This window comes from Helianthus annuus, chromosome 2, assembly GCF_002127325.2.
Source record: "Helianthus annuus cultivar XRQ/B chromosome 2, HanXRQr2.0-SUNRISE, whole genome shotgun sequence".
Lineage (NCBI taxonomy): Eukaryota > Viridiplantae > Streptophyta > Magnoliopsida > Asterales > Asteraceae > Helianthus > Helianthus annuus.
Window position 1 is genome coordinate 134,462,792 of NC_035434.2, and position 72,089 is coordinate 134,534,880.

A 72,089-nucleotide genomic window follows, 5' to 3' on the forward strand; every position below is an offset into this window, starting at 1 on the left:
TGAAAAAACGCTTGACAGCTTTCAAGTGTGACTCCTTCGGAGTTGATTGGTACCTAGCACACAAACAAACAGAGAACATAATATCTGGTCGTGAAGCAGTAAGATACATCAATGAACCTATCATTGCTCGATATAGAGTCGGATCCACTTCAGGATCTTTCTCATCATCGGGTGAAAGCTTGAGATTTGTCGGTAAAGGCGTGTCATAGGGTAAGCTATCTTCCAATCCAAATCTTTTGAGAATCTCGTGGACATACTTTGTCTGGTGCACGTACGTCCCGGTTTTTTCTTGACTCACTTCAAGACCTAGAAAGAATGATAACTCGCCCATCGCGCTCATTTCAAACTTTGACTTCATCACCTTCTCAAACTCACGACACAACTCTTCATTTGAAGAACCAAAGATTATGTCATCAACGTAAATTTGCACGATCAGAAAATCTCCCCCTTTCTTCAAAATGAACAGTGTGGAGTCGATTGCACCACGCGAGAACCCATGCTCCAAAAGATGCTTTGTCAGCGTCTCGTACCAAGCTCGAGGGGCCTGATGGAGCCCGTAGAGAGCCTTGTCCAACAAATAGACCTTGTTGTCTGACCCTGGAGCTTCGAAACCCGGCGGTTGGGACACATACACAGTTTCATGCAATTTCCCGTAAAGGAAGGCGCTTTTCACATCCAACTGATAGACTTTGATACGCATGTGTGCAGCAAAGGCTAGAAACAAACGAATAGCTTCCAGTCTTGCCACCGGTGCATAAACTTCTGTATAATCAATCCCTTCTTCCTGATTGAAGCCTTGAACAACCAACCGTGCTTTGTTTCTGACAACGACACCCTTATCGTCTTTCTTGCACTTGAAGACCCATTTTGTGTTGATTGCATGCTGGCCCTTAGGAAGATCGACCAAATTCCACACCTTTAACTTGTCGAACTGAGCTAACTCCTCTTGCATAGCCTCACACCAAGAATTATCCTTCAGAGCCATTTGATAGTTCTTCGGCTCTATCTGAGAGATAAAACATTCGTGCAGGCTAAGATTGTAGATTTCTTCTTTCTTGATAGCAGAGAACAGACATTGCATTTCTGAAATACTCCTTCGCGTTTGCACTCCAGCAGTTGGATTCCCAATAATATTATCAACAGGATGATGAATATTTGTTCTTGGAACTGGGATTGCCGGAGCTTGAAGATTGTTTCCCAAATTCGATTGAATCTCCCCCTCAGCATTTGCACTACTACTAGAAGCTCCACCATTACCAGAAGACGCTTCAACATTTGGATATGTTGAAAAGTCAACGTATAGATCTCCACTTGTAGTTTGAGCAGCTGCATTGGGGATCTGCTCAGCAACAACATCATTTACGGTCGAAGAAACAGCGACTGGAACACTCGAAGACACATTTGTAGGAATACTTGCTCTCCAGCTCGCATCCACTTCATCTTTGTTCACAAGATGTGTGTATACAACCTCCGAATCTTCTTCTGAAACATCAGGAAGATCAAACGAATCAAATAATTTATCATAATCATAGCCGCTTTTGGGACCGAATTCGGACGGTGGAGGATCGAAACTCAAAGGAGTTATATCAAACACGATCTCCACTGTTCGTTTCTTGATGTTATAAACGCGTTTGTTTGGAGTTCCATTGGCATAACCCAAAAAGAACCCAATTTCACCAACTTCTCCCATTTTCGGAGTATCTTTGGTGCGTTTGATAACACACTTAATCCCAAAAGGCTGAAAACCAGATAAGTTCGGTTTCCTGTTTTCAAGCAATTCATAACAAGTTTTATCTTCTCTTTTGACGGTAAGCACATGATTAACACATAACATGCAGTGTTAACCGCCTCGGCCCAGAAGAAAATTGGTAATTTTGATTCAGAAAGCATAGTGCGGGCCGCCTCAATCAGGGTACGATTCTTCCGTTCTGCAACTCCGTTCTGTTGAGGAACATATGGAGCGCTGAACTGATGAATTATTCCCATTTCCTGACATAACTCATCCATAAACTGATTCTTAAACTCAGTGCCGTTGTCACTTCGGATTTTCTTAATAGGAAGTGAATAATTTTTCTCAAGTTGTTTGAATAAATCTCTTAAAATACCAGCGGTTTGATCCTTTGTTTTTAAGAAAAATACCCATGAGTAACGTGAGAAATCGTCAGTGACAACTAAGCAATAAGACATACCACCAATGCTAGCAACATGGATCGGGCCGAAAAGATCCATGTGAAGCAACTCAAGTGGTTTTTGGATTGAGTTAACGGTTTTCGGTTTATGAGGCTTTCGTTTGATTTTTCCTTTTTCACAAGATTCACATTTGTTGTGCATATTGAAACTACGTAAAGGAACCCCCAACACCAAGTTGTTTTTCACTAAGTGGTTCATTTTTCGCAGATGCACGTGGCCCATTCTCCTATGCCAGAGATACGATTGATCTTCAGTCGCCTTTGAAAGTAGACAAGTCACTGGAGCAGATGAGTTAACCAACGGGCGCATGTCCATGACATATGTGTTATTCACCCTTGGAGCCCTCATAACGATCCAATCTTCAGGAACAACAAATTCCGGACGCAAGACGAAGCAAGCTTTATCAGTGAACAGCATCGTGTACTTGTTATCACAGATTTGAGAAACCGACATCAAGTTATGCTTCAGTTCTTCAACGTAGTTCACTTTATGCAGCGTGATTTTTCCATTCGACAAGGAGCCTTCACCGGTGATATAACCACCCTTTTCACCGGCAAAATTCACATAACCACCATGAAATTGTTTAAAATTGTTCAATAATTCTTTATTTCCTATCATGTGTCTGGAACAGCCACTATCGATATACCAAATATAGATAGCCCTCTTCAGCTGCTCCTACACTCCCCAACAAAAATTTAGTTAGAGTGTGGGACCCAAGCCATGATGGTCTTGGGTCGTCCTGATTCGTCAACATAAGAAAACTCTTTGAAATAACCATCATCACCTCTGTGTCCACCATTTCCATTTCGGAAATTGTTGGAATGAGTCCCCGCAAATCGTGGATTGTACGGAGTTGACGATCTGTTGGTATAACCAGAGTTTCCATACCCTCGGCTTCCATAGTTTTGGTAATTGTAATTTTGATTCCTGGGTTGCTCAAAATTCCTACCAAATCTAGGAGCATCTTCGTGTCTTGAGAATGATCCTGGATGATTATCCGAATGCGGTCTTTGATTTGGAAATCGGGGGGGTGACCCATTTCGATCATTCACGAATCTGTTCTGCGCATGAGGTCTAGCATAGTTGTTGTTCGAACCTCCAGAACGTTTTTCATTCTCAACGCCTTGAAAAGTGACATGATTTTGTCGTCTGTGAGGGGTTTTCTCACGAGTATCATGTCTTTGAGGCACATTTTCTGATCTGTCCCCACGGTTATTAACAGCGGGTTTCTCCTCTTGATCCTGATTTTGTTGTGATTTAACATTTGGTTTAACAACTGGTTTTACTTCTTGTTTAATCACTTTGTTTTTCTCAACCTTTTGATTTTTACCATTTTTCTTTTCAACATTAACTGATTCATTTTGTGGTTTGTCAACAAAAGGTTTCTTTTGATCAGGATCAACAAGTGATTTACCCCTGTCATCTGGACAGTCTGCTGCTAAGTGTCCTTTCCCACGACACTTGTAGCATTTGCGAATTTTCGCAGCATTCTTCGGACGTTCCTCATGATCGGTCGAAGATGAAGAGGCATTGGTGGGATTTTTCAAAATTTGGTTCACAAACTGTGAGTTGGAACCTGTTTCAATTTTTACTTCTTCTTTGATAAAATCCTCCCCTTTAACAAACTCTGTTTTAGGGACATTTTTCAAAGCCTTTTTGTTTTTCCCACGTGACTTAGGTTTTGATTTTTCATTTTGAACTTGATTGAAAATTTCCAAAATCTTGTTGCTTATCAAATTTTCAATGTTTTCAAGGTTCACTTCATTTTTCTTAGACATGCCACTCTTCTTTGACTGATCTGAGTCTGTAACTTCATCTGGCTCAGATTCTGACTCACTTTGTGGTTCAACTGTCAGAGGAGTCGTTGGCACAAAGTTCGCCAATTCAGGATCAATGCTTGGCATCGATGCATAGTTATGGTTTACCGGAGGAGGCACCTTGGTATAACCAATGCCAAACATTTCTTCCTCAGATTCTTTGAGACGTTGGCTGCTAATACAGAAGTTCATTACTTCAGATGAATCCTTAAACTTTTCAATCTTTCGTTGCAATTCCAAAATCAAATTATCTTTTTCCAAAATGATTTTGTTCTTTTCCAAAACAGAATTTTGACTTGTTTCCAGTTCAGATTTTAATTCCTGATTTTTAAGATTTCCCTTAGCCACAAGTCTCTCAAATTCAGAGATATCATTCTTTAGCGCTTTTATCTTAATTCGGTGTTCTTTATCCGAATTAGACAAAACCGCAATGAGTTCTCTGGATTTTTCTAAATCTGCAATTAAGTTTGTGTTATGAAGTGCATATCTATCAATCTTAGTCACAAACTCAACACATCTAGCACATCGCTTATCTACAGAAGATGATTTTACCTCAATGCCAGCCATGAATGCACAAGCCTCGTTTTCCACCGAATTTTCTTCCAACCTTTTGGCTTCTGCATCCGCAAATTGCTGCATTTCGGCTGTGGAGATGTTGAATTCAAAGCGTTCTCCTTTTTCTCCATCTTTTGTCTTGCTAGGCTTTTCAACAGTCTCTTCGATCGAAGGACTTTCATTTTCAGTAACATTCCCCGAATCCAACTCTTCCCCAAGAACTTCAGCTACAACTGCAAGTTCCTCAATGCTTGTCTCTTCAACAACCTCTTCGTACACTTCTTCGTTCACAATTTCAGCTATAAAAGCTTGTGACACGATAGCTCCTGAGATGTCTTCCAAAGCACAACCCCAGTCATAAGGCTCAGTCACACTCTGTAAAGGTTGAGCCACCATAGCGTTGTTTGTCGAAGATGTGGTATTTTCAGACCCACTTGAACGAGCACTTGAGTTGGAGGTAGCATTTGATGCATTGTATTGAGGTCTTGAGTTGTTTCCTCGGGAGTTGTTGTCTCTGTCAGATCTTTCCATCTTCGGCTTTCGACAATCACGTGCAAAATGCCCGTAGATCCCGCAGTTGTAACACTTTACCTTTGACATGTCAACCCCCATTCGAGTCTTTGTCTGACCCCCTATGAACTTCCTACCCGTCTTCAGCAGAAACTTCTTCGCTCTACGGACTAGCAATGCCATATTGAGCTGTAGATCAAGTTCTTCCATCTCGTCTTGATCTATCTGATCGAAGTCTTCATCGAGACTTGACGGTTCAACGAGTTTCCCAAGACAGAAGTTCTCGTATGCAGTCATGAAGGACGCCAACAGACCCATATTTTCTTCAATCAACTTCAAACCGCTTGCATCAAACTTAGGGATGTTCACACTTGTTCCTTGAGATTTCTGAGCACCACTAGAAGAGTACATCCCTTGATTTGAATTGGTTGTCCCACTTGAACTGACTGTGTTGCTTATGAAGGCGTGTTCACTTGCAGGACCTTCATTCTCCGAATACAAAGCAACACCGACACCACCATTACTACCCTTATCCGTTGGTTTCGAAGCCTTGTATAACTGAGGATCTTGGATCTTCTCGAAATCAGACGCTTGATCTTCCATATTCCAAGCATAACCCCTCAGTTTCTGAATAGCTTCTTCCAATGAAAGCTCTTCGTAGAGAACACCCTCTCTTATCAAAGCGGTGTACATATTCCATTCTCTGGAGAGACAATTCAGAAACTTCTCAACCTTCTCGAATTCAGTGTAGATATTCTCTTGACTTCTATCAAGTTCGCTCAGCAGATGATAAAATCGATTCACAGTGTCATCAAATGACTCATTCTTTAACGCTTTAAACACAACAAATTGAGTCTTCAACTTCTCGAGTCGTCGTTTCTTGTAGATTGCATTGCCTTCATATCGCTCTATCATGCTATCCCACAACTCTTTCGAAGTACTTCTCTTACGAAACGTATGAAGTATCGATTGTGGCATTGCCATTGTTATCATCGACATAGCTTTCTCTTCACAGTCAAAGAATCTCTTCTGTTCGTCAGTAAGCCCCAAATACGTATCAATCGTCAACGTACGTATTGGTGTAGCACCACATCCTTTAACGATGCACAACCAGATTTTGATGTCTTTTGCTCGAACATATCTTTCAAAACGCTCCTTCCACTCAGGAAAATCAAGTTCGTTGACCAACAAAGGAGGTTTGTCGTTACTTCCTACCTTGAGGCTTTGCACCATCGTAGTCAGATTGTTGTTTGCCATTTCAGAAATCAACAGAGAACTTCCAAGCAGTGAAGTGAGCTATAGACAGAGTGTGTACCCCGGATCACAGAAACCTGAAATTAAACACAGACAACAGAGCTCGGACACAACATTGTTAGAAATTTAAAACTCAGACACCCTTACTGATTGAAAAATTTGGACACACTGCACTTATACCTCAGACCAGAGTGAGAGTATTAAACTCGGACTCTAACTACAGGATAAAAGTAAACTCAGACGACAAACTCGGACTAACACTTTAAAAAGAAAAACAAACTCACACCAAGTTAACTAAACTCGGACACAAAGATTTCTAAACAAACTCGGACTCAAATCTTTGACAAACTCAGACTCAAGATAAAGAAAAATAATAAAAGAAACTCGGGCTAGAACCTTATCAAACTAACTCGGACTCAACATCATCAAACTAACTCGGATTCAAGGTTCAAATTACTCGGACTCAATAACTATTTAAACTCGGACATAAATTAAGTAAAGAAACTCGGACTAATGATGTTACTTAAACTCGGACTAACTCAATAAACAATAAATAAAATCGGACTCAATATTATGTTAACAAGAAACTCGGCTCACTAAACTCGGATAACACTTTAAAAACAAACTCGGACCAATTTTCTAAATAAAACTCGGACTCAAGAAAGTCTTAAAAACTCGGACTCAACTAAAATACTTACTAAATAACTCAGACAAGAAAGTCTTACAAACTCGGACTCAACTAAAATACTTACTAAATAACTCAGACTACTAATAAAAAAAATAAAAATCGGACTAACTAAATAAAACAATAATCTCGGACTCAATGAACAACAATAACCTCGGACTAACTATAAATGAAACAATAACCTCGGACTCAATGAAACAAACTCGGACTAAGAAAATTTTGAAATAACTCGGACACAAATACAAACTAAACTCAGACAAGATAAAAACTCAGACACAATTTACCTAAACTAGAAAAATTCGGACCAACTAACAAGAAACTCAGACCTTAATAATCTCTAAAAGGAAAACTCAGACTAGGAAAGAAGCTCAGACTGGTTTGAAACTCAGACAAGTTTCAAAACTCAGAAGGAACCAATTCTTCGGAGTATCTCCCCAATGTGACTACACACTGGTTCAATAATACCCCGGAGACACAAACACAAAGTGTAAACCTCAGACCAAGCTTCCAAAGATCAAAACTCAGAATCTTTATCTCCTTCAAAGCTCTGTATGAACAAGAACAAAAACCCCTGTAAAACCCAGATGAAGAAAACACTAAAACTCACTAAACTACTCAAAATCCATCATCCAAACACTAGAAATGAATGAAGAATCATGAATAACACACAAAAACTCACTAAAATCTCACTAAACCCTATCAAAATATGAACTAATCTCACCAAAACCTTCAAACTAAGAACACCTACAGTAGTATGAGCACACTGCTCTGATACCACTTGTAAGGCCTCCTAATCCAAGATCTCACTCAACTAAAGCAACCAACAGGTGTGCGGAATCCACCTGATGATCAACCACTGTAGATAAACACAAGAAAGCAAGGATTTGAGAGAGAAATCAAGAATACACAGAGTATTCTTGATGAAGATGAATGACTTCACTCACACAAAGCGCCGCCAGACAAAAAGCACAATGATTAGGGCACAGAAATTCACACAGAAAATCGTTACCTTGTCTATTCCATATTAAAGTATATATACAAGGTGAAACTCAGACTTTCCACACTAAATGGAAAGCACGGACTAAACATAAAGCACAAAGCAAGCACAGAGTTTTTGCTACAAAACTCAGACAAAACTAGACTATACAAACTCTGTCTAATCATAAACTCTTTCTACCCATAAACTCTTTCTAGCCATAAACTCTTTCTAGCCATAAACTCTTTCCAAAATAAACTCTTTCTAAAATAAACTCTTTCTAAAATAAACTCTTTCCAAACTTTGGACATTGTTCAATAAAGACCCTAAATGTTGGAAGCCTTGCACTTATCGCCCAAAAGTGCATTAACACGTAGGTAATGGCCTCGTATTGATTTCCAATTTTTCCTTTAGAAACCAATCAACCATTTCCTCAAACTTCTTTTCTATAAAGAACTAGTAATTTCCGACATAACCTTCATTATCTAACATATCTAAAAGAGCCTTGCAGTCTTGGAAACTTTTAAATGACTGATGTGCGCAAAATGCAACATATAAATTACATCAATTGTGGCATAAAACTAACCCTTTTTTAGTACTAATGTTGGAAAAAGTGTGCTTTTGTCTTCCTTTTGTATTTTCAGGATTAAATGAGCTTAAATAAACAAAAGAAGCAAAAGGCAACTAAATCTAACATAAATATAAGAAAAGGAACAAACGTGGCATGCCCGACCCCCCGACCGCATCTTCCCAAGCAAAACAAGGAAACAGAGGGCTGAACACGCCCCGTGCTCAATGAGCACGGGGGTGTACCAAGGTGTCAGCAAAAAAAGACAAAGTGGTACAAGCTTCTGTTGCCCACCACGGGGCCGTGCTCAGCGGACACGAGGCCCTGGTCAACTATAAGATTCGCAAAATCAAGGCAAATCTTGATAGTACAGATATGCTTCTGCACACGAGGCCGTGCTCAGCGGACACGGGAGCGTGGTCAACTAATGCAGACAAACTGCATTTAATGAAGAAAGAGAGTAGGATGGACACGGGGTCGTGCCCAATGGACACGGGGCCGTGCCCGAGCTTCTGTTCAGCCTATAAATATGAGCGCTTGGAGCTCTTGCAACTCATCCCTTGGCACACCACCTCTCTCATACTTCACCCACCACCCACCACCATCACAACACCATCATCCACCACCATCATCCATTGTCCATCATAGAGTGTGTGAGTCGTCTCGGGATCCAAGATCGTAAGAGTTCTTGACAATCAAAGGCCATGTTTGCCTAAGTCTCTTACATCACTTGGTGAAGACAAGTGTTTAGTGTAATACTTTTTATTTTTAATCTTTTGCACTTTTTAATTGGTTTTGTATTAATGACTTTAATTACTAGTTTCTTATGTTGAAGGTGATTCTTCCTTATCGTTTGTCTGTGGTGTCTTGGCATTATTTTACTGTCTATATAAAATAAAAGATTTTCACCATTCATATCTCCACGGTCTATATGGAGGTATGTTGGCTACCTGGTCGGGGGTTAGGGAACAGTTTGATAAGAGTCTTGCCATTGTTCAGCGTATAGATCCTGCAAAGGACCTGGGTCAAATTTATTAGGATCTCCCTCAATACCCAATGGTATTGGATGGCGAGGGTCCAAACTCTTTGACCCCCTCACAACTTAAACTACTATTAAAACTTTAACCCGGCTACTTAGGACGGTATCCTTGCTGACTCAGATTACTTAGTCGAGGATAACGTCGCCTTCAAAAGAGGGGCCTACCACATTATGCATTAATAACTTAATTAATTATCTTTCAATAATCCGACCCTTTAGGATTGTATCCTTATTGACTCAAACTACTGGGTTGTGGGTAACGTCGCCTTCAAAAGAGGGGCCTACTACAATAACTAAGATAATCTCTTAAACAAGTGCAAAAGTGCCAAAATAATCAAAGGTTACACTACACACGATTCGGATCCAAGTGATTCATCTTATCTATATCTGTTTTTTACTTTTATTTTTATTTTGAGCATTTTAGTTATTTTTATTTTTCTTATTTAAAAAACCTTTTTTCTAACATTTTGATTTGATTAGACGTTGAGGATAAACCGGTACTAAAAGCTCTTGTGTCCTTGGAAGACCTCGGTATCTTACCAACACGATACTACGTCCATGATGGGTGCACTTGCTCATATGTGTGTTTAGTGTTAGTGAATATCGTGTTTATAAATTTAAAACTTGGCTAAAAAGTGTAAAAATGTCTTAAAATATACACCTAAAATATATATACACTGACACGCATCAAGTTTTTGGCACCGCTGCCGGGGACACAAGGATTTTAAGAAAGTTAGAAATCAGCGGCTTAATCAGTTTTTTTTATTATTTTTTATTTTTTAGGATTTTCTTAATTTTTCAGCTTCTGCAGAACTCAGCACGGGTCGTGCCTGCTGAACACGCCCCGTACCCAATCATTGGAACTGGCAATCTTGTTTTAAGTCAGACAGTAAGCTGAACACGGGGCCGTGCCCACCCAACACGCCCCCGTGCCCAAGATTCAGTTACTAAAAACAGAATAGTAAGATCCCGATGGTTGGTAATTTCTGACACAAAAATGAGTGATAATGATATTTTTTACTTTCGGCACTCTTATGGTGCGTGGTGTCAAATATGTGGAGGTTCTCATGAAGAATTAGAATGTTTCTTTCTAAATTATACGCCCCACTATATAGACCCATCGTTTTCCAGTAGCCTTAAGAGGGGCGAAAGTAAAAATAATCCTTATCTCTCTCTCGAATGCGCCCAACCGGACATTTTAGGAGAAATGCTTCTTGATGAACTATTTCAACTAGAAGATCTAGTTCTTAATTGGTTAAAAGAACTTAAGATGGATTTCCTTAATTCATCTCAAGACGATGACCAAGTAGAATTGTTTGGGTCACATTCAAATGAAAACAACCTCGTTGTTCCTGACATTACTTTCAACTCTAGAGAAGACTTGGACGATATTCGTCCCTTTGCTGATTGTGTCGTGAAGGACTCTCCATCGACTTCGTTCGGTGCATACATAGACCTGAGCGATTCGGCATACACCTTCTTTAACGAGAGCCTGGGAAAGGGTTGGACTTGTCCACCTATATTTAGCATAGGAATCACCCTCACCGACAACCTCTTGCGTTCTCGTCTTAATCTAGAGCAATTAAGGTATCTTAGGCACTTTTGGGTTGTTACATCCAGTAAGGAACTACCCAATCCGGATAAGTTCCTTAAGAATAGACAAACTTCATAATCAGCCTTTCGACACGGGGCCGTGCCCAGCCTACACGCCCCCGTGTCCACCAAAAGATTCCCTTCTGAATTTACGTCAGAATACGAACAAATGTTGGTGCACTTGTGTCTGTACTTTGTCTGTATTGGTCATGATGTAAACGATGTTCTTGTCAGTCCTGTAAGTTGACCAAGTCAACCATCCTCCTGGCATGACTTGGACAACAGTTGGTAAACTTGATGAAAGTTGTCTGGCTCGAAGGATGAGTGATCGAAGGATAATGCAGATCCTTCGATCACCTCGAAAGATATGCTTCGATTGATAGACCACGAAAGATAAACCTTCGAGGTCCTTGCTGATCCTTCGATAGCATTGTATTCGAAAGATGATCCTTCGGATCATCTATCGGATCCTTTGGTCAGTCCTGCTGTGTATGGGTATATATATACCCATGCAGTGTAGTGTGAAAGATAGAGGATGCACACCGAGAGATAGAGAGAAAGTTGAGAGCATTCTGTCCAAACTCACACACACACTTTGAGAGTTTGCAAGTTAGATTTGTAAACATTGTGCTTGTAACCGAAACCTTCATACGTATTAATACAGTGGTGTTAATCGGTGAACTTTGTGTGTTTGTGTTTCTACTCGGTTCATCCCGGTTTGCTTGCTAGCTTGGATTCCGCACTCGCTAGTGAGTTTGTATAACAAGGTTTAGGTTTGTTCTCGATCCTCCGAGAGGGACCTACAAGTGGTATCAGAGCCTCGCTCTTTACCTTGTTTAAAACCGGGTGCTTGTTCGAGTTCTTGGTGTGTTTGGACACTTGGTTTAGCACCCGTTTTTGGTGGTTTTCTTGCATCTTTGAACTGAAAACGCGTTCTAAACCTTTCGGGAGTGTTCAAGGTCGGTTTGGGTAACTTAAAAATTTGTTTTTGAGAAACTTTGAGTTTTCCGGCAAATTTCCGGTCATTATTCCGGCAACTGATTCTGGATAAGGTTGTGTCCATTTTGGGTAAACATTTCAAAGTTGGTGAAAAGTTGGACCTGCACATACCTTCTGCCGAAAGTTGTGCACCAACCCATCACCTTTCTCACCTACCCGTCAACTTTGTGTCAGTTGTGTCAGAAGCTTCCGAAAGATACCCTTCGACATCGAAAGATCATCTTTCGATCAGAGACAGCTCGAAAGATTAGCATCTTTCGAGTAGTCTTTCGAAGTCTAAGGATTATCCTTCGTTTCTGGAATCTTTTCGAAAGATAGTTGTACGAAAGATAAGGATTTATCTCGAAAGATAAGGATCTTTCATTGTGAATCTTTCGAGATCAGTTTTTGAAAGATAAGTATCTTTCGAACTGTGAATCTTTCGGGATAACTATTCGAAAGATAAGGATCTTTCATTGTGAGTCTTTCGAAGACATTGCTCGAAACTCAACAGTAATCTTTCGATCACTGTTGATCATTCGAACAAGTCTTGATCTTTCGAATAGGTCAGTATCTTTCAATCTTGTTACCTGTATAAACTTAACAGTTTGTGCTTGTGAAGGTTTCCAATTAGTTTCTCATCAAAATGAGTTGTACAAGTCCTTGGGACTGGAGTTTGGACTCACAATCTAGTCAAAAGCTAACAACTGCTGCAGAGTGGGCGAAAAGTATGTTTCCTCAACCATCCATAAGCGCAAGTCAATGGGCTTTGTTGTCGAATCAAAATCAAAACATACAAAATCCTTTGGTAGCGAGAGGAGAAGAATATGCAGCTATTCGAAAGACACGCCAGAATCTGTTGAAGAAGAAATTCGAATCATTTCATTTCTTAGAGAATGAAACCCTAAATGATATAACCACTCGTTATTATCATTTGATGTGTGAAATGTATTCTTTTGGTGTTCTTACATCTCAACAGGAAATGGTAGCACGGTTTGCTGATGCTCTACCTCCAAAGTGGAGCCCATTCATTGAATTTTTAAAGTATACGGGCGTTCTAGATGCTGTCAATGTTAATATCTATGAATTCATTCAGAAGTTGGAGCACAAGAACGAAGAGGAAATTCGAAAAGCTAAAAGGATTACACCTATTCAAAACACAGAAATGTATTTGCCGGGTTTTGGTCCTTCAGCTAGTTCTAGTTCCATTCAGCAACCGAAGATTCAACCTCAACCTCAACCTCAAGTTTCCACAACACAACCTCAATTCGATCCAAGTGTCGATTGTGGTCCGGCCATACAGTTGGGAAACGGTGATCAAACAAGAACTGCATTTTACGTTGAAATTGTCAAAAATGACAATGATGGTGATAGTGAATCTTCGGGAAATGATGACAGTTCAGGATATAGTGGCAGTTCGGATGAAGAATCGAATTTGAATGAAAGAACTGATTCTGAAGCTGATAATTTGTCGGATGATGCCAAGGAGACAAAAGGTAAAAAATCTAACTTGATCAAGAAAGCTGATGTTACATCGAAATAAATGGAGAAGATTCTCTATGAAGATGGATCTTTCTCTTCTCAGATTGCCTTTGTGGCTAATGACACAGCTTCTACAAGTCAGGTAAAATCTGAAACTCCTAGCATATGTAGTGATTGTGCTAAGATGAAACATGAATGTGCTGAATTGAAACGTGAATCCGAAACGATTCATAGTCACAATCAAAGTTTGGTTATTGAATTGTCTAAGTGCAAAGAGGCAAACATGGCGTTAACTCGAAACGAAAAGGATTTTAAATCTGTGATTGAAACTCTAAAGAAAAGTGTTTCCGAATTAAACAAAGTTGTTTATCATAAACAAGTTAGTATTAACGATTATATTAACATTGTTGAGGAAACCAAAAAGGAGTTAGCCATTGCCAAATGCGAACATGATGCTATCAAGCAAAAGTTGGAGAGTTATTCTAACTCCCAATTTGTGCTCGATCACATCATAGACGTTCAAAAACTGAAAGGCAATGTGAAAGGCGTAGGGTATAAAGCGTGTCCACCCCCTTTGAGACACAACTATACCAAAATGCCCGATGAAGAGGATATGCCACGTTTTGAACCATCTGTACCTCTTGATTATGAGGATGTTACAACTGGTTTAGGTTTCAAAACGGACAATTCATCGGAGGGCTCATCTGATAACAAAGAAAAGTCATCATGTGCTTCAAATCAAAGTCCTCCAACCATCGAGGACTATGATTCTTCAGATAATGAATCAGATGTAAGTGACCAGGATGAATCACTTGATGAGACAAAAGGAGTAGAAATTCCAATTGAGAATCATATTCTGTGTGATCCTCCCACTTCTACTGTGCAACCTGTTGCCAAGCAAGTGATCGATCCGGTCAAGAATGTCAAAGATGACAAGGAATGTGTGTCTGCTGTTAAGAGCAATAACTTGTTGTATACTTTAGTCGGTGATAGTAAAATTTATTCAAACAAAGATTTTCCAATCAAAAACGTCAATCAATCTTTGATTGACAAAGTGTTTAAAGATACTACAAACCAGTTTTTGGGAAAGACTATTCCAGGAGTCATTGTAACTCAATGTGACCCAATTCCAAAAGCTAAAATCAGAAAACAATTTGGAAAACAGAAATCACCGACAAAGCAACAACCCATTGCTGTTAAGGGTAAACAACCACAACGAGCTCCAAAGCCAAAGGGTAAAGTTGACTCAAAAGGAGCTCGTTACAAGAAGAAAGCAATAGATGTTAAATTTGTAGCATCAAAGGGTACGGATAAAATTGAGACTTTTGAAAACAAATCAAACACCGATTTTGTTCAACAAGTCAAGATTTTGAAACGTAATAGTGATAACAATTACACCCAACACACAAACGGGTGTGATGAAAGAGCAAGTACCTCAGGTCCTACAGGTTCGACATCTGCTAGTCGATCAAATTCTCCTAAGTTTGTTGAAAGGAGAATGTGTTTTAAATGTGGGAAGTTTGGGCACATCATTAAAGACTGCACAAACTCGCCCAAACCAAATTTTGTGGAAAGAACCCCTTCCGAACAAGGTCACTCACAACGTCGTTCTGTTTCTCAAACACATGATAAACGAACTATTAAGGAACAAGAAACGAAACAACAACGTCATAACATCAAAGCTGTTGAAAAGGCTTTAAAATCTGAAGTTAAAACAGTTAAAAGGAAACCTAGTTTGTCACAACTATTAAAACCAGAAATTGTACATAATACACAATCTGGTAAACAAAAACAAACTTGGAAACCTAAAACGGGTGAAGGTTCAGGGGGAGGCGTGAAATTTCCAAATCATCAAGAGATTGAAATTATATTTCTTGATTCTCAGGGGAAACCCAAGTCTATGAAGGCTTGGGTCCCCCTCTCCAACTAATCTCTGAGTGAGTGTGCAGGAAGTTCCAGGAGGAACTATCAATAGTCATAGGATTATTGATAGTGGAATGTCCTTGCACAAGATAGGCGACAGAAGAAATTGTTGCCTTTGATGGAGAGAAAAAGAAAGGGGAAACAGAGTTGTCTGTTGAAAGAAAGTGATAAACTCGACAAAATGAAGAATGTGTCAAAAATTTGGTTTTTGATCGGGTTCTCAGAAAAGATTCCAATGAGATGTATGCGGATGCCTTTGCATGGATTGAACAACCGCACACTACTTCTCAAAGAGAAAAACAGAGACCTTCGCTGGTGCAAGTTGGAAGACCAGCCGGAACCAAAGGTTTTTGTTCGAGTTGCTGTGAAGATATTTTTCAATAGCTACAAAATCGACTTTGAAGTCCACACCGGGTGGATATCCAGTTTGGGAGAGTGCTCAGATTCCTTGCAATACACGAAGCAGTTGCAGGATACAGTTTTTAAATTTCTAATCTCTTCTATACTTGTTGATTTTTAAGCTACTTTATGATTTATTATCATCTCGTACAGCACTCTTTGACCTGACACATTGAACTTTAATATCACCTCACACGTGATCGTTTCAATATGAAACTCATCAATGTTGTCATGGTCCGCACTGCTTACCGTCATGCCAACTCATTTTCTCAAAATTCGATAAATCATTTCTGATTAAAATTAATTTTGGTAAACGGCATTAAGGTCAAGCCAGAGTAAAACCAACATCGGAAAATCATTTTTGTAAATACCTTTGTGTTTTAAATTTGTCTTAGTTTGTTGATTTTAGGGGGTGTAAATCCAAAAAAATTTGAAAAATCCAAAAACATCGAAAAATTTCAAAAAACTCAAAAACAATAGAAAATCAAAAATGAGTTTCCTGGCGAGAAAAAGAGAAAATGATAGTACATCAGTGGTCTATCCAAGCCTCTTTAAACCTTAAATGAAAAACGATAAGCAGCTCTATATAAGATGTATCGGTAGACTCACAATCATTTTAAAGTGTGCAGGGTGATATAAATCTTAAACCGACTGAAGAACAGGTGGGAACCATTCATTGGCATATGGTCTTAGTACCGAAATTTCGTTTGATAGATTGCCGAGGTTCTGAGATATTCGGTCTTTATGCTGCTTATCATCTGGGTATCATGGTTGTATCTTTTACCGAAAAATAACGGGGACGCAAGTCTAGATCTTCCATGATACTATACATACGTTGTACATAATTCATACTGCATTCGACCTCAATAAGTGATAAACAATCACATGTCCATATCAAAAATAAGTGATAAAATATCACATTTATCCGGGAGTCAAGTTCGTCTCTCTGCTGTACGGAAGTACTGACCTGTTCACGGACTTGCTCCTGTGCCCTCATGCATATGAAAATCAAGTTCCTCATAAATAAGTGATTATATCACATAGGGCTTGTTTTCAAATCAAAATAAGTGAGAATCTCACATCATATGCGGTCAAACAGATGATAATCGGTATACTCACCGGTAAGATGAACCCTCGTGCATACCTTGATACGGGAATGTGTCGTGATGTGGATGAACACCGGTCGGTAAGTATAAATCATACCTTAACGTATCCCCTAAACATAATTACATCTGATAAGTTGAGCTTAAGTGGACAACAATACCGATAATTGTTATAGGATGCTTATCTTAATGTTAATTAATTGAACAACAAGAGTGTTTTGGTGTGACCGTACACTGATATGATTCTCTTACCCTCGAAACTCGCAAAAAGAATGTCTGTATATAGTTATTTACTGCTTTCAGTATTTACATTTAGAAAAGTCAAAAATACCAAAAAGATTTTAGGTATGTTTTAATATAAACTTTATAAAAGCCAAAAAGATTTTATTTCTACTTTATTTTCGATCGTACGATGTTGGAACTCAAGTCTTCGTTGCCTGAAACCTGAACGAAAACCGAATTGACTAAATCTTCATAAACGGTCGAAATTTGCAGATTTTGAAAGTTTCAAACTAAAACTGACAAATTTATTAAACTTTCAAACTGTCGGACGGTGTTTGATTGTGACATGGTCATGAGTGTGTCACTTGTTTATGATTAACTATATTCCAAGCAGTTGTTCTCATTACGCGTTTAGATTTCTTGCATGTGCAGATTCTAAAGGCTAGGAGAACATGGTCGATGACAAGCTATGGAATGAAGACACGACATGAAGGCACTCAAATGATGAAGATGATCGAGTTGTCGCTGACCATCATCAACACCACAAGGATCTCACTTCATAAAGATAAAGTATTTCACGAGCATAACTCAAGGGGGAGCTCATGTTAAGGGGGAGTTTGTCAACACACTTCCTACATGATACGGGTAGTTTGTTGATACACTTTCTGCTTTCAAGACGTGAAGACTTTGAAGATCCTCCGACATTGAAGACTTGAAAAGACATCGAAGTCTTGAAGAATCGAAGATCAAGATGATCAAGATCAAGGCTAATTTACAACCATCAAAGATCAAGACAAAGCTACAGCCAAGGGGGAGTTTGTTGGTGCACTTGTGTCTGTACTTTGTCTGTATTGGTCATGATGTAAACGATGTTCTTGTCAGTCCTGTAAGTTGACCAAGTCAACCATCCTCCTGGTATGACTTGGACAACAGTTGGTAAACTTGATGAAAGTTGTCTGGCTCGAAGGATGAGTGATCGAAGGATAATGCAGATCCTTCGATCACCTCGAAAGATATGCTTCGATTGATAGACCACGAAAGATAAACCTTGGAGGTCCTTGCTGATCCTTCGATAGCATTGTATTCGAAAGATGATCCTTCGGATCATCTATCGGATCCTTCGGTCAGTCCTGCTGTGTATGGGTATATATATACCCATGCAGTGTAGTGTGAAAGATAGAGGATGCACACCGAGAGATAGAGAGAAAGTTGAGAGCATTCTGTCCAAACTCACACACACACTTTGAGAGTTTGCAAGTTAGATTTGTAAACATTGTGCTTGTAACCGAAACCTTCATACGTATTAATACAGTGGTGTTAATCGGTGAACTTTGTGTGTTTGTGTTTCTACTCGGTTCATCCCGGTTTGCTTGCTAGCTTGGATTCCGCACTCGCTAGTGAGTTTGTATAACAAGGTTTAGGTTTGTTCTCGATCCTCCGAGAGGGACCTACAACAAAATGTGTCAGGATCTTGCCTGCACACGGGGCCGGGTCCAGCCGACATGGGGCCGTGTCCAGCATGCTGTCGTTTTCTATAAATGAAGCCAAGAATCCTGCACATTTGGACCATCCAGGGACAGAGATTTAAAGGGATCTTCTCTCCTACCATCCTAGGTATGTTCATTTTCCGTTTCTTGTGTGAATAGCCGCTTGGTTTTTACGACTCTAGAACTTGCCATGACAATGCATTCCCGGTTCTTACCAACTTAAACCCGAGTAAGTAAATGATGGAGGCATTAGGACTAACCCTTTTTCTTTCTACACCATTATTTTTCGTTTTTTTACCACCTACCCAAAATCCCCCTAGTTAACTCCTTTGAGCCTAAACTTTTTCATTTCTTAACCCAAAAACAAACACCCTTTTTATCCACCAAAACCCTTTTTCATTTTAACACTTTCTTTTAGTAATAAAGCTCGGTTTTTCTTATGACTTGAAAAAAAAAGGGGATGAAACCAAATAAACAAACAAGTTCATCAAAAATAACTTTGTTTGAAAGAAATGGTTCATCAAAAATAAAATAAATTGTCAAAAAAAAAAGTCTTTCAAAAACCGATGTTTTTTTACGCTTTTCGCCCTTTTACTAACCACTAACCCAACCACCCACCTCTAGCCCAAGCCTAACCTTTCACCCAAAAAGTCCTTTTGATATTTACAAAGGTATATAGTTAAAAAAGAGGAGGAATGATTGCTTGGCAAGCTCATGGTAGGAGTAAGTTCCATGCCACTCTCGAGTGATTCACTAAAAATACACCTTCGGCCGAGTGTTGATTGATCCCCCGTGAGGCATGTGAACTTGTATATAAATGGAATTTTAAAAAGGCATGATATGCCCTAATAAGTAATTTATCTTATGAAACGTTTTTAATAAATCAAGACGAATAGGATTGTAAATAAATAAAAATAAAACTTAATAAAGAATCTTGGAAATCCCGACACTCTATGACAAGCCCAAAAACATTCTCTTCTACCCATTCCATTTGGGAGTGAAAAAAGCCACATTATAAAGAGTTTTGCTTGAGGACAAACAAATATTCAATTCAAGTGTGGGGGTATTTGATGTGCACAAAATGCAACATATAAATTAAATCAATTGTGACATAAAACTAACCCTTTTTTAGTACTAATATTGGAAAAAGTGTGCTTTTGTCTTCCTTTTGTATTTTCAGGATTAAATGAGCTCAAATAAACAAAAGAAGCAAAAAGGCAGCTAAATCTAACATAAATATAAGAAAAGGAACAAACATGGCATGTCCGACCCCCCGACAGCATCTTCCCAAGCAAAACAAGGAAACAGAGGGTTGAACACGCCCCGTGCTCAATGAGCACGGGGGCCGTGCCCAAGTGTCAGCAGAAAAGACAAAGTGGTAGAAGCTTCCATTGCCCACCACGGGGCCGTGCTCAGCGGACACGGGGCCGTGGTAAACTATAAGATTCGCAAAATCCAGGCAAATCTTGATAGTACAGATTTTCTTCTGCACACGGGGTCGTGCTCAGCGGACACGGGGGTGTGGTCAACTAATGCAAAAAAATTGCATTTAATGAAGAAAGAGAGTAGGATGGACACGGGGCCGTGCCCAGTGGACATGGGGCCGTGCCCGAGCTTCTGTTTAGCCTATAAATAGGAGTGCTTGGAGCTCTTGCAACTCATCCCTTGGCACACCACCTCTCTCACACTTCACCCACCACCATCACAACACCATCATCCACCACCATCATCCATTGTCCAGCATAGAGTGTGTGAATCGTCTCGGGATCCAAGATTGATCGTAAGAGTTCTTGACAATCAAAGGCCATGTTTGCCTAAGTCTCTTACATCACTTGGTGAAGACAAGTGTTTAGTGTAATACTTTTTATTTTTAATCTTTTGCACTTTTTAATTGGTTTTGTATTAATGACTTTAATTACTAGTTTCTTATGTTGAAGGTGATTCTTCCTTATCGTTTGTCCGTGGTGACTTGGCATTATTTTACTGTCTATATAAAATATTTTCACCATTCATATCTCCACGGTCTATATGGAGGTATGTTGGCTACCTGGTCGGGGGTTAAGGGAACGGTTTGGTAAGAGTCTTGCCATTGTTCAGTGTATAGATCGTGCAAAGGACCTGCGTCAAATTTATTAGGACCTCCTTCAATACCCAATGGTATTGGATGGCGGGGGTCCAAACTCTTTGACCCCCTCATAAGTTAAACTACTATTAAAACTTTAACCCGGCTACTTAGGACTGTATCTTTGCTGACTAAGACTACTTAGCCGAGGGTAACGTCGCCTTCAAAAGAGGGGCCTACCACATTATGCATTAATAACTTAACTAATTATCTTTCAATAATCCGACCTTTTAGGATTGTGTCCTTGCTGACTCAAACTACTAGGTTGAGGGTAACGACGCCTTCAAAAGAGGGGTCTACTACAATAACTAAGATAATCCCTTAAACAAGTGCAAAAGTGCGAAAATAATCAAAGGTTACACTACACACGGGTCGGATCCAAGTGATTCATCTTGTCTATCTGTTTTTACTTTTATTTTTATTTTCAGCATTTTAGTTATTTTTATTTTTATTATTTAAAAAACCTTTTTTCTAACATTTTGATTTGATTAGACATTGAGGATAAACCGGTACTAAAAGCTCTTGTGCCCTTGGACGACCTCGGTATCTTACCAACACTATAGTACGTCCACGATGGGTGCACTTGCCCATATGTGTGTTTAGTGTTAGTGAATATCGTGTTTATAAATTTAAAACTTGGCTAAAAATTATAAAAAGGGCTTAAAATATACACCTAAAATATATGTACACTGACACGCATCAATGACATTACTTGCAATATCAAAATATTTCAATCAGACTCGTTTGAAGATATGTTCAGGCTTTCGAAATATTGGTTTAAATATTCCGTTTTGAAATTTTCATACTCTGGATCGGACTTTAACACCATTTCTTTCTCCCTATTTCCGATTTCATCTTTCTTACTAAAACCCGATATAACATTTTTCTTATTTATGACGGGAATACTAAATGTAGGGAATATTTTGCATGTATCTCCCCAAAAAACTTGACTGTATACCCTTGAGTTATTAGTTGGTCTAGACTTTATATGTTCCTATTAAGATCAGGAGTGAAGATTGAAGAAGACGCTTTTAATTCTAATCCTTTCGGATCCTATTACTAATTCGACAATTCCTATTCCTTTAATGAAATAAAAATTGTTCTCGCCGGTTTGTGTTTCCACATCAAACATGCTCTTTATTCTCTTGAACATATCTATGTTTCCTGAATAATGTTTCTTAAAAACCTTACTGGCATACCATATTTCGGACCAGAAACCGCCATCTGTTCCGGTCACTATGTACTCCATTCGTTGATCATTCTGTTCCCCTTCACTTGGTTCTTTCTGTGGTTGTGTCCCTGTGTTAATCGCCAGACGGATGAGTTGTGCAGCCTCATCATTTTCTTTCTCCTTGCAAGATGCAATCTGATGTCCTGGTTTGTTGCAATAATAGCACTTTCTCTACATCCATCTTCTTTCCTTCTTCTTGTCCGAGCAATGTTTACATGGTAGGGTTGTTGACGTCGTCACGGGGTCCTCTTCTCTTTCGGGAGTGGCTCTTATACCACTTTGTTGGATGTTGAACACATGTGCAGCGGAATTAGTTTGAGTGTGTGGATTCATTGTCTTTGTGCAGTGAACAATGAATTGCAAAACGAGAATCACTACTAGAAAAGTAGGTTTTTCCGACCGCAATTTTGGTCGCAAACCTGTCGCAATTGCTCTGTTGTGACCGTTTTCCAACCGGAACTGCGATCGGAAAAACACCCGTCGTAATTGCTCTACTCCGACTAACTTGCAACTGCTGCTATCTTTTGCGACCTAGGTTTTGCGACTTTAATAATGATCACAAATATTGCGACTGCTCTTGGTTTTGTGGGACTTTGGTTGCGACGGTCTTGATGCAACCGTATTCCGACCGCATGCCTTTTACAAACTGCGATCGTTTTCCGACCGCATGCCTTTTACAAATTGCAATTGTTTTGCAACTGCTTGCCTTTTGAAAATTGCGACCGTTTTTGCGGTCGCAATTTTTATTAATTATAGCCATTTTCTAGTGTAACCTGCATATAATATCAATTCTACAATTTACATATTATCAAATTTTCACAATTATATAAAAAAATTCCACTTAAAACATCAAATACCAAAGTTATCATAACAAAATACATATTCCACTTAAAACATCAAATACCACTTAAAATTTACATATTATCAAATTTTCACAATTATAGAAAACTGGCTTTCATCAACTTCTTCAACAGAAGCACAACAATAGCAAGCGCCAGTCCAACCGCTGCTATTGTGAACAGGCGGTCATCAGCCGGTTTCTGAAGCATCGGTTGGTGTGTTCACAGTTGCATGAGGTATAACAGGAGCCACCTGCGCTGACACCCTTGACTCTTCAGCTTCTTGGTTCTCGTTTAAAGAAACTTCATGTTGTTGTTCTTCGTGCTCAGTTATTTCTGTGATAGCATTAGTGTTAGCAGGACTAACCGGTGTTTCACAGGATTGTTCTGTGGCGGCAGCTAGTGGTTCTGAAGATTCCAGGGAGTTAGGTTGAGGGACCGGAGATGCCTTACTAATCATGTACTCGTGAATCTGCACATTTAGATATGTGATCATTGCAACCTAAAAGAAAGCAACCAGTTGACTTATATAAGCCAATCTTCACTTTAATGCATATTTTTACTAGCTAAAAATTACAAGTTTCTGCGTGTGCTTTCTTGAAAAAAATTAATGAAGTTATAATTAGTAGTATTTCAATAATATAAGACGTTTATATCAAATTCGAAAATGTAATCATATCTATTTGACCTAGAAAGTCAAGCAATTAGAATGAAAAGTTCGGGTTATTGTTGTGACCTCATCAATGAGCTTTTGATAATCAGGAGAACCAAACTTCAGTGCAGTTTCACGAGATTTAACTGCAAGATCACGCCGTTCTTCTTTCTTGTAGTCTAATGAGCCCAAAGCACCTAACTGCAAATGCAATTAGTGCTGTTAGAGCAGTCCTAACTGCAAGTCATGATATTAGGTTGACTAGTGTAAAAGTCACAATGACATAACCAAAAAAAATGAAAATCAGACACTCACCACTCCATGATGGTTGCCAATGTTCAGGATGATGATTGGATATTTTTAAGCATAGGGGTGCAAACGAGCCCAGCCAAGCCCGAGCTTGATCAGGCTCGAGCTCGTTTAACATATGAAAGCTCGAGCTCGGCTCGATTCGAGCTTTATTTCAAAAGCTCGAGCTCGGCTCGACGGTAATTTTTCAAGCTCGAGCTCGGCTCGGGCTCGACTCGTTTAGTATTTATAAATTATAATTATTGTTATACATATTATTTAGTTATTTTTTTTGGGTAAAGATTATTTAGTTATTTTTTATATTTATATAAATGGTAAATATTATTATTTAAATATATGTTTAATATATTAATAAAAATATATAAAAAGAAAGCTCGTTAAGGCTCGCGAGCCGGCTTGAGCTCAATAAGCGAAGCTCGGGCTCGTTTACTAAACGAGCTTGTTTTTAGGCTCGGGCTCGAGCTCGATTAAGCTCGGCTCGTTCGAGCTTTTTTTCGAACCGAGCTCGAGTAGCTCGCGAGTAGCTCGGCTCGTTTGCACCCCTACTTAAGCAAATTCGGCCGTGATAAATTCCACCTTCAAATTTAGTATCATTTGGCCCCCTAATTGCAAATTGCCATTCAAAGATATTCTCCTGCATGTGAAATTCAGGATCAATTATGATGTTTTTGTTAAAAATGAAAGTCCACTGCTGGTCATGTTATAAATATCAAAAAAGGGACACAAAAGATCATTTAATTTAAAAAGCAACAAAGCTTGGTTGAAAGACAAGTGTGTGTGTATTCACTCTCAACTCATTCGCTTTATGCAATTGTGAGTGAGATACTTCTAAAAATCCTCAGTCTCATCAAAACTGCAACAATTTTCATTTTTTATCGCCTGCCTGCCTGGAAAAAAATTACAACACTTCTGGTCTACCTCAAAAATTTTACCAATATAACATGATTATATATGTAATGCATTCCAAATGTAAAATTCCACATGGATATTATAGCAACACAAAGGTTATGATGATGATGATGATGATAATGATGATGATGAGTAAAGTCTTTAACCCTATTAAATTAAAACGAAGAAAAGCTCAGAGATATCTTAGATCACGAATATTACAGCACCAAGACCCAAAACCGGAAGAGTGAGCGATTTTATACAACCATCATGATGAGTGCTAATCCACACGCCAAAACCGATCACACCCACAGCTACAAACTACACATTAAAAACTATGGTACATCATTTTGTAGCTATCAAACGCGACATCAATAAATTTCTTCCTAGACAAAAGAATCTTTCGCCGTAACAAAATGATGTAGGCGCTTTTGGCGCCTAGGCCCAAATCGGTGCCTATGCGCCTAGAGTGCGCTTCGCGCTTTTGATAACTATGCTGATAACTATTTTATAAGCATAAACTTTATAACTTGCTTCAACTGCTAATTCTTGAAAATTATGCCACAATTGGCTACTGTCTAGTGAACACCAAGGTGTGTTAAAGGGCAGTTAGAATATCATAAACAATCAAGCTTCAATAATCAAGAACTTGAACCAAAAGAACCCCAACAAACTAAAAAATTCAGCACTGCCATTTCAACAAACATCTAGAGTGCATGCAATCATGCATAACAAAACGTCCTATTCCCATTAACAAAATCACTGAAAAACATACCATAGTAAGAAGATTACCCATCTGATCACAAAGTTGTTTACTACTATGCTCATTTTCTCTCAAACCCTCTCCATATCTCATAACCTAAATCGTAGATCTCAAACCCTAATCTCACCAAAAACTTGCAATAAAAAACAAAATTAACCTAATCAATACAAAATTCATCATATCAAGATGCAGCATCATTCATAACAACAAGATTCCAAACTAAATTGGTTCTAAAATCGCAGAATTATCAAGATGCAGCATTGTTCATAACAACTGAATACGAACATATAAAATATAAAACATAGTCATGAACTCTATAAAACCTCATATTGTAATTCGATCGGTGAATCTAATAGTTGACTAATCCTAATTTCTTTCCTAAACACAACTGAATACGAACATGCATGAAGAAACACATGATCAGGAGCTCTAATTTCTGTAAAACCTAAAATTAAAATCAGATCAGTAATCCTAATTTCACTTTCCAAAACACAATTAAACACGAAGAAAAACAGAGTCAATCAGTTAATCAAACACAAACAAAACAAAACAAAATCACAACCTCTAGCTTTCGTAACCCTAGCAATTCGACACAGTATCATGAATCTGAACCGTTAACAATGAAACTAGAACTTAAAGGAAATGAAGGTCGGTGTCACCAGAATCAAATCGGTGAAAGGATTTCTTCGAGCGGCAGAACTCCTCAAAATCAGATTGGTGAGAGGATTTCTTCAATCACGTATTCGGAATCAGTCATCGGATTTAACACATGGTTTCAAACTGGAATCAGTCGTCGGATTGCTAACATCGAGTCGGATTATTAAAGGAAATGAAGAGTGACACATACCAGATGATGGATGACGAGGATGATCGCCGGAGTCACAGATGTACCGTGAGTCGCAGATGAGGATGATGAAAGATTAACAGATCTGCTTTTGACTCCATCGTCTGATTGAAGCTTCTAAACTTATGGCTACTCTCAGTTTTAACCCAGAACTTATGGTTATTTGCATTTTTTACTCTAAACACTGATTAATATTTTTTTTGCTTTTTCTATTTTTCTTGTATCTGCGACCGCTTTAAACGGTCGCAACTTTTGTTTTTTATATATTTCTCGTATTTGTGACCGTTTTATACGGTCGCAACTTTTGTTTTTTTTTTGTTTTTTTTTTTGTTTTTTTATTTGCGATTGCTTTAAACGGTCGTAACTTATGCTATTTTTTATTTTTCTCATATTCGCAACTGTTTTCCGACCACAAAAATACAGTCACAAAATTTGCGACCGTTTTGCGATCGAATCTGGATTGGTCTTTAACTTTGCGATTGTTTTGGTTTTAGTCACAAAACGGTCACTAATTTTGCGACCGTCTTATGTTAGTCGCAAAATTTGGTCGCAATTGCCTAGTTTTCTAGTAGTGAATAGAGAGAGGACAATTTCGAGTGGGAAAACGTCTTGGTGCCGGACATAACTGCCGGCAAATAATATATATAGTGGTGGTTGGTGACGGTTGGTTTTGGTGGGAACGATAACTGTTTGAAAAACCGGTGCCAACCGAATAACCAACACTACAAAACATCGTCACATATACATACATTGTCACATATACATAAGTTTAAGACATCCGAATATTAATAACATACTTCACATAATTAAGTTTATATTTCGTAATATGTGTCACGCATGTCAAAGGACGCTGTTGCACAGATGTTTTGGTTTTTTCTGCAATCTTCAGAGTCGGTGTTCATTTTAAAGTAACTTTTTGGTCAAATGTTAATTCTAGAAATATTACGTATTCCTACAAATTTATCCAACATGAGGAAAAAGTGGATCAAGCTCTTCGCACTACTTGTTACCTTAAGGCGAGTTATCTCCATCCTTAAATTAATAATACTCCCTTCAATCTTTTGAATTGTGCACTGCATGTGTTGGTGAATGCCTCCTAAGATAAATATTAAACGTGTAGATTTATTAATAAAAGGGGAGAGATTTGGGAAGGTTTCTCTATTGTTATCTTTTTTTGAAAAAAGGCGGTGTCATAACATTGAAAACAAACATAGAACCTTAGCAAGGAGCTAAGGCAGTAGTAGTCCAGTACAACAACAGTAAAGAAAAACAATGAAAGATAACAGGAAGAAATTATTTAAAGCATCTAAATTCACTCCATTTCTTCCAATCTAAGTCTGTTTTTCCAGCCCTTGCTTTGACCCAAAAAAATGAAATAGCCTTAATATCGCCGACAGCCCTTGAAACCTGAGTTATCTTCCCGTTGAAAATTAAGTTGTTTCTAATTCGCCATAAAATCCAACATGTTGCTGCAGCAATGAGGTAAACCGCCTTTTTTATTTCTTGTGACGAACATTGTGACTCGATATGCTCCATTAGGCCCACCAAGCTCAATAAGTATCTCGGAAGTGATATTTTGACCCATAACGAGACCGCCGTCCAAACGAGCTGAGCATATTGACATGAGATCAATAGATGGTCAACCGATTCAGAAGCTGAGTTGCATAATGCACAGAGAACCGAAGGTAAATGTATGTTTCTCAAAGCCAAAGAGACTCTGGTTGGTATTCGATCTAGCACCGCTCTCCATAGGAAGCAATTTATTTTCTTCGGTATCCAGTTGAGCCATTTAAGAACCTGAGTTTCCGGGATCAGATTTATACCATCCAGTTCTGACCGAAGATCGCACACTTTGAAAATTTCCGGTTTTTCCTCCTGCTTCCATAACCACATATCTGATTTATTCTCTATTTTCACTTGTTCTAATATTTTAACACAATCTTCCCAAAGAGAAATCGAATCTGATTGAATACCCGAAGACTCGCCACCCCAAGTCCACTCGATGAGGCCATTTGTAACGATGTACCGTTGCTGAACTAAACAAGATCTATCATTTTGTAATGCAAAAAGACTTGGAAATCGTTCTCTTAGTGAGTAGTTACCTACCCAATTGTCCAACCAAAAGAATGTTTTATTGCCACAGCCCAATTTTACCTCCAGCCTGTTTTGTACCTCAGATAGCGTGAGATTTGAATTTGAACCCTTTCCTAGCTGCACGATATTTTTCCATACACCACTTATCGATTTTTTCATTGGAATAGGCGTATGATTGTGTCTCCTACCATGTATTGCCATAATGACTTTCACCCAAAGATGTGATGTTTCGTTTCTAAATTTCACTATCCATTTTACCATCATAGCTTTGTTCATTGAGGCAAGGCTGCCGATACCTAACCCACCCTGTTGCTTAGGTGCCACGACTTTAAACCAAGGTACCCAACACATCTTATGTTTATCCAAGCAGCCTCCCCATAGAAATTTACGCCTAACTTTTTCTAAATATTTAATTACATGTAAGGGTGCACTAAATAAAGAGAAATAGTAGGTTGTGAGATTACCTAAGACTGCTTTCACGAGAGTCGTTCGGCCGCCAAATGAGAGAGTCCTCGCCTTCCACAATGAAAGTTTGCTTTCAAATCTGTCAATGACTGGTTTCCAATTTTTTACCAAACCCATATTAGAGCCGACCGGGAGACCTAAATATGTGAATGGTAGTGAGCCTCTTTCGCATCCAAGTATTGATGCCATATTCGTAACCTCCTCGTTTCCCACCCCTACGCCAAAGACTTTACTTTTTGAAAAATTAACTTTTAGGCCCGAGGATAAATGAAAGCATCTTAGAAGTCTAGCAAGGTTGTGGAAATTATCTTCCGACCATTCACCCACAAATAGTGCATCGTCAGCATATAGAAGATGTGAGACACTAGGACCTGCACCCGGTGTAGTGATACCTTTGAAAATCCCCAATTCAACCGCAGATTTCGTGGCTACATGTAGTGCTTCCATCGCCAAGATGAATAAAAGCGGAGATAGTGGGTCACCTTGTCTGACCCCCCTTTGAGTTTCAAATTCCAGAGTTGGAGCCCCATTGACTAACACCGATGTTCTTGCAGATTTTAATATTCCCAACACCCATTTTCTCCAAAGAGCAGGAAACCCCATTTGAGCTAGAGTTGAATCCAAGAATTCCCAACTTAACGAGTCGAAAGCTTTCTCAAAGTCCACCTTAAACAACATCATTTTCTTTTTGCTGCTTTTTGCCCAAGAGATGAGTTCATTGATAATTAAAGGTCCTTCAAGAATACTCCGACCTTCAATGTATGCCGTTTGCACATCACTTATCAAGAAATCCATGACCTTTTTGAGCCTGCTCGAAAGAATCTTGGACACAACTTTTGAGATACAACCTATCAGACTGATCGGCCTAAAATTATTGATTTTTTGGGGGTTGTTTGTTTTTGGAACGAGTGAAATGAAGCTCGAATTACACCCCCGATTCAGCTTGCCATGTACATAGAAGTAATCAAGTGCCGACTCGAAATCCTTTTCAAACAACTCCCAAAATTTTTTTATGAACTTGAAAGTAAAGCCGTCAGGGCCCGGTGATTTGTCTCCCCCACAACTCCATACAGCTTCTTTGATTTCTTCTTTGGAAAACCTTTTAACTAACATGGCAGTCTGAGGCGTAGATAGTACTTTGAAACCGTTGTTGCTGAATTTGGGTCTAGTGACCGCTTGTTCAGTAAAGATGGATTCAAAGTACCTTTTTATATTTGCTTTAAGCTCCTCGGGTTGTGATATCCATACCCCATCAAAATTCAGCCCATTGATTCTGTTGTGTTTCCGATGTCCATTGATGACACCGTGAAAGAATGCTGAGTTTTCATCTCCATCTACCGCCCATTTGACTTTCGCTCTCTGTTTGAGATCTTCCAACCTGTTATCGTCCAACTCATTTATCATTTTCAGCCAAGAATCCCTTTCACATACCTCCTGTTCAGTTAACGCGACCGATTCAGCTTTCAAGTCCATGTTATCCACCTTTTTTTGAAGTTCTTTTAGTAGTTTGCTTTCCCTGTTTTTTATCTTCTCACACCAAGGCTTTATTGCAACTTTGATCGCTTTTAGTTTTGCTGCCAATGATTTATCTGGAGGATAGAAGCATGTGACATCATCGTACGCCTTCTTAACAATCTCAGCAAGCCCATCCTCTTTTAACCAAGAGTTGAAGAAGCGGAATGGTGGTTTACCGAAAAACACATCGGAGCATAGCAAGAGTAAAGGTCTATGATCCGATTTATATCTAGGTAACCCAAGCAGTTTTGCAGAAGGCCACATGGATAGGAAAGAGTGGCATACCAGAACCCGATCAATTTTACTGAACTTAGCACCATCATCAGTAACAAAAGTAAAATCGCACCCCAACATAGAATATTCTGCCAAACCCGCTTCGTTAATGAAGGAATTGAAGTCGTCAGCCTGTTGTTTAAGGAATCTGGAATTTTTTCTCTCAGTGGGTTCCCTCACGCAATTAAAATCACCAAGAAAGATCCACGAGCCAGAGAGGGATCTCATCAGGCCAAGTAGGTCTTCCCAAAGTTGTTTATTTTTTATTTTGATCATGAGGAGCGTAGATGTTCACCACTGAGATCTCACCTCCCCCATTACACAGTTCCCCCATTATAGCTAAAAAGTGTCTGTTCTTAATTGACATCCTTTTAGTAAAGAGCCCAGGATCCCAGATACTGAGAAGACCCCCCGATCTACCGGTAGCTTCAATGGAATCAAAATCAAAGTGAGAATTGTCCCAAAAATTACTAACCTGTATGTTCGAGGAATTAGACATATGAGTTTCTTGAATGGCAATGAAACCAAGGTTGTTACTCCGTTTGAGATTCTTTATGTGGTCCGCCTTTCTAGAGTCCCCAGCCCCCCTAATATTGGCAGTAAGAAAATTCATTGGGGAACATTTGTCTCCTTTGCCTCTCTGATTTGATTCATGATACTTTCACCATACTCTGCAACTCGAAAACCAACCGATTCACCAACTTTTATAGTCGAGGCCGCCTCATCCGATGTTGATTTATGATTAGAGTCACCTGAGATACCATCTCCCACGTCATCACTACCAATCGATGATGACCCAGCAACACACATAGCTTTGTTTTTGACCCTAGATGAATCAGAGGTTCTGCCCATCCAGAGGGTATCTTTCATTTTCATCGATGGAAAGTTGTTTCTCTTTTTCTTTTGCCCTAGTTTCTGCTGAGTAGGAGGAGCCTGAATGTCACACCTAACGTCACTGCCACTGGGTTGTGAGGAGCACGGCATGTTATTCAGATCAATTTTTTTGTGTTGTTGGGCCACCTCATTAATGATGTCCATTAGGTTAAAAGGATCAGACGCATAAGCATCCATGTTGTCATTTTCGTTGCTGGGCCTATTGGAAGGAGTATCCACAACAACATCCTCCTCATAAAACAAGTTACTAAGGCCCAAAGCTGAGTTGGGCTCCAAGATGGATTTAGGAACGTGATCTGGTGGGGGAGGGGGGATGACGCAAGGATCAGCGGAATTAAAAATATTATTATTATTAATATTAGGGTGAGATGACTCATCATTATAGTTGTCATTGATAGGTGGCCCCGAATTGGATTGTTGTGTGGTCCCCATGTTACAGTACCCACCCTTGGAACCCAAAGCACCAGCCGAATTGATAGCCACCTTTTTTAATGGCTCCTTTGGTTTTCCAAGATTGTTCATATCACTGTGCAACTCTTCAGTCTCCGATGATGACGTTTCATTATCCACGTGCACAACCACCGGAGATTTTTTACCCCATTCCGGTGACCGGTCGTCTTCAGCCCACTCATGCCGTTGTCCTTCCGATTCCGAAATCCAAATTAACAAAGGTTCCCCATCCCATTGTAGTGTAAGTTTGCAGTTAATACGGCTGACCTTATCCGTTAAGATACCTATCATGTTAACTGATAGATCAGTATCCTCGTCGGAAGCATTAGAGGGGATGATCACCTTTCCGACCATGTTTCCGATTTGATTGAAGATATCTGGACCCCAGAATTGAAGTGGTACTCCTCTAATTAGGACCCAAGCAATCCGTTGGAAAGACAGATGTTGTCCTTCCCATTGGCACACCGAGGATAACCATGTAGACCATTGATCCTTCTTAAGCTTGACAAAAACCTCCGCCTCTGAAGCTGATTCGAATACAAGTAGCAACCTTAGACCACCCAAATATTTTGTAGTGAAACCGGATAGACCATCAATTTCCATCAACGTTTGTATGTCTTTCAAGTCATAAGGATTTTTTTACTACACCAATTATGGACCTTTTCCTCCATCTTTTTGAGTTTTCACTCTCTTGTAGACGAATCTCGAGTGACTCTTCAGGGACCTTCAGATCCTGAATCCCCGTTTGAATAGTTGGGCACGCGTTCTCCGGAGTGGTATTTTTATTGTCTTGTACGGTTGCGTTACGAGGAAACCAAGCGTTGTTTTGGTTTTGGTTATGATGGGCGGTTTTTCCAGCAATGACAGTCTTCATAGGGGGTACATTGGCTTCTGTCGTTTCCGTCGTCTTTTGGTGATAATTGTTGAACTTATTATAGTTCATGATCCTGCCTCTAGTTTCATTGTTCCCCCGGCGTTTTTCTTTCTCAAATTTAGCAAGGTTAACTGAAACTCTAACCTTATCAATTTTAACCGACCCCAGATTTTCGCCTAAAGCGTGCACGTCTCTTACTCCCGCAAAACTGATGAAGCCAAACGTGTTTCCGATCCGATCTTTCTTTTTTGGGATGTAGGCATCAGTCATGTTACCAAAATTCTGAAAAACATCCCATAGGAGATAACTAGAGCAGTCATATGGAAGGTTACCAATAAAGTAAGTAGTTTCTTTTGTACGTGGTTTTTGTTGCCGCATGTTTTCCTGAACCAATCTTCTACCTTTGTACTTCGCTACCCGCCATGGTTCTTCATACGTACCGTCATCCCATCTTGAGTAATCTTCATATCTGCCGTTGAATTCTTCGTGAGGCCTGTAATCAGCATATCTCCTGCCATCGTTTTGGAACGATCCTCTCTCTCTCTCCATATCTACTACGCAGTCAAGATATGGATTCGGACAATGGTGAATACGTCAGGAAGATGAATCGAAAAGCCGAGAGTAAATCGGTCCCGAAGGCGAATGGAGGAAAGAAAGAAAAGATTTAGAGAGAAAGGAAGGTAAGATTAGCAATCGTGTGCCAATCACGTCGTTCCTTGCACGCTAAACCCTCGCTTCTCAGCCTCGTCGAGCCTCCGGCGACTGATTATTTGAACTCTAAAATTGAAGTGGGTAGGTGCATTTATAGGCCGCTCAAAAACCCTTTTCAACCATCACCAGATGCAACCAAACACTAAACCATGGTGACAGTTATGTGTGTGCTTGTAACTAGTGCCATGAAGCGAAACATAGCACCTATTAGAGTGTCTTGGGAATCATCATGACGCTTAGGTCATCCTATTAAACTAGTAGCTGTTACACGAACCATCACATCTGCTCATGCCTCAACTTTAAGGCCAAGCCACATCATACATCTTCATGTTTCTCAATCATTTGCAAACCAAGCCACATCGCTTGTTTGGAACCATGTTGTGAACTTAACCAATTCGTGGTTTTTGTTTGGACCGAACCAAAACTCGAAATGGTACAGGGAGTGGTGAAAATGTGTCAGCAAAATGCCACAATACACTCCTTGGTCAGTCACTATGCGCGTGAACGGATGCTCTGAACCTCATCTCTTCCTTATTGCTAACGAAGTAATGACGTTTCGTCATTCCCACTTACGAACCCATCAAAGGTTTTACCTTCCTCCAATGTAAGATACAACAAGATTTCCAAATCTGTTTCCTTTTAATTTAATAGACCAAAATCATTCAACTTCACTTTATGAATATATTCTTAACCTTTGATTAGCACACTTTCAAGAGGGCTCTCTCAGTCTCTATATCAAATCAACCAATGTTGCCTTTATTACTAATCAACCATGTAAGGAAACCTTCGTCTGCATTAATTTAACTACATCCCAGCTATACATAACAACTTTATAAACAATGTTGCCTTTATTACTAATCAACCATGTAAAAAAAATGACCCATCACCTATTATAAACAATAAACCTGTGACTAAATAACAACTTTTCTGTTGACCCATTCCAAACTATCCACAGCTGACCCGTGACCCGTGACCCATGAACAATCCGATTAGACCTACACCCTTAATACATTATGCAAATATAATGCTTAGGAAAAAATATTATACCTTGTTATGAACTTCAGCGACCAGGTCATCATACGTGCCGTTATAGGGAATAAAGACATAAGACAATGAATAATTAAGCTTCTTCACGCCAGCTTTAAATACTTGTATGGAAAATCCAGTCACGTAACAAATTGCCTGAAAGCAACTCTTTCTGGCACACCAATCTTTAGTGGTTTCTCTTCATTTCTCAGTACGCGACCCATAGGAATTCTTTGGGTACCACCGGGCCAATAGATCAAATTGAGGCGCCCTCTCCCGCCCCAAGTAAGCTCCGCCCTTGCTGGTGACCAAAATTCAATCTCTCTATAGCTTCTGCCAATTACATTGATAATACAAAATGTTGGAAGTTGAGCTAGTTCTCCATCTTTGAAGCTTATGTCCCCGCTTACGCCATTGAGTTTAGTTTGTATGATGCTATGTGACAAGTTCATTGCTGAACTTGACCCGTTTGAAACTTGAATAGCCTTGACAACAACTGAAGTTGCATCATAAGTATGTAGCGCATTAATTCTAGGATTCAGATATTCTTCATTAGGATATTTGTTTCTAAATCTTTTCCGAAACTGAACTTTGAAGTTTGTAAAATGCTTACCGGTGTCTGCAACGTGGGTTTTGTAAAATACTTGGGTTTGACAGGGAATGTAAAGGAGGAAATACTAGCGGTCGTTCGATGGTTGAATCGGCCACTTGGAGTGCATCAGAGAGTAGTGTTAAGAGACCAGGACTAATGCTAAATGTACTTTGATCTTCATAAATTGGTGTCACCTTTCGCCAACTGAAGTGGCCAACTATGGCGGCAATGTATTGCATATGGATTTTGACATCGTGGCTAATTTGTACAAAAACAAATATGTTAGTTCCTTGTGGGCAAAGCAGGGGTGCATGAAGGACAATTGTTACAAATGGTATCAACGCCAATCATGTTCTGTTGTTTATACGATGGTGGGGCAAACCTCATTGGGAATCTTGAGCCCCAAAGGAGGGTGTTTGTGACACATAGGCAAATCCCACGTCGTTATGTTATGTTCTGTCAACAGGAAAGATGGTGAACGAAAAAAATCCCAACCTTAGTTAAAAATCACCGCACATGTTTTGGGCGTGTTAGTTGTGGATAAGAGGAGAACCTCACACTTCATGCTCGGGTGGTTGTAATCCAAGGATGGGCAACCTCATGGGAGTCTGACTCGGGCAATCAAAAACATATTCATGAGCTTCTTGGAGACAAAATAGACAAATTCGGTTGGTATGAGGAGTGGGATGTTGCATACTCGATTTAATATCCGAGTACTCATCCTAAATGTTTCGGTTTCTAGTTTGCCACCAAGCTTAGGATCATGGTTCTTAATGAATACCTTACGTGGTTTCCAAATATAACATGTGAAGATCAAGCCATTAAGGCTTCAAATATAACATGTGAAGATCAAGCCATTAGGCTATAGGGTGTGGTTGGAGCCCCATGGGCTTTATCAAGTCCACGTAGGATTTACGTAGATCCACGTCAGCCATGAAGCCCCCTTTAATTTATAGGGTGTGGATGGAGCCCCCTATTAAACAAAATTAAAAAAAATGATTGATTTACAAGTTGTGGGCCTCACCTGAACACTTTAACCTTCTCGTTACCATGCTAGCGCCCCCCTCTTAAAATGGAGGGTATGGTGATGTAGCCCTTAGGGGCGCTATAGTAGCTGAGTTGGCGGGGGTGGCGCCCCCACACCCTCCAGCCTTAAGGCTTCAAATACAAGTGTGAGTAGGGATGGCAACTGAACCCATATCCGATGGCTAAACCCAAAACCCAAAGCATTTATGATAAGAAGAGCCAGGTAATCACGTATCGGAATATTTTTATTTGTTTGCAGGTTTGGGTCTGGTATAGGATTTGGTGATATACCCATTTATCTAACCCAATTACCCGATAACGTATACCCAAAATAATATATTTTTGTATTTTAAATATGTATATATGATAGAATATAGATGTGAATCTTCACTCCAAAGGCCCAAATTATAGGAATCTTTGTTTCATTCCTTTGAATCTTCACCCAAAGTCCCAAATTATAAACACTACCTAAAAATTAGAGGAATCTTTGTTCCATTCCTTCATATTCACATACTTTTTTAGTTTATGACTTGGCTTCATGGATATATTTGGTTTAGGTTTTTTGTTACTGAATTTAGGACTTAATCTAATTGTAGTTACATCTACTAAACTTCAATGGCGTTTTACTAATATTTTGGCGTTTTATAATCTTCACCCAAAGTCCCAAATTATAAACACTACCTAAAAATTAGAGGAATATTTGTTCCATTCCTTCATGTTCGCATAGTTTTTTAGTTTATGACTTGGCTTCATGGTTATATTTGGTGGGTGGAGATCCAATAGAAAGTTTATTTAGCTAAGAAGGCTAGAAAGTGATTTTTTTTTTGAACGGCGATTGACTCCAACAGACGAGAGGATCACACCCACATTGCATGGGTCCCTAGTCCCCCTCGGGCGAGGCATCCGAGGTTGACCATAGGCGCTCCACGAGAAAATTTCCAGCCGACAGCCACTTGACTGCCGTTGCCGCCTCCGCACTCGAGAGTCGGAGTAACCACACTGTAAAAGAAAACTCGTGTGTGGCTCAAGACTCGAACCCGGGCTATTACGCACTCAAGGCTCTTATCCATCATTGCCATGACCCCTCAATCAAGGTTAGGGTCATTTACCCCCAAATGCAGCAGGCTAGAAAGTGATCTTGACCATCCATTTAGTTAATCAAGGCTAAGATTAAATGATGGAAATTGAAGGGAAGAAAAGAGGGCGTGAGTTTGTTTAGGGGCATTCTAGTCAATACAAGACAATAGTTTTTATCTCCTCCAATTTCCCCTATTTTTTAAACGTTAATAACTCTTTCATACGACATTATTTTTTATAAAAGCTGCACCAAAAAACAAGCGTTTTTTATCTTTAAAACAAGTATACTATTGATATATTTTCGAATTTTTTTTTTTTGAAAACCCAGTTGCGTAAAACGCAATGAAAAACCCAGTTGCGTAAAACGCAATAGAAAAAACCCAGTTGCGTAAAACGCAATGAAAAAAAAAACCTAAAAGATGACATTTTTCTAAAACGCAATACACAAAAAACACAAAGAAATGTCTTATTTGTAAAACGCAATGGCCAGAAAACACAAAGAAATGTGTTATTTCTAAAACGCAATAGCCTAAAAACTCAAAAGAAAGTGTAGTTTCTAAAACGCAATGGACTGAAAACACATAAAAATGTGTTTTACCTAAAACGCAATGCACCAAAAACACAAACAAATGTCTTATTTTTAAAACGCAATGGCCAGAAAACACTTAAAATGTCTGTTTCTCTAAAACGCAATGGACTGAAAAGTGAAAACACATAAAAATGTGTTTTACCTAAAACGCAATGCACCAAAAACACATACAAATGTCTTATTTTTAAAACGCAATGACCAGAAAACAATTAAAATGTCTGTTTTTCTAAAACGCAATGGACTGAAAACACATAACAATGTGTTTTACCTAAAACGCAATGCACCAAAAACACAAAAGAAATGTCTTATTTATAAAACGCAATTACCAGAAAACACTTAAAAATGTCTCATTTCTAAAATGCAATGGCCTAAAAAAACAAAAGAAAGTGTTCTCTCTAAAACGCAATGGACTGAAAACACCTAAAAATGTGTTTTACCTAAAACGCAATGACTAAAAACACTTCAAAAATGTGTTTTACCTGAAACGCAATGATTAAAAACACTTAAAAATGTGTTTTTTTTCTAAAACGCAATAGCCAGAAAACACATAAAACTCTCTTATTTCTAAAACGCAATGGACACATAAAACTGTCTGTGAACTGTCTGTGAACTGTCTGAATTGTCAACCCCAGCCAGGGGCTCTGTCCCTTGGACCCCGCCAGGGGCGCTGCCCCCGGACCCCCACCAAGATCGTAAAACACAATGATTAAATCAAAAATCCAGATCGTAAAAATGAAATTAAAAAATTTCTTACATGGATCGAAGTGATTTCTTCAACAGTTGACGAATTTTGAATGATTGAAACACTTATCAGCGCTCGAATCGAACGGATCGAGTGATTATCTCCAAAATCACCGGAAAAAACGAGATTTTGTATGAAATTAAACTGGGGTTTCTTCAAAAAGCTGAAGAACACGTTAATCGGGTGTTTGAATCATTGATTAGTGATGAAAATCGCACTATAATGTAGTGATTATTGAGATAAAAAGTGAAGAAATGGTTGAAGATTGTGGGTTTTGAAAATGGTGGGTTTTGAATTTACTGGATTTTGAAAAGGAAGAAGAAAGGGTTGGATTGACTAAAATACTATCTTTCAAAAAAAAAGATTGACTAAAATACTTTTTTTCTTTATTTTAAATGTTATCACATGTCCTAATTTTATTGCTTCCTACACCTCCTAACCAAAATAAACTTCTTATTTGATTCTTTCCCTTATTGGTTTAGGTTTTTTGTTACTGAATTTAGGACTTAATCTAATTGTAGTTACATCTACTAAACTTCAATAGCGTTTTATAAATATTAAAAGGAAGAATAGTACATTTGCTATAGCATATTTATTTCTCACTATAGTTGAACAGCTACGTTCCAAAGAAGTTGAAACAAACGGATAATTTTAATAAACTAACGAGTTTACCCAAAATCCGCAGGTATACCCGGTACCTAACTGGTTTTGGGCTAGGTTTGAGACAAGCTTTTATAATCGAGTATGGGTATGGAATTACTCATACCCGTCCCTAAACCCATCTCCTTGCTATCCCCAAGTGTGAGGTTACCTTGATTGAAGATCATAGTCTTAAAATATGAGTGTGAGATTCAAATATAAGGGTGAAGATGATGAGTTCTCAAATTCATTTCATTGTAGTTTATAGACCTGGGATCTACATACAAAGTAGTGATTTATGATTAATTAGGAATTAGCGATAACTTTGTGTACATTAGAACTAGTGTGTTAGTGTGGTGTTGCTCCCCTTGATGTCGGGTTCGAGCCCCATCGCACGCGGATTGGATGTAATTTAAGCCGTTCATAAAAAAAAGTGTACATTAACAAGAAACTTTTGTTTGATATTAGGTCTATAGATAGTTAATCCAATTCCGACGAGCAACTTCATACAAAAGACCTTTTGGTGTTTGTTAATCGAGTGAGTGTAAAATATTTCTAACGCGTCAAATTCTTCAACCTGCATTTCGAGTTCCATGTTCTTCTTGTTAGGTCTATAGAGCTTTTGCTAACATCATGCATACTTCATACTCAAAAATGAAGAACAGAGCAGGACCATATCACAATGGTCAACAAGAAGTCAATCATACAACAATCCTCATATCAAAACAAGTAAACAACAACAGTAACAAGGTAGGTGCACATAAATCTAACACGAGCGGTTCAAATAATCCGTTACATATAAACCTCCATACCTATATACTTGGAGCACTGACACAACGGGCACATACTAAGCTTACTCTCACACTCTTTACACAGACAAAGATGCTTACATGGCAACAAAAGCATGCACACTTCATTCACCCGACACACCTTACACGTCATTGCGCCATTAGTACCCTTGCAAAGCAAGTGGAAATCAATCGCCCGACCATTGCAACATGAAGCCGTGTCGTCAACCTCACTGTCACCACATCCTTCTTTACTGTCTTTTTCCCCTGAGCGTACACTTGTTGAAGATTATATTTCAGGGTGTTGATCATATTCTCGTTGTATTTCGCCCGTTGCTGCCACGTGTCGGCTTTCATGGCTAATTCTTCCACCTGCATTTCGAGTTCCATGTTCTTCTTGTTGATGTTTTCCACCATGGCTTCTTTCTCACGAAGCTTTTCGATGAATTTATCTTCAACGTGTGAGATTATCTGAAGCTGGTTCGCTTGCACCTTTTCAAGTACTGCTTGCCTGAGTCTGTCAGCCTTGATTACGATTACAAAAACAATATTATTACAGAAATCATATAAACATTTGAAGTTCAAAACCAAATTAATATTCAAGATTTAACGATCGAAACCATATTATGATACTAATATTCAAGATTTAACTATTGAAACCAAATTAATACTCCACGTTCAAGATTTAAACATTGAAACCGAACTAATACTCAAGATTCAAGGTACTGTCGAAACCAAAATTAATATTCAAGACTAAGTAGTTAATGTGGTAAAATATCGGATATCGGTCAAGGACCGATATTTGAGATATTGGTAATTTTAATATCATGCTAAATTTATAGATATAGCAATTTAACACTAACAATTGTAACAAGTAAGAACTGACTAAGACTTAAAACACTAACATTTAACAATAACAACTAACAACTAACAATTAAGACTTAAAACACTAATAGCAGCAATAAGAAGAAAAATGAACAATAGAAATAAGAAGAATGGTACTGATATCGGGAAAATCGGTTATCTATAGATCAAATATCGGTCCTATATCGGTCAAATATCAGACAATATCACTAATATTATCGGTACCGATATTCTTCCCAATATTTTGTACCGCTAGATATATCGGGATATTAACTACATAGATTCAAGATTTAACTATCGAAACCATATCAATATTCAAGATTTAACTATTGAAACCAGATTAATATTCCACATTCAAGATTTAACTATTGAAACTGAACTAACACTCAAGATTCAAGATTTAACTATCGAAACCAAATTAATAATCAAGATTTAACTATTAAAAACAAAAAAAAAAGTATTCAAGATCAAAACTTATGCATAAACAGAACAAGTTCTTGAATATACCTGAATTTTCATGAACCTATCGATCTCGGCATCCTGTCTACGCATCTCAAGTTCAAGATCATCACCCAAAAGCCCCGAAATAAACGACGACTCACCCGACGACGCCAACCTACCATTATCAAGCGACAACCCTAAACCTGTTGAAACCGTCCGAGGCTGCAAGAAATCAATAGATGACATCTGTGAATTCGCATTATGATTCTCCAAAAACTCCTGCTCTTTCGGCCGCGAGTTTCTCAACTCCAACTCATAATTCCGCTGCAAATCGAACCCGCCATCGCTAACATCCGCCCCAGGAGCAAACCCCACCACATGAACTAAATCCCAACAAAAATTTAACAATTAACAACTAAATTTCCAATCAAATCAAATTCCCACCTTCAATTAACACAAAAATTAACATTCACATCTACAAAATAAATAAAAACCAAAAAGAGGGTTTTTAGGGTTTACATTGAGGTATGTACGGAGGATGATGAGCTTGATCGGCGTTCATATAGTTAATTGGGGGTGAAATTGGAGCATCAATGTTGTTGAATACATCTCTAAACATCGAAACAGAATAATAAAACAAGAAGTTAATCAAATTAGTGTAAATAATCATGCGATTTAGGGTTTTGAAAACGGAAAGAAAAGAGGTTTTTAGAAATACCTGAAGGGTTTTGATTGTTGTTGTTGTTGGAGGTAGTTTTGGAAGTGGTGGTGGTCAGGCATAGCCATGCCTGGCTTCGGTGGTGGGTGCGAATTGAGGAGAGAGAAGGGGGAGATTGTGGAGGTTGAAGATGAAAGTTTTGGATTGTGTTTTGCAATTTGGTCCTTTGAGTATTAATATGAGGTTGGGTTTAGATGTTTACAAGTGCTTAACTTTTGGGGTAAGTTTTGAGAATTTTTGAAGATGAGGGTTTGTTTTGAGTGTTTAACTAGTGATTTTAGAACACTCATGTTCCATTCATCATCTCTTACCCCCAATTTAAAAAATTTAAGATAACTCGATGTGGCCCAACGCCCTGTCCACGTCGGCCTATAACGCTAGAGAACGCCATTACATGGGTATTAAAACGCGTCATTGGAGCGCCACCCTGTTCACTAGAGAGAGACTGAGAGATAGATCCTATTTAAAAAAAAACAATTAAACAGTGTCACATCACACACCTTTTTTAGTTAAACCACAACACACTTGTTAGAGTGTGGGTTAAATAAAGCCATACTACTTAACATAGTAGTTATGTGACACTTTAACTAACACTTTTTAGTTAAACCACAACATGTAATCTAATAAAATTGTCTCTACATTACACTCCCTATCTTTATCTTCACCTTCTAAATTTATTATAAAAAAAATCACACGAGCCCCCATACACGAAAAGCCAATATTCTCCTCTATATCATCTCTCCCACACACACATATTTAAAAGAGAGAGAGAAATAAATAATAGAGAGATATGCGTAATGAATGAGAACATTCACATCATTTTCACCATTTTCTACCCTATAATTTAACAAAATACCTCACCTATTAAAATTTATCTCTTATTAAAAAAACTCCTACAACCCATCATACCTATCTCTATATTCTTTTTTATTAGTTTTTCTCCCTTTATATAGGGGATGGTTCAAATTAAATTCACTTTTATTATGAAAACTTGAAAACTAACTAAAAAAAACCCTAAAAACACACCAAAAAAACTTTTACAATTCTTTTATTAAAAATCGCTATTTTTTGTATATAAAAAAACTTTCTTTAGAAAAAAAATTATAGTACATATACACATGTGTAGTATTACACATGTGCACTACAAAAAAATTGAATTTTTTTATATATATAAAAAGATGCGAATATTGGTATGCAAAAAAATAGTATGTTTTTTTTTGCTTTTTTAATTAGTTTTCGAGTTTTCACAATAATTAGTGGTTTTCATATATATATATATATAGGTAGAGGATCCTGTAAAAAGTGCTCAAAGTGTGAGAAGTGTGAGAAGTCTATTATAACACTATATATAATACTATATAACACCCTATAAACACAGTATAACAATATGTAACACCATATAATACCATATAACACTTTGTAACACTATATATCATTATATAACAAATATAACACTATAGGTTGTCTGATAGCATGCCTATGATAGATGTATAGTGTTATATTTGTTATATAATGATATATAGTGTTACATAGTGTTATATGGTATTATATGGTGTTACATATTGTTATACGGTGTTTATTGGGTGTTATATAGTATTATAATACACTTCTCACACTTCTCACACTTTAGGCCCTTTTTACACTATCCTTACCCTATATATATATATATATATATAGGGGCTGGTTAACGTACAAATGCGCTTATCCTACATTACGTACGCTACAATCTCAGTCGTCGGATCATCTTCCCGCATTGAAAATCGCACGTTGTTTTTTTGTAACAATTTCGCATGTTGGTTTTTTAACATGCGATTTCTTTAAAATTACCAAATGCGAAATTGTTACAAAAACCAACATGCTATTTCATCGAAATTATCACATGCGAAATTGAATTACCACATGCGAAATTGTTACAAAAAAACAACCTTATATTTCATCAAAATTATCACATGCGAAATTGTTACAAAAAAACAACCTTCTATTTCATCAAAATTATCACATGCGAAATTGAATTAACACATGCGAAATTGTTACAAAAAAACACCTGCTATTTCATCAAATTTATCACATGCGAAATTATTACAAAAAAAAATGCGATTTTCATTGCGGGAAGATGATCGGACGGCTGAGATTGTAGCGTACGTAATGTACGATAAGGGAATTTGTACAGTACCCTTTACCTATATATATATATATATATATATATATATATATATATATGTGGTATGGTTATCTTGAGAACGCTAACTATTGCGAGAACCGTGAGAACAAATGACAAAACCAATCAAAACCGAATTTTTCTAATACAAACCTCTTTGTAATAAAATACAACATCAAAAGAGAATTTACAAAATCAAATAACTCATTTATCCTCTCAAAATCACTCTTACTAGTTTTTTTACACATGTGTATATAACAGATTTACACATGTGTAAATGACAAACTTACACATGTGAAAATTTTCTTTATTTACGAATTCACGAAAAGTTAAACGTGAAAATTTATTTTATAACATTGTATTCAAATAATAATGATAAGTGTTAAAAGAAATTTAGAATTGAAATTGTTTTTGACCAAGTTCTCGTGGTTTTTTTCATTCGTTCTCACGGTTCTCGCGATATTTAGCGTTCTCATTTAAATCCTCCCCTATATATATATACATATATATATATATATATAGGGGAGGGTTTAAATGAGAACGCTAAATATTTGTGAGAACCGTGAGAACAAATAAAAAAAACCATGAGAACTTGGTCAAAAACAATTCAAATTCAAATTTTTTTTCTACACTTATCATTATTATTCGAATACAATGTTAGAAATTCAATTTACACGTTTAAATTTACGTGAATTCGTAAATAAAGAAAATTTACACATGTGTAAGTTTGCCATTTACACATGTGTAAATCTGTTATATTTACACATGTGTAAAAAATCTAAAAAGAGTGATTTTGAAAGAAGAAATGAATTATTTGATGTTATAAATTCTTGTTTTGATGATGTATCTTAATTACAAAGAGGTTTGTATTAAAAAAATTGGTTTTGATTGCTTTTTTCATTCGTTCTCACGGTTCTCGCAATATTTAGCGTTCTCAAGATAACCCTCCCCTATATATATATATGAATGAGATAGGAGAGAACGATTTAAAGTGTGAGAACAGTGAGAACGATTTTCAGCCATAGGATCTTTGTGATTTGTGGCTAAGATGATGATGTGGCATTTTTGTAAATAATGAGAACCTTATAAGTAACAGGAGGGGTAAAATTGAAAGATTCAAACAAAGGGTGCACATGCTAATCACATGTCATTTTCCCCCATCATATTTAAACGCCAATAACTTGTTTATACGTGATTATTTTTCTAAAAAAAATTACACCAACGAGTATACTATTGATATACTTACTTTCGAAAAAAAATGAAATGGGTTTTATGGCGTTTTTCTGAACTGGATGTTTTATGGCTTTTAGACTAGTTATTTTTATGGCTTTTCCTGAACTATGTGTTTTTATGGCATTTTTGTCACAACCCCCGACCCCTAATCCCCAGGAACGGGCGGTCGTGAGCCAGTTCTAGTGGTATCTTGTTATTATCAATTTGGCAACGGAAATTTTCATCAGGACCGTAGTTAGGAAATATTTAATCCGGGTAAAATACCACATTTCCATAACATTAAACATATGGGTAAAACCCAAGTTTTCATTACACATATTTTCATAGGAATAAATCCTATTTTTCTTTCATAAAAACATCTATTTCTTTTAGGTAACTTTATTGCCACTTTTCCAAGCCTTCAGTGCTGTCCAGCTGGCTTCTATTTGGCTTTCACATTTTGTTACCTGAAACGCGTTTTAAAAACATTTTGTCAGTGGGAAACACTGGTGAGTGAATCCCAGTTTAATCAAGTTTAAATAAAAAGCAGTGAACAGTATTGAGGGCGCATCCGCAATTACATTTGTTTCCAAGTTATATCAATTACCACCACACGGTAATGTCGTTCCGACTTATGGTCATGTTACTTCTTTACCAGGTGGTAACAAATTTTGTATACAAAACCCCAAATTTACCGACTGTAATTGTATTCTTACAAATACTCAATAACTGCTATTCGCATGGAAAGATATTTAAGGTTTTGTAAAAACAGTTCACAAAATAGGTTTACAAAAAGAGGATTACCCACATTGTTGTTTTAGGGTTTTCAGTAAGGATTTCCTGGGAATAATCTATAAATTACACAAATGCACGTCTGTTAGTATAATACCCCATTTTAACATTAGTAATACCCTCCCCGAGACGGCATTCCAACGACTACTTCTGGCAGAACCACAACAGCCGTTACGGAACCCTAGCTCAATCGGGCAGAGTATCTAATACGTATCAAGGGGTTATGATACTTACATCGTAGCAGAATCTCGCTATTTAGGGGGGGTATTAGACCTGGGTATTATGCCTACTACAAGAAATTTGAGAGAAAGAAAGATTTCTGAACGATTCTCGACTGAAATCTGATGGCCTCTATTTATAGGGCCTGATTTCAGCTTTTACGCGGCCCGCGTAAGCGTAGACAAGGGTCTATGCGGCCAGCGTTAGACCTGGTCAACGTTGTAGCTTAGCTGGGTCAGCAACTAGACCTGTCGGGTGTTGGGCCACGTGGCCGCACCCGGCTGCGCCACCTTTTAAGTTAACGCAGCTCGTGTAAGGGTTAAGGGTCCTTTACGCGGCCCGCCTAAACCCCAAAATTCAATTTTTTTATTTATTTTTAATACTATACTGTATTTCAGGCTCGGTTTTCACATACGGGGTGTATTAAAGACATATTGGGATATTATAAATTATTTTAGAGTGTCGGAAAAATTATGAGGGTGTCGGTTTTACGTTGGGGTTGTTATATCCTCCCCACCTTGTTTTAGAGCTCGTCCTCAAGGTCTACTGGAACAAGTGTGGATATTTCCTTTGCATTTCTGATTCAAGCTCCCATGTATACTCAGGTCCTCTTTTGGAGTCCCACTTCACTTTAACCAGAACTAATATCTTGTGCTTAAGATTTTTAACTTTTCTGTCTTCGATCTTTAGAGGCCTTTCTACAAACTTTAACTATTCATTTACCTCTATATCCTTAAGAGGCACTACAAGTGATTCATCAGCTAGGCACTTTTTGAGATTAGGTACATGAAATACATCATGTATTCCTGCCATTTCCTCTGGCAGTTGTAGCTGATAGGCTACAGATCCTAACAATTTCAAAAGGTGATGAATCTTACCACTCCTTTCCAAGGAGAGACCTTTAACAATACCTTGTCACCTACTTGGAATTCTAACGACTTTCCTCTGTTATCAGCGTACCTCTTTTGTCGATCACGTGCTGCTTTCAGTCGTTCCTTGACTTGAATGATTTTATCGATTGTTTCTTGCACTATCTCAGGTCCAGATAATTGCTTTTCCCCAATTTCTGCCCAACAGACTCGGGTTCTGCACTTTCGTCCATAAAGTGCTTCTAATGATGCAGCATTGATACTTGTGTGATAAATGTTATTATAAGAAAATTCTATTAAAGGTAAGTGATCATCCCAATTACCTCCGAAATCAATTACACAAGCTCTAAGCATGTCTTCCATTGTCTGAATTGTCCTTTCACTTTGTCCGTCCGTTTGAGGATTATAAGCTGTGCTTAGATTCATCTTGGTCCCCATTGCTTTTTGGAAACTTGGCCAAAAATGAGAGGTAAAACGACTATCCCTATCAGAAACACTTGATAAAGGTATTCCATGTAATGAAACAATTTCATTTACATACAATTTGGCTAATTGTTCCATGCTAAAAGTTTCCTTCATTGGTAGGAAATGAGTTGATTTAGTTAACCTATCTACAATCACCCAGATTGTATCATTACCTTTTCTTGTTTTGGGTAATTTGGTAACAAAAGCCATTGTTATCGATTTCCATTTCCAAACTGGCATTTCTAATTGTTATAACAAACCTGAGGGTTTCTGATGTTCAGCTTTAACCTGTGAACAGGTTAAGCATTTAGAAACATAAGCTGCTATGTCCTTTTTCATTCCTATCCACTAGAAAATTTTCCTTAAATCCTGGTACATCTTATCACTTCCTGGATGCATCGTATATTTAGATTTATGAGTTTCTTCTAATATACGGTGACGTAAATTTCCTAATTTAGGTATCCACGTTCTCTTTTTATGGAATCTCCAAATTCCATCTGTTCCTTGTTCTAATTCCTTAATCATTCCTTTTAATTTTTCAGTATCATCCTTGATTACTGATCCTTGTGCTTTTTCTAATCTGTTCATTTAAATCTACTTGTAGATTTAATTTAAGAGAACATACCCTTTTTGGTTTTTCATGGTACTTTTGACTTAAAGCATCAGCCACTACATTGGCTTTTCCTGCATGATACTGGATATTACAATCATTATCACTAAGCAATTCCATCCAGCATCTTTGTCTCATATTCAACTTTTTTTGCCCAAAAACATACCTTAAACTTTTATGATCTGTGAATATTGTAAACTTACTACCGTAAAGGTAATGTCTCCAAATCTTAAGGGTAAAAATTATGGCTCCTAATTCCAAATCATGGGTTGAATAATTCTCTTCATGATTCTTAAGTTGTCTAGAGGCGTAAGCTATAACCTTTTGACGTTGCATTAATACACATCCATAACCTAACTTTGAAGCGTCACAATAGACTACAAAGTCTTCAGTTCCTTCTGGTAACGCTAGTATAGGTGCATGGGTCAATCTTTGCTTAAGGATTCTAAAGGCTTCTTCTTGTTTTGGTCCCCATTCAAACTTAACAGATTTGCAGGTTAACTTAGTTAAGGGAATGACTATTCTAGAAAAATCTCGAATACATCTTCTATAATAACCAGCCAATCCTAAGAAACTTCTAATCTCGGTTGGTGACTCAGGGGTTTTCCATTTGGTAATTGCCTCGATTTTTGTTGGATCCACATGAATTCCTTCATGATTGACTCAATGTCCAAGAAACTGTACCTGCTCTAACCAAAACTCGCACTTTGAAAATTTAGCGTAAAGCTTTTCCTTTCTTAATAAACTTAAAAGTAAGTGCAAGTGCTTTGCATGCTCTTCCTTACTCTTAGAGTAAATTAGAATATCATCAATGAAGATAATTATGAATTTATCCAAATATGGCTTACATATTCGATTCATCATGTCCATAAATGCGGTTGGGGCATTGGTTAAACCAAATGGCATGACAGTAAATTCATAATGACCATACCTTGTTCTAAATGTGGTTTTAGGAATGTCCTCTTCCTGTACCTTTAATTGATGATATCCTGATCTTAAATCGATTTTAGAGAAAAATCGAGCTCCTTGAAGTTGATCGAACAGATCATCGATCCTCGGCAATGGATACCGATTCTTAATCGTGACTTTGTTCAATTCACGGTAGTCAATGCACATACGCATTGATCCGTCCTTCTTTTTAACGAATAAGATTGGTGCTCCCCATGGTGATGAGATTGGCTGTATGAATCCTTTCTCCAACAATTCATCTAACTGTTTCTTCAATTCCTGCATTTCAGCGGGTGCCAAACGATAAGGTGCTTTAGCAATCGGTGCTGTCCATGGTAGCAGATGGATTCTGAATTCGACTTCCCTGTCCGGCGGTAATCCTGGCAATTCTTCTGGAAAGATATCTGGAAACTAGGACACTACTGGAATGTCTTTTAGTTCTTTTCCTTTAGTGTTAGTGATTATAGAAATCAAATACACTATAGATCCTTTTCTTATATAACTTGTAGTTTTTATCACAGAGATGAATTTTGTGGATCTTGATGGCTTATCTCCTTTAATTGTGATCTTTTCACCCCTTGGTGTATTTACTTGAATCGACTTTTGATCACACAAAATACTGGCTTTATTGGCTATTAACCAATTCATTCCTAACACGACATCAAATCCTGCCAGATTTATTGGGTAAAGGTTTGCAATAAACTTTTGATTAAAAATTTATATTCTTGCTCCCCGCAGGATTTCGGAAATCCTAACGGTTTCTCCATTTGCGGTTTCTACTAGACATTCTTGTAGTAGTTTAGTTAATGACTGATTCAGAAGTTTGCAAAACGAAGTATTAATAAAACTTTGGTTTGCACCAGAGTCAAATAATACTGTAGCAAAAATATCATTAACTAAAAACGTACCAGCTATAACGTCTAGAATCATTTTGGCTTCATCTGCAGTTAGAACAAATGCTCTAGCATTTTTAGGGTTCTTGTTAGGTGCAGCTGGAGCCAATTGCGGACAGTTTGGCTTGATGTGACCTTTTTCTCCACAGTTGAAGCACAATCCATTGGTTGGTTTCCTTCTGCTGGTTTCTTCCTTATGTCCTGGTACTTTGCAGAAATTGCAGTAAGTGGAGCATCTTCCAGAATGCTTCTTCTTGCAGATCCTGCAGTATGGCGCAGAGGTAGAATCTACATTTCTATGGTTGCTATTCCCAGAACGGAATTCTTGAGTAAGCCTTTGGGTTAGGTTCCTTCTCTGATTTTCTTCTCTAGTTCGCACCAGTTCATCAGTCAAGTTATTGGCTAGTTCTACAGCTTCTTCTATGGTTTGGGGTCTAGCTACCTTGACTACATGCCTAATCTCCCCGATTAATCCCCAAATGTATCGGGATATTAATATCGGTTCAGGTGATGCAAGGGTTGGTACTATTCTAGCGTATTCAAAGAATGTATTAGTGTATCCCTTACTATCCACTCCGGTCATTCTAAGGTTCAAAAACTTATTTGCTATTTGTTCCTTTTCATTGGGAGGGCAAAACTTCCTTTCTACCATATTTTTAAACTCCTCCCATTCCATGTTATAAACTCTATCACTTCCCATTGACTGGAGGATAGTGTTCCACCATTCGAGGGCTGAGTTCTTAAACATATTCGAAGTAAACATTATCTCATCTTCTTCAGCACACTTGCTTATTTTCAGAACTGCTTCAGTCTTCTCTATCCAGCGTAGAGCTGCAATGGGTCCTTCATTGCCCGAGAATTCTATTGGTTTGCAAGGCCAGAATTCTTTGTAAGAACAACCATATGGCATGGTTCTTCTTCTTTTAGGAATGGGCGCTTGAAGTACGGGTCCATTGTTCACGCTGTGTTCAGGTTCAGTTGGTCGCTTACTGCTATGCTTACTTTTATTTTCAGCTTCCTTAACAGTTTGGATAATAAATGGCATTGCATCTATGATTCCTTTTGCCACTATGTGTTGGATAGCACTATTATCCACTTGGTTTCCATTGTTATTGTTGTTCGGATCCTCGTTATTCAGATTATCATTATTCGAGTGGTTGTCGTTCTGGATATTATCATTCTGGTTTTCCTGATTCACTTCGTTGTCCATCTGAATTTTAAACATTTACCCCATATTAATATTACAAATAATATTTGAATATAGCCAATCCCATGACACGCAATTTGGTCAAAAGCATCGAACATTGCGACTTTTAATCTATTCATATATTATGCATCAATTACATACTAGTACTGAAATTAAAATTACAATACCGACTGAAAGGTAAAGTTACAATACTAGTAATATGCATCAATAGTTTTTTTCTAACACATACACGCATATATTATTATTATTTTATTATTATCATTTCTACCGTCTCCACTATCGATTCAAGGATATGGATTCATCCAAAAATCCATATTGTGTTCGTTGTATTTCCATACGAGACGCTCTCCCACCTGTCTCATACGTTCACTACTCTCTAAAATTTCCTCACCGAAAGTCCTAAGTTCTTGCACATTTTCTGCACTCATTGGGGGTGCAGGTTCTAGCACTGGGTTCGGAATCTGGGGTGCGGGTTCCTGGTACGGGGCCTGGTGTGGGTAGGGATTCTCTAAGATCTCCCTAATGTATGTGTCATTATCATAATAGGGATCTTGAGGATCTAACCCTGGGTAGGCTCCTAGGTTGGGCATTGGTGCATTTTCTGGTATCGGGTAGCGTTGCACATAATCCCTAACATCATCCCACAAGGGGTCGTAATTGTTTGGGTCTAGGGGATTTGGTGTAGGTACCCTAGGTATCTCCTCCGGGTTGAAATCATGCATTTCTATTTTGTTTTCAGGGTTCTCTATCTCCATTGGTTGGTCAGGAATTGGTGGTTGTGGTTGGGGTGCTAGCATTTGCTCCAGGTTTGGGTCAGCTGCAGTGGTTGCTAAGATATGGATATTAGCTATACCCCTATTAAGCATATCCTTGGCATAGGCATCAGTATCTCTTTTAGTTGCGGCTAACACTCACTGGTCCTGTAACTTTTTCATACGTTTCCTACGCTCGTGTGCTCTCCTACTGAACTATCCCCTCTTTTTCTGAGGAAATGGCTCTTCAGACTGAGCCTTAAACACAAAGATTCCTTCTTCCGTATCAGCAGAGTACCCCGAGAGGGCAGGTTGAGAAGAGGAGGTGCCTTCGCTTCTAGGCGAACCAGACAATTGACGGTACGCGTCAGATGGTCCTTGGTCGCTCATACTGTAAACTAACAGATGGTCAGATAACACATAACAAGAAAATACAATTATGCACATATTTCCGTAATTTATTTCCTAACACTTTGAATTTTGATGTCAGCAGAACACTTATGTGGCTGAATTAGTGGCATAGCTCTGATACCACTTTCTGTCACAGTCCCCGATCCCCTAATCCCCGGGAACGGGCGGCCGTAAGCCAGTTCTGGTGGTATCTTGTTATTATCAATTTGACAGCGGAAATTTTCATTAGGACCGTAGTTAGGAAATATTTAATCAGAGTAAAATACCACATTTCCATAACATTAAACACATGGGTAAAACACAAGTTTTCATTACACATATTTTCATAGGAATAAATCCTATTTTTATCTATACTATTATAAAAAGGAGAAGTGATGTACACACATGTAATTTTACATGACGTCGATCATTTTATGCAATATGTGCAATCACTGAATGCTTATTTTGTAAGGGTAAAATAGTCCATACACAATAAATTAAGACGCATGTAGGGGCATTATAGTAATTTAAGCATCTCCTCCAAATTTATGACACCATTTATTCATGGCTTTCCTTCATCAATGGAGCCCCAGGTAAGATAGACAATCGTGACCCCTCTCCTTCTTTTCCGGTACACACGCTTCCATATCTTAAGAGAGCCACCAAATACAATCATCCTAAAAATTCCCCCAATCTCAAAATTTGGGTTCTCTGGTTACAAAATCATTACCAACAATCATCCCAAAATTCCGATCATCAAATACAATCGTTTTAAGAAGTTCTGATGGAGAAACAATCGAGGTCGACGTGGCTATTGTGTACTGTAAGAAGCATGTGGAGACTTTGAATGCCAATGAGAAGGTCACTAAGAAGATGCTTTATATGCGGTTCCACAGAAGGGAAGGGAAGCGGATCCGATGTGTCCAGCAACGGCGGTGCAGCGAGCTAGGGCTTCTAACGACAACAATTCACTTTTGTAATTTTGGGTTTTGGTGATCATCTATTCTGCTCGCAAGCAACCTAGATTGAACATCTACTCTGTTTGATGACAATTAGGGTTTGGAGTATGCGATTCAGATGGAAGATGCCTCCAGGTAAGTTCACACGAAATTAGGTAAGTGTTGTTTGTGCTCTTGATTTCAATTATATTTCTTCGAATTGAATTCGAATTTAGATTTACAAGCCATTGATAGTTAGTATGTGTGTGCTTACTGAATATACAATAATCCTGGTATATTAAGATGGTTTGATTATACGACTGGAGTTTTCCGTCATGTTGATTGCATCTGTTGGACTTCTGCTACACGACTACCTTTGCTTGAAGATGAAATTCGAAGGGTTGAAAGAGTGAATGTAAGCCTTATTGTTAATTATTATCTTACATTTTGCTGGAAATGTTCTTGCTTGTATTATCTTTGTAACTTTGTTTAAAATGTTATATGCTTACAACAACACAGGAGTCTAGATTGAAACTATACGCCTACTGACAGGGTACGTACATACTGCAAGTAATGGTTTTGATTGTACATATTGGTTATCAGATTTGTCAGCAACCTAATTGGATCTTCCATGTTTGAGCTTTTTCGTACTTTCAGCAATATTTCCTGTACGTTTTCTATACGATGTGTTCTCGATCGAGGTAGTTTTCAAAAGTTTGTTTATCAGATTGTTTACCTTCAGTAGATGCTTGGAGGGATAAGTGGCTTGCCAACAAGAAAGCAATTGCTGAGAGAAACGTCTACATGCTCTTAAAAGAGAGGTATACAGTTTTCTATATTACATGCTGTTTTCTATATTACATGCAGTTTTCATTATTATGTTCACATTATCATGGTTATTTTTTTTCAGCAATAATTTTTTCCAGCAATTTTCTATGAGAGATAAGCTTGAGTCATGCGTAGGGACATGCAACATCAAAGCAAGATGTTATGGTATGTTTTAATTATATGTCTGCAATTTGATTTCAATCTCTCATTTTGCTCTATGTGAGTATGTTTGTTTGTGCGCCCTACACATTTGATCATGTGTAACAACTTGGATACTTGAGGAGATGAATAGTGTGGGGATTAGTGGGGTGGGACAACCTGAAGCACCTGATGGGAAGTCGTGGTGTTGGTGGTTATGCTCCACCTGTTAATAGACCGGGGTCCTATATAGCTTCTTTAGGGTTTGCACTTGACTCGGACCACCAATATTCTGAGCATAACTCATCTGGTGGTTGGTTGAACGAGTGATTAGGTTTGGTAAGGGGCGTCATTGGGTACCCCTACCTGATTTGGTTGGAAATTTTGGTTTAATGATGTTGAAAAGGCTAGGCTAGAAAAAAAAATTTTAAGTTAGTCAACTAAAATTTCAAAGCAAGTTAGAAAAAACTAGGCTGGAAAAAGAAATTCTTTAAGTTGGTTGACTAAAATTTTCAGAGCTAACTTTTTGGTCAACCTTTTAAAAGGTCAATGACAGTCAATCGGTGAGGATTAGTGGGGTTAACAAGTGTGATTACATGCGTGATAAATTTGAGAGGGGTTGCTTATTATTTTGGGCGTGTTTAATTGAGATGGTTTGGTATTTGGAGTGTTGGTGTGTAGGTACGTCCTGTAAGCATATCGGAAAAGAAGAATGGTGGAGCTTGGGTCATGAGATTTATGGTAGTAATTAGAATCATGTTAATTTGGCCCATGCTCTTTCATATGGTGCAGCAGTGGATTGAGCCAAATGGTTATTTTAACGGAAATGCAATTCGGCTACTTTTATGTCGGATGCTTCATGTTTTGGTTCGGAAGCCTATTTTTGGCAAAATAGGAAAATGGAAAGAGGTTGTGAGATTTATAGGCTTTGACAAGATATGCTGATGCTAAAGACCGAGCAATTGGAGCAAATGATATGGAATCTAAGCTTAGGTTAGCACAGCTTCAGGACCAACTTCCTGCTAATGAACCTGATGCGTTAATGCACCTTGTTGAAAACGTTGCTGATGATTACGAAGATGATGAAGAAACAATAGCCTGCAAAACACTGTTTCAGAATAAAACATTTTTCTTGGGTCGTGATGTAAGATCATGAATTGGGAGGAACTTTTCTTCATAGTTTAAATTTTCTGAAATTATTTAACTGATTTTGGGTGGAATTCTGATTGTGCTAATTTGGGTCTTCTTTGTTCTTGTTGGAATTGTCTTGTAGATGTGATCTTTTGCTATGCTATAGGAAAAAACAAAGATAAATTAGCATTTGGATTAGTGGAGCCTTTCATTTCTCACTTGAAATTGTTTAAAGATCAAATTTCGAATAGGGGTTATTCGATCACTCTTCGTCCACCAACCACTAATGCTTTTTGGTTCACCAAATCCACTTTTCAAAGGTATAATTTAGTCTTGACTTTGTGTCATACCCCTCCTCTAGATTTTATATACAGATAGAATATCACATCACTTGATGAATATTATAACGATTAAGTAAACCTTAAGCCCCAACAGACAGTGTTAACAAGATATGTTTTATTAAGTAGAAGGTTTATGTCACAGATACGACATTTCTCCTAAATTGAGTTAAAAACTATTGAGTAAAAAGAATGAGTCAATTTGGGTTATATTTAATATTTAACGGATCAAGTGGGTCAAACAAATCTGAAGTCAACCAAAGTGTATACTGATACATAAAACCTCCTAAAAAGTTTCATTCATTAAGTTATATGATTGAAAAAATTATACATGGGACATTTTTTGACTCGCTTGAGTTGTTTTTTTTTTAGCTGACCGTTCTTTACTTTGAGGAACTGTGTCGTTCAATCCATTTGAAGTAATCCTGTTTGTAGCCAGCCTTTTTTTTATTTGACCCAGGTTAGACAGAAAGCAACCCACATCGACCCGTTCATAGGTAAATGGTTTGAAATTACACATACGCTTCTGTTCTTCCACACATGAAGATTATATTCAACTGGTTGGCATAATTTGCTTATCATTTTGTGATCATTATCATTCAGGTGGAGGATTTGTGGTAAGTCATGTAAATCACCAAAAAGAATCTGTTGTTCAACTGGTATACAACGCTAGATCTTTCAAGTTGATGCTTGATGTATAAAACTGGTCATCTGGGTCGGTTCGGGTTCGTTATATGACGTTGGATCTTTTCAGTTTGATTTATTATTCTTCTGAATTGATTAGTTGCTCTTGAATATCAATTTGATGTTTTATTATTTCATTTAACTTTTAGGTTAATTCGGTTGTGTAGCCATCTTAATCAACATGTGGGCTTCAGCTGTTATTTTTGGGAATGAGTTATGTATCAAAATAGACGTCATAACTAAATCTGATATTAGTCGGGACACCCGCCACAACGCGCGGGCATTCCCACTAGTTTCATAAAAAATCTATTTCTTTTAGGTAACTTTATTGCCACTATTCCAAGCCTTCAGTGCTGTCCAGCTGGCTTCTATTTGGCTTTCACATTTTGTTACCTGAAACGCATTTTAAAAACATTTTGTCAGTGGGAAATACTGGTGAGTGAATCCCAGTTTAATCAAGTTTAAACAAAAAGTCACAGTGAACAGTATTGAGGGCGCATCCGCAATTACATTTGTTTCCAAGTTATATCAATTACCACCACACGGTAATGTCATTCTGACTAATGGTCATGTTACTCCTTTACCAGGTGGTAACAAATTTTGTATACAAAACCCCAAATTTACCGACTGTACTTGTATTCTTACAAATATTCAATAACTGTTATTCGCATGGAAAGATATTTAAGGTTTTGTAAAAACAGTTCACAAAATAGGTTTACAAAAAGAGGATTACTCACATTGCTGTTTTAGGGTTTTCAGGTCCTAGGAATAATCTATAAATTACACAAATGCACGTGTGTTAGTATAATAACCCATTTTAACATTAGTAATACCCTCCCCGAGACGACATTCCAACGACTACGTCGGGCAGAACCACGACAGTCGTTACAGAACCCTAGATCAATCGGACAGAGTATCTAATACGTATCCAGGGGTTATGATACTTACATCGTAGCAGAACGTCGCTATTTGGGGGGGGGGTATTAGACCTGGGTATTATGCCTACTACAAGAAATTTGAGAGAAAGAAAGATTTCTGAACGATTCTCGACTGAAATCTGATGGCCTCTATTTATAGGGCCTAATTTCAGCTTTTACGCGGCCCGCGTAAGCGTAGACAAGGGTCTACGCGGCCCGAGTTAGACCTGGTCAACGTTGTAGCTTAGTTGTGTCAGCGACTAGACCTGCCGGGTGTTGGGCCACGTGGCCGCACCGGGCTGCACCACCTTTTAAGTTAACGCGGCCCGCGTAAGGGTTAAGGGTCCTTTACGCGGCCCGCCTAAACCCCAAAATTCAATTTTTTTTTATTTTTAATACTATACTGTATTTCAGGCTCGGTTTTCACATACGGGGTGTATTTAAAGACATATTGGGATATTATAAATTATTTTAGAGTGTCGGAAAAATTATAAGGGTGTCGATTTTATGTTGGGGTTGTTATAGTTTTATTTTCTGAACCATTTTTTAAACGTTTATAATTTTTTTATACGACATTTTGTGGCTTAATGCGCAAATATAACATTTTGCTCATCCGAAATCATCCTTAATGCGCAAAAATAACATTTTGCTCTTCCAAAATCGGCGGCTAAAAACATCGGGGTTGTGAACCCGTGTAGGATCGAAATAATCCTTCATTAAACGCTCATTTGTGGCTTCACAGTCTCTCACAACGTATGTTCTCCTCAATATCGGGCGTAGAGTGTGACATTTGTGCTTGTAATCCTTGTGAACAATTCAATTATCAATGAAATTAAGTTATTTGATCCCAATGTTTGTTTGGGTTTTACATTTTTCATGTTTTGAATTTTATTCAATTTCAAACTCTATATCGCTTTCTGGGGAATTATACGCAAACTAGTGCGTAAACGTACTCAGTTTAACGCGACAAATACTCCGGAACATCAATTTATGCTTAACATACCTTAAATAACCTTTACATTACTTAGAAATAAGTTTTGAAGGCTTTGGTATGGCAAAATCAACTTTATTCGCTTATAGGGAATAAAATTGACAAACTGCGAAAGTATGCCAACTTGAACTGTAACGAACATTCCGGAACATGACCATAAGTTAAACACACCTTAAATATCCTTTACATACCTTAGAAATAGGCTTTGATGGGTTCGGTGTGTTAAAATAAACTATTGGGTTCATTCAGGGACTAAAAGCGTCAAAAAGTGCATAAGTTTGCATTTTCACGCATAACTTACGTTTTGAACACATCCGGACATCCAAAAATTTATATTGGCATTAAAATATTTTATTTTAGTGTTTGGCATGAGAAAAATCCATTCGTCGCGCAATTTGGATCGTTTTTCGCGCTTATGCGCATTCCGTCGTAATTAAGCGAACATGGCGATCGTACGACCAAACGATCCGAAATCCGGCATATTTTTGAGCATGTTTCATGTCCCCTATACTTTAATATCCTTTTAGAGCTTAAAAATGGGTTTGACGGGTGTTAGAAGTGCCAAAACGCGACAATACGCGCACAGGGACCAAAACTGACATTTTTCGAAAGCTGCTGGTCTGCAGGGTCCATGCGGACCGCATCCACATATGGATGAGGTCCGCATCCATGTTCAGATCTGCACAGAATTGTTGCAAACAGCTGTTTACAGCTGTTAAACACCCAAAAACCACTTGCAAATGGTATTTCTCAAACCATGAGCTTAATATATGGGCTCTAATGGTTTTGCAAAACAAGGGGCACACATGGACGGGCAAGATCGAAGCACGTTATTCGACAAACGATCCTAACGGTGGTCCATTTCCTATAAATACCCCCACCTTTTTCAATCCCCAATTCACTTGATTTCTGAGATTTTCTCTATGTTGGAGTGGTTATCACTTCATACTTGAGAAATACTTGGGAATCAATCTTGTGGGGACCTTCTGTAAGTATTCTTTCGCGTTTTCCGTTCGTTTTAGTGTTAAAGTCAAACTGCGTTCGACTTTCTGCATTGACTAGTTTATGGTCAATGCGAAGTTCATTTGAACTTCATAACGTGAGCGTAATCACGATGGTTATAGTCCCTAGTGACTATACCTACTGATTACCACATTTTCTAGGCTCAGTGACGAGTCGTAGTTTCGGCCAAAATGCGTTTTCTCGCGTATTTTGTAACCAAACTACTCTAGGGTATCAAAACCGTTTGTTTTGATACCAAACCTGTTTTTAAACCTCGTTAAACACGTTTTAACATGTTTAACTCGTCACTTTTAGTATTGTGCTTGTCTAGGGTCGTAAAGGTAAGCGATCTAAACAATCGCTTATGCTTTCGAACCCGACCCATTTGGTCGATCCTTAGGATCCGACCAAATACTTTAAGTGACCATATTTGTATAAGGAATAACCTTTCGAGGTTATACCTTATGGCCATGTCGTTTAAGTAGTTGTATGATAAGCAGTTCTTATGCCTTAGGAAAATTACCAAAATGCCCTTTTCGCGCCAAAATTCATTTTAAGCCTATGTAACGTGATTTTTTACATCTAAACTGATTTAGCAACAATATTAAACATGTTAAGGCATATATTGCTTATCATAGGACTAGTTAGGCGTTCCGAACGCGTTTTACGCAAACAACGCGTTAAAGTAGCATAAGCTACCTAAACGGGTCATAACGGGTCAAAAGCACTTAGGTTAGGTTTCGTTTTAGTATGTAGGCTTTGTCAAACCATGTTACATAAGTTCCCACACTTATTTGGTTTACTAACCCTCATACTACCCGATCCTCCGATAGGTCCGTTTATTAATGTAGATACCTATATTAGGTGTTGATTGAATCCGTGATCTTCTAGCTTTGCTTGGTGGATATCTAAAGTCTATTGAGCAATCTCAAGTGAGTACATAGACCCCTCTTTTACTGTTTTTCAAACGTTTTGGGGTGAAATACATGTGCCTACTTGTTACTTTCGTGATTTCTATGTTTTCACATCATATACTTGCTATGTTCATTAGTACACTATTAGTACATGATTTCATTATGTTTTGCTATGTATGTTTACTTGACATGCTAGCACATTGATTTACATTACATTATTTTTCTATATATGTTTACTTAGCATATTAGCACATTGTTTTACATTACATTTTCTGCTATGTATGTTGACTGAGCATGCTAGCACATTGATTTACATGACTTTTTCTGCTTTGTATGTTGACTTAAGCATACTTAGTACATTGTTTTCATCTAACATGTTTACAGTTGGTATAACATTTGGTTTGTACAAATAGGACTTATATACATCCATTAACATTAGCTACGCCGCTCGGTAGTAAGTAATGGTACCATAGGACTTGACAAATCCCATTCCTGACATCCTAGGTTTGTTTGGGTGTACGGAATGACTGAATCCGAAAACATTTCTTTTGATAACCTTGACTTAGGGTTATTCGTCTCTCTCAAGGCTTGAATGTATGCGTTAACTTACCACATAAATGTTTGTATCAGTAAAACATGTATTTACTTTGCAAAACATAACTTTTTTATATATTCAAAATACCTTGTTTTGTACATTCTTACATTTGGTTTAAGTGATTACACTTTACTCACCATACATAACATTTGTTACACATACATGACTACATGACTACAATTTGACTTCTAAACATTTGACATGGTTTAGAAAAGAACTTTTGACATTTGGTTTAAACATGGACTTTATACATTGGTGGTTTGTTTAAGTGACTTAAGTAGCGATACGTGTGTAGTATGATACAAGCATGGTTGATACGCCGCTGGTACTTCCTATATATAAGTGCTTGTATTGTATTACATGTCATAGCGTTATTTAAATCATTCAATTTGAACTTATACATTTTACACAAATAACATATTTTTCACAAGACTTTGTTTTACAAAACAGTTTATTTACACAACTTATTTTACTTGGTTATTCATTTAACCATACTTTACTCTTTTATTTATACATATCATATGACTTTATCGCTTTTCAAACGATTTGCAAAACAAAACAAAATACAAGGTTCATGGCTGACTTTTTGTTAAACATTTTCTAAAACTTAAGTCATGAACCCTATTTTCACAAAACCTATGTATCTCACAGGCATTTTTATGCTGACATACCTATTTTCACATGTGTTTCAGGAGCTAATGCATAGGATGTTCGCGACACGCTAGGGTGGACTTGGGCCTTAGTGACAATAAAATGAAGCTAGACTAGTTAAAACGTGTTATGTACTCTTGTTTCAAGTTGTTTTAAGACAATGTACCTCGTTTGTTTGATAAATAAAATATAACTTTGAATACCATGGTTGTGAAACAATAATTCTGTTATAACACTCCCTGACGTTTCCGCCACGATTTGATGTTTTACATGGTCGGGGTGTGACAGAAGAGTTGGTATCAGAGCCAATGGTTATAGGGAATTAGGTTATTAGTAAATGCTTTGACCTAGACTATAACTTTCTAGGACCCTAACACAAGTTGTCTTGTGTTTAGATCTTAAAACATGCACTTCACCTATCCTTAGGTGATCACCAAAACAAGAACCCAATTTTTCTAAAATGACTTTTGAAAAAACAAAACAATCTTCTATTTTTAAATGATTTATTATATGGTTTTGAACCCTTCCAGTTTGATTTTTGGCCTTGTGCCTTCCGAGTTTTCAAAATCTCGTCAAACTTTTGGGTTCTAAATAGTGTGAACACGTGCAAACTGGAAGAGTGAATGTCTATACCCTGGGTTTTCTGTCTAAGGCTAGAGTGTTCGTACAAATCCACATAATCGGACCAATCACTCTTACCTGGGAAATCTTGGGGTGAGTGTTCACTTATAGGCAAGCATGTCTTCACTAAGCATTATTTATGGACCCATTTACTTTGATTAGTCACTGTGTGTCATTTGTCTGCTTTGTGATATGGACAAATGACCACCATCCTTGTTTTTATTGATTTTATTTCATCTCGTTCTTTTCATCTAATCATCTCACTCGTTTCCTCTCATGTTTCCTCTTTTTAGCATGCCTCCTCGACGTGAAAACCCGTTATCAAATGCCGAAATGGCAGATATTCTGGCACAGCACATGGCTGCCGCACTCCCAAACATTAGCGCTCAAGTGAACCAAGCCAATAACAATCAGAATGCTCCTTGTAACTTCAAGAGCTTTAATTCGGCTAAACCACTCAAGTTCAGTGGTTCTGAAGGGGCAACTGGGCTCCTTCAATGGTTTGAGAGCATTAATAGTACATTCTGTCACGTTCTGTGTCCTGAGAATCGGAAGGTCGAGTTTGCTTCTAGCGTATTTCAAAAACGGGTGCTTACATGGTGGAATGCGGTTATGAGAGACCGTGGTGCTGAAGTTGCTTTAGCACAAACATGGGCTGAACTTAGAACTCTTATGATGAGGGAGTTTTGTCCTCGTCATGAGCTGTGAGCTTTGGAAAGAGAGTTTGATGATCTGAAACAGGATAGTGGCGAGCACCGGGCATATACTGACATATATGAGGAGTTAAGCTTACTTTGCCCAGCAATGGTAACCCCACTCGACAAGGATATCGAGAGGTACATCGATGGTCTACCTGACTCAGTGCAAGACATCGTTACTGGTAGTAATCCTACCCCAGTCCGTCAGGCGATCGAGTTAGCAGCAACATTGACCAAGTCACAGATTCGAAAGGCTAAGTTGCATAGAAAGGGTGACAAGGGCAAGAAGCAGGATTCTGATAAGAAGGATAGCAAGAAAGGTAAAAATAAGAAGGGAAAGGATTCTGGTTCCTCAAAGGGTTCTAGGAAGCGAAAGGCTTCCCAGAACAATGCCGTTACTACACAGGCTCAAGCTGCACTAAATCAACCTGTGCAACCACTCGCCAAGAGGCCCTATCTTGGCAATGCACCTTTGTGCAACAGGTGTAACGGTCATCATCAGCCACACCTCCAATGTCGTCAATGCACCAACTGCGGCAGACCTGGTCATCTTGCTGCCACCTGCCGCATTCCTGTCAGTCAGAATCGGGCAGTTCAGAACCCGACTCAACAAGTTGCTCAGCCTCATGCTCAGCAACAAGGTCAAGCTGTACGACCACACTGCCCGCCTGGTTCTTGTTATAACTGTGGGGATCTGACCCACTACCATAACCAGTGTCCAAGATTGGTGAATGCGAATCCAGTTCAGGCTCAGGCTCGCGAGCGAGCTTTTAACATGAATGCAGAAGAGGCGCAAGCAGACAATGAAGTGGTGAACAATACGTTCTTTGTTAATACTCAACCTGCGTCTGTTATTTTTTATTCGGGGGCCGATAAGAGTTTTGTGTCTTTATCTTTCGAGCCAATGCTTCGCGTGTCTAGAACGGAACTAGGTAAGCCTTTGACAGTAGAAGTTGTTAATGGAGAACCCGTTGTTCTTGATTCTGTTCTTTGCAACTGCCAGTTGAACCTTAACGACCATCTTTTTCCTATTGACCTCATGCCTATGTAACTGGGAAGCTTCGACATTATTGTGGGTATGGATTGATTAGCCAAGCATCGCGCAGAGGTAGTTTGTTTTGAGAAGATCGTTCGTGTGCCGCTTTCGTTAGGTGAGATCCTACAGGTTTGTGGTGAGAAACCTGCTAGTCGTCTCAAGCTTATGTCTTGTTTTCAAGCTCGGAAGTATCTGTGAAAGAATTATGTGGCCTTCTTGGCACATGTTACAGCAGATAAGGGCAAAGGTAAGTCTATTCAAGATATCCCAATTGTTCGGGATTATCCGGAGCTGTTTCCTGAAGAGTTACCCGGTCTATCCCCAGCACGCCAAGTCGAGTTCCATATTGATCTTGTGCTTGGTGGAAATCCTATTGCCAGAGCTCCATATCGTCTTGCACCGTCTGAGATGCAAGAGTTGTCCAAGCAGCTTCAAGAGCTTTCTAACAAAGGTTTTATCCGTCCGAGTTTTTCACCTTAGGGTGCTCCCGTTCTTTTTGTCAAGATGAAGGATGGATCCTTCAGAATGTGCATCGATTATCATGAGCTGAATAAGCTTACCATCAAAAATCGATATCCCCTACCTCACATTGATGATCTCTTTGACCAATTACAGGGTGCTACTTGCTTTTCGAAGATCGACCTTCGTTCTGGGAATCATCAACTTCGTGTGCATGAAGAGGATATTCCCAAGACAGCATTCCGCACTCGATATGGACATTATAAGTTCACAATCATGCCATTCGGTTTGACCAATGCTCCTGCTGTTTTCATGGACTTAATGAATAGGGTCTGCAAGCCTTATTTGGATAAGTTCATCATCGTTTTTATTGATGACATCTTGATTTACTCTAAGACGCAAGTTGATCACGAGCAACATCTTCGTCTTACTCTAGAACTCCTAAAGAAAGAGCAACTTTTTTCCAAGTTCACAAAGTGTGAATTTTGGCTTAAGGAAGTTCAATTTTTAGGACATATTGTCAACGAACAAGGTATTCATGTAGATCCCTCCAAGATCAGTGCGATTAAGGATTGGGATACGCCTACTACTCCTACTGAGGTTTGTTCTTTTCTTGGTCTTGCGGGTTATTACCGTCGCTTCATCGAAAACTTCTCAAAGATTGCAGTTCCCTTAACTGCTCTAACCCAGAAGAACAAACCCTTTGAATGGGGTTCTAAACAAGAAGAAGCATTTCAGACCTTGAAGCAGAAGCTTTGTGATGCGCCTATTCTGACTTTGCCTGAGCGCAATGATGATTTTGTCGTTTATTGTGATGCCTCGAAATTGGGTCTTGGGTGTGTTCTGATGCAAAGGAACAAAGTCGTAGCCTACGCATCAAGGCAATTGAAGGTGCATGAGAAGAACTACACCACTCATGATCTTGAGTTGGGTGCAGTTGTCTTCGCTCTCAAAATATGGAGACACTGTTTGTATGGCACAAAATGTATGGTTTTCACTGACCACAAAAGTCTTCAGCATATGTTCAATCAGAAAGAACTCAACATGAGGCAAAGACGTCGGGTTGAACTCCTAAACGACTATGATTGCGAAAATCGCTACCATCCTGGTAAAGCGAATGTCGTGGCTGACGCATTGAGTCGTAAGGAACGTACTAAGCTTCATTGTGTTTGTGTTCAATCTGATGTTCAAGCTAAATCTGATATCCAAGCCCGCATTTCTCAGGCTCAACATGCTTGTGTTTCACAAGATTTGATGGGTAAGGAATTACTCTACCACTTTAAGCCTGATCTTGTTCTGAAGAATGATGGATCATATTATTTCATGGACCGTTTATGGGTTCCAAGCCAAGATGATCTCCACGCATTGCTTATGGATGAAGCCCATAAGTTTCGTTATTCTATTCATCCTTGCTCAGATAAGATGTATAAGGATCTTCGTACTCAATATTGGTGGCCTGGTATGAAGAAGGACATTGCCTTGTACGTTTTAAAATGCCTTACTTGTCTTAAGGTTAAGGCTAAACACCAACATCCTTCTGGTTTATTAGAGCAACCAAAGATTCCCGTTTGGAAATGGGAAAACACTGCTATGGATCTCATTACCAAACTTTCGCGCACTAAGAAAGATCACGATGCCATTTGGGTAGTTGTTGATCGTCTTACAAAGTCAGCGCATTTCTTGCCAATCCGTGAGGATTTTTCTACTGAAAAGCTGGCTTACATCTATGTGGATGAAATAGTATCTCGACATAGTGTTCCTTTGAACATTATATCTGACAGAGATTCTCGCTTCTCTTCTCATTTTTGGAGAACCATGCAATCTGCTATGGGGACCCAACTAAATCTGAGCAAAGCTTATCATCCACAAACAGATGGCCAAACTGAAAGAACAATCCATACTTTGGAGGATATGCTTAGAGCTTGTGTGATCGATTTTGGTGGTAGTTGGGATTCACATCTTCCATTGATTGAATTCTCCTACAACAACAGTTGTCACTCCAGCATCAACATAGCTCCTTTCGAGGCTCTCTATGGCCGAAAATGTCATTCACCAGCCTGCTATAATGAGATAGGTGAGGCTCAGTTAACTGGACCTGACCTCATTCTAGAGACAACTGACAAGGTTAAGAAAGTTCGTGATAACCTTCAGACAACTCGAAGCCGTCAAAAGAGTTACGCGGACCGACGACGCAAGCCCTTGGAATTCCAGGTTGGTGATCGTGTATTACTTAAGGTCTCACCTTGGAAAGGTGGATCAGATTTGGAAAAACAGGAAAACTTGCACCTAGATACGTTAGACCATTCAAGATCGTCGAAAGAATCGGTAAGGTAGCCTACAGACTTGAATTACCTCCTGAACTTGGAAATGTTCATCCAACATTCCACGTATCCAATCTCAAAAAGTGTCTAGCTGATGAGAACCTCCACATACCGCTTGACGAGATTCGTGTTGATAAAACACTCCATTTTGTTGATAAACTTGTGGAAATTTTGGATCGTGAAGTCAAATGGCTTAAACGCAAGCACATTCCTTTGGTTAAAGTTTGCTGGGAATTTAAACGTGGACTTGAGTTTACTTGGGAACGTGAAGATCAAATGAAGGCGAAGTATCCACATCTTTTCCCACGAGTTTCCTCTAAACAAATTTCGGGACGAAATATCCACAAGTAGGGGAGACTGTGACATTTGTGCTTGTAATCATTGTAAATAATTCAGTTATCAATGAAATTAAGTTATTTGATCCCAATGTTTGTTTGTTTGTTTTTACATTTTTCAAGTTTTGACTTTTATTCAATTTCAAACCCTATATCGCTTTCTGGATAATTATACGCAAACTAGTGCGTAAACGTACTCAGTACGCGACAAATACTCCGGAACATCAATTTATGCTTAAAATACCTTAATTAACCTTACATAACTTAGAAATAAGTTTTGAAGGCTTTGGTATGCCAAAATCAAGTTTATTCGCTTACAGGGACTAAAATTAACAAACTGCGAAAGTATGCCAATTTGAACTGTAACGAACATTCTGGAACATGACCATAAGTTAAACACACCTTAAATATCCTTTACATAGCTTAGAAATAGGCTTTTATGGGTTCGGTGTGCTAAAATAAACTATTGGGTTCATTCAGGGACTAAAAGCGTCAAAAAGTGCATAAGTTTGCATTTTCGCGCATAACTTACGTTCTGAACACATTCGGACATCCAAAAATTTATGTAAGCATTAAAATATTTTATTTTAGTGTTTGGCATGAGAAAAATCCATTCGTCGCACAATTTGGATCGTTTTTCGCGCTTATGCGCATTCCGTCGTAATTAAGCGAACATCGCGATCGTACGACCAAACGAACCGACATCCGGCATATTTTTCAGCATGTTTCATGTCCCCTATACTTTATTATCCTTTTAGAGTTAAAAATGGGTTTGACGGGTGTTAGAAGTGCCAAAACGCGACAATACGCGCACAGGGACCAAAACTGACATTTTTCGAAAGCTGCCGGTCTGCAGGGTCCATGCGGACCGCATCCACATATGGATGAGGTCCGCATCCATGTTCAGATCTGCACAGAATTGTTGCAAACAGCTGTTTACAGCTGTTAAACACCCAAAAACCACTTGCAAATGATATTTCTCAAACCATGAGCTTAATATATGGGCTCTAATGGTTTTGCAAAACAAGGGGAACACATGGACGGCCAAGATCGAAGCACGTTATTCAACGAACGATCCTAATGGTGGTCCATTTCCTATAAATACCCCCACCCGTTTCACTCCCCAATTCCCTTGATTTCTGAGATTTTCTCTAAGTTAGAGTGGTTATCACTTCATACCTGAGAAATACTTGGGAATCAATCTTGCGGGGACCTTCTGTAAGTATTCTTTCGCGTTTTTCGTTCGTTTTAGCGTTAAAGTCAAACTGCGTTTGACTTTCTGCATTGACCAGTTTATGGTCAATGCGAAGTTCGTTTGAACTTCATAACGTGAGCGTAATCACGATGGTTATAGTCCCTAGTGACTATACCAACTGATTACCACGTTATCTAGGCTCAGTGACGAGTCGTAGTTTCGGCCAAAATGCGTTTTCTCGCGTATTTTGTAACCAAACTACTCTAGGGTATCAAAACCGTTTGTTTTGATATCAAACCTGTTTTTAAACCTCGTTAAACATGTTTTAACATGTTTAACTCGTCACTTTTAGTATTGTGCTTGTCTATGGTCGTAAAGGTAAGCGATCTAAACAATCGCTTATGCTTTCGAACCTGACCCATTTAGTCGATCATTAGGATCTGACCAAATACTTTAAGTGACCATATTTGTATAAGGATTAACCTTTCGAGGTTATACCTTATGGCCACGTGGTTTAAGTAGTCGTGTGATAAGTAGTTCTTATGCCTTAGGATATTACCAAAATGCCCTTTTAGCGCCAAAATTCATTTTAAGCCTATGTAACATAATTTTTGACATCTAAAATGATTTAGCAACAATATTAAACATGTTAAGGCATATCTTGCTTATCATAGGACTAGTTAGGCGTTTCTAACGCGTTTTACGCAAACGACGCATTAAAGTAGCATAAGCTACCTAAACGGGTCATAACGGGTCAAAAGCACTTAGGTTAGGTTTCGTTTTAGTATGTAGGCTTACATAAGTTCCCACACTTATTTGGTTTACAAACCCTCATACTACCCGATCCTCCGATAGGTCCGTTTAGTAATGTAGATACCTATATTAGGTGCCGTTTGAATCCGTGATTTTCTAGCTTTGCTTGGTGGATATCTAAAGTCTATTTAGCAATCTCAAGTGACTACATAGACCCCTCTTTTACTGTTTTTCAAACGTTTTGGGGTGAAACACATGTGCCTACTTGTTACTTTCGTGCTTTCTATGTTTTCACATCATATACTTGCTATGTTCATTAGTACACTATTAGTACATGATTTCATTATGTTTTGCTATGTCTGTTTACTTGACATGCTAGCACATTGATTTACATTACATTATTTTGCTATATATGTTTACTTAGCATATTAGCACTGTAACATTCCCAAAATTTTTATTTATATATAAAAACTTATGTTATTAAAAGAATGCATCCTGGGTAAATTGACCAATGGGAATATGAGATCTTTTGGGCAAGCATAGGAACCGTTTAATAACTAATTTATAAAAATACATTATAGTTGAACCTACTCTGTTTTTAATGAAACTTGGTTCAAAATGTAGATTAGATTATTCTCATTCTAAAAACATATTCATTATTTTATAAAACGTCATATTTCAAAAGTTATAAACGCCAAATAAATAAAACAGTTGAATTAATTATAATATATATAAATCAATAATATTAAAATCTTATAACATTCACATTTTATTATGTACGTAATTTTTATAATAATAAAATCAAATATGAATATGAAAACCTAAAACTACATTTATGTATATGATAAATTAAATGAATGGATTGAATAGAATGATGAGGACACGTGTGTACAAATGTCGTAACTCCCAAGACTTCCTATTATTAGTATAAATAGATTGCCAATCTCTAACATCTAAATCTGCTTCATTCTTTTCCCTCTCGTCTCCTCCTTCTGTGTACTTTTCTTTCACTCCTAAAAACCTACAAAGCCCTGCCCTATTTTAAGTGTTGTAACCCCTGGTCACTGATGCCCTGTCCGACTGACGTAGGGCCCCGTAACGTATGTCAAGGCTCTGCCTAAATTCGTTGGGGTTCTGTCTCGTGACGTAGGGATAAAGTAGAATTGGGTTACTATACTTAATGTGAGTGCCCTATATATATTTTATTAAATAACCCAGAAGTGATACCCGAAATATAGCAACCCTCCTAAAACACCCCTGACACCCTACACTTTCTAAAATACACCCCGTATGTGAAAACCAAGCCCGAAATACAATATATAAATTAAAAACAAGAAATAGTAAGTTGAGGCGGGCCGCGTAGACCCACCCCAACCATTCACGCGGGCCGTATGAAGGTGTAACCGGATTCCTTTGATTTCTTAAGTTCAAGCGGGCCGCGTAAGACCCCGTTAAGTTAACGCGGGCCGCGAGAGATCGAAATTGTGGCATAGCCCGGTGATGACACGTGTCATCATCGTGGCGGGTCTAGAGGGTGAGCCGGACAAGCTAGTCCGTTGACCAGGATTGACGCGGGCCGCGTAACCCCTGCCCTTTCTTTACGCGGGCCGCGTGGGAACCAGTTTCAGCACTATATAAGAAGGCCATCGGGTTTCACTTTCCGTCGCTCACATCTTTCTTTCTAAACGAATTTCTGAAGTAGTAGAGAGTATAGTTGGGTATTATACCCCTAATTAGCGAAGCTCTGCCTCGTTGTAAGTATCATAACCCCTGGATACGTATTAGATACTCTGCCCGATTGATCTAGGATTCCGTAATAGCTGTCGTGGTTCTGCCCGACGTAGTCGTTGGAATGCCGTCTCGGGGAGGGTATTACTAATATTAAAATGGGTTATTATACTAACGCGTGTGCATTGTTTATTCAATTAGATTATAACAAGGGAATCACAAAGGAAAGCCCTATAATAGCAATGTGAGTAATCCTCTTTTATGTAAACCTTTTTGTGAGTAATCTCCTTTTTGTTGACAGTTTTTACAAAACCTTAACCTTTTTACAATGCAATTTAGCAGTGATTGAGTCTTTGTAATTCTACAATTACTGCCGGTATGTTGGGGTTTTGTATACAAAATATGAGTAACGTTACCATTGGACGAAGAGTTAGCCAATGTGTAATATGACCCTCTAGTCAGACTTGACACTACTGAATGAGTAATTGGGTAGATATAAACATTGTAATCTCCCTCAATACTGTTTAAATTGATAACACTTTTCTTGATTAGACTGGGATTCACTCACCAGTATTTCTTGCTGATAAAATGTTTTAAACACGTGTTTCAGGTAACTTAGTACGAAGCACATAAAAGCCAGCTGGAGAGCACTGAAGGCTTAGAAAAGTGGCTATAAAAGTCACCTAAATAGAATAAAAAAAATGTTTATTTCAATAAAGTGGGATTTATCCCTGTAAATCAGTTTGTAATGAAAACTTGGGTTTTACCCATGTGATTATAAAAATTAAAATGTGGTGGTTTACTCTGATTTAATATTTCCTAACTACGGTCCTGATGAAAAATTTCCGCTGCCAAATTAGACAATAATGCGATACCACCAAAACTGGCTCGCGGCCGCCGTTCCCGGGAACTAGGGATCGGGGGTTGTGACAGAAGGTGGTATCAGAGCCTAGCCACTGGTTCAAGCCAAAGAAGTGTTCTGCTGACACTTAATTTTTAATTCTGTGTTAGGAAATAACTTATGTGATTATGTGTTTTATATTATTTGCCTATTTGTTAGTCTACAGTATGGGTAAGCAAAGAATTTCAGACAT

General features: G+C 38.3%; 1 protein-coding gene, 1 non-coding gene and 2 pseudogenes across 3 annotated transcripts; all 4 read right to left on the reverse strand.

Moving 5' to 3' along the window:
• Positions 1-22,975: 22,975 nt before the first annotated feature.
• LOC118479385 lies at positions 22,976-24,150 on the reverse strand (annotated as a pseudogene).
• A 252-nt stretch (positions 24,151-24,402) lies between these two features.
• Positions 24,403-26,543, reverse strand: LOC110922212. Of its 2 annotated transcripts, none has more exons than XR_002582987.2 (3): positions 26,433-26,543; positions 26,245-26,314; positions 24,403-24,568 (listed from the first exon to the last, which is right to left on the reverse strand). It is a non-coding gene; the product is annotated as an uncharacterized LOC110922212 (transcript). The 2 variants fall into 2 exon arrangements; XR_004879904.1 differs by having other exon boundaries at positions 26,148-26,314.
• Positions 26,544-27,722: 1,179 nt separating this feature from the next.
• Positions 27,723-28,322, reverse strand: LOC118485767. The gene has a single exon (XM_035982212.1). The coding sequence runs from the start codon at positions 28,320-28,322 to the stop codon at positions 27,723-27,725; it is 600 nt and encodes a 199-aa protein (XP_035838105.1).
• An 11,766-nt stretch (positions 28,323-40,088) lies between these two features.
• On the reverse strand, positions 40,089-42,368 carry LOC110922231 (annotated as a pseudogene).
• Positions 42,369-72,089: the final 29,721 nt, after the last annotated feature.

Coding starts and splice junctions, on each gene's coding strand:
- LOC118485767 (XM_035982212.1), bottom strand. CDS start 28,322: ATGTGGTTATGGAAGCAGGAGGAAAAACCGGAAATTTTCAAAGTGTGC.